The sequence below is a fragment of the Pyxicephalus adspersus genome, chromosome 10, assembly GCF_032062135.1.
Source record: "Pyxicephalus adspersus chromosome 10, UCB_Pads_2.0, whole genome shotgun sequence".
Lineage (NCBI taxonomy): Eukaryota > Metazoa > Chordata > Amphibia > Anura > Pyxicephalidae > Pyxicephalus > Pyxicephalus adspersus.
The window spans coordinates 6,001,101-6,073,189 of record NC_092867.1 but is presented as its reverse complement, the minus strand read 5'-3'; the positions used below and the strand labels follow the sequence as shown (position 1 = coordinate 6,073,189).

At 38.5% G+C, this 72,089-nt stretch overlaps 2 protein-coding genes across 2 annotated transcripts; both read right to left on the bottom strand.

Moving 5' to 3' along the window:
* Positions 1-11,493: 11,493 nt before the first annotated feature.
* On the bottom strand, positions 11,494-28,659 carry LOC140339887 (transient receptor potential cation channel subfamily V member 6-like). Its single transcript, XM_072424799.1, has 15 exons — positions 28,607-28,659; positions 27,405-27,502; positions 24,668-24,790; positions 24,152-24,292; positions 21,641-21,739; positions 21,373-21,545; positions 20,032-20,178; positions 18,382-18,594; positions 16,864-16,950; positions 16,047-16,123; positions 15,164-15,329; positions 14,152-14,218; positions 13,161-13,429; positions 12,708-12,808; positions 11,494-11,707 (listed from the first exon to the last, which is right to left on the bottom strand). The coding sequence occupies exons 1-15, from the start codon at positions 28,657-28,659 to the stop codon at positions 11,494-11,496; spliced, it is 2,028 nt and encodes a 675-aa protein (XP_072280900.1).
* A 7,825-nt stretch (positions 28,660-36,484) lies between these two features.
* On the bottom strand, positions 36,485-64,003 carry TRPV5 (transient receptor potential cation channel subfamily V member 5). Its single transcript, XM_072423957.1, has 15 exons — positions 63,873-64,003; positions 51,554-51,651; positions 50,050-50,172; positions 48,915-49,055; positions 46,763-46,861; positions 45,188-45,360; positions 44,577-44,723; positions 43,643-43,852; positions 43,475-43,561; positions 42,750-42,826; positions 41,518-41,683; positions 40,118-40,184; positions 38,640-38,908; positions 37,544-37,650; positions 36,485-37,181 (listed from the first exon to the last, which is right to left on the bottom strand). The coding sequence occupies exons 1-15, from the start codon at positions 64,001-64,003 to the stop codon at positions 36,908-36,910; spliced, it is 2,169 nt and encodes a 722-aa protein (XP_072280058.1). The 3' UTR covers positions 36,485-36,907.
* Positions 64,004-72,089: the final 8,086 nt, after the last annotated feature.

Genomic DNA, 72,089 nt, shown 5'->3' with positions numbered 1-72,089 from the left:
GAAGGGGTAACCACACCCAAAACTCGCCGTCAGTCTGAACACAGTCTTGAAGTTTTGTGAATGAGCAACAATATATTTGGGCAACCACAGCACAGAGTGAATTGACACTACCCTAATGCTCATTGCCATGAAAGTGGCCCTCGAGGGTCCCTAACATACAAACTTAATTTGGAGACCAAGGCCTTGAAATGGCCCTCCTTAATATGAAAATATCGCTGCTTGTTATTAGGATGTTATGCTTGTGACCCTGTATCTGGCAACTTGTTATGTTTAGGGGGCTGAAATTTGATCTAGTAACAGCACTCGGGGTCCCCTGTGTTCCCTGAAAGAATCACAATTCTATGACACTAAGTGTTGGAGAAATGAAGATTTATACATGGGATAAGGACAGCTGCATGGACAAACCCACAGCTCTCATGCTGCTGTTGCACAAGGTAGGATTATCTCACAAGGTGGCGAGCAGTCACAGCTGATGAGGTCTCTAGTACAAGTCCACTCTCATGAAGCTCACACTGAGCATGCTCAGATCTGAAATGGTCAAATATTGGACAGGTGGAAAAGATGTGGATGATATATAGTGAGCCAGATCACTATGGTTCCCACCTATGAAATGGTTCAAAATGGTTGAAGAATGGTTTGTCTTGGGCAGTGCTCTCGGAAAGTAAAACATTTTTCTACGATAAATCCCTGCACACTGGAATGTCCATGGGCTATGTCTGCATTTCTACAACTGATAGTGAACAAATACTGCAATGGAATACACTTTTGTGTAGAAAGTTAGGCAGCTCTGGGGTATGCTTCGGAGAGAATCCATAAAGAAGAAAAAAATTAAATATTAAAAAACAAATAAGTAATCAATGTAATTAAAGTTTTTTGAAAGTTTCAGAGATGATGGTGAAATATTATTGTGACTTTCAGATTTTTTATTAAGAAGAAAAAAAGGAGAAAAGGTGGCATTAATAAATCATAGCCTTGGTTAAAAAATCCAGGGTTAGATTGAGCAGGAAAAATCACTTGGAGAGCTGAACTTTGACCTGTTAAAATGTAAAATTAAAAATGAAATTCTTTTTACACTTTTAATTTGCTAAAAATGTGCATTAGATATTATCATTATGACGATATATCAATTAAAAAAAATATTTTCCAAGCTGAAAAATCAGCTCCAATAGAGTTCTGCATATGTTCTTTGACCATTATTTGGTCCTCTTACCATCCCTGGTGCCCCATTACATTTATAATATGGAGAATGTGACACAAACAGCTATTATACACGGAGCTGAGCTGGAAGCCTAAAAATGCCCTGTTATACAAGACTAAAATAAAATGACGGCAATTGGGACATAAAGGTTAAAAAAAAGTCTGGGACCGATTCACCTCACCAGACTCCACGTATAACTAACACAGAACGTTGGTTGAACTGACCATTTGAGGTCAAGTTTTCAATAACCCTACCCAAACCCCATGGGTAGGTAGCTCAATCACACCAAGATGATTAGTTAACATTAGATAACATTGCCACCACCAACCAAAAATTGACTAAAAATTTAAATGGCTGGTAGGTTGGCTCTAAGCTTTCTTCCCCATTTGAGGATTTTTGCCCGTCGTTTGCGATATTAGTAAACCATGTTGGACATATACCTTCCAGAAATTAATAGTAGATCGATACAAGGCATATTGTCAACTTTAAAACATATTCAAACAGATATTGCACCAATACAATTGTCAATGAACATTTTCTAAAGGTAATTCACACCAGATACTCCTACAGGTAACACGTTGTAGAACACACACAGATGACACAAGATATTACACACGAAGTGTTGAGAATACAAACATGTGTACCTACCTTCTCTGTCTTCACACAAGCCAGCATTTTGTAACTTCTCATCATTCCACTTTATAATATAATCCTTTTCCTCCGGGTTTTTGTCAGAAATCCTGCCGTGACTTTGTCAGACCTTGCTTTTCCTCCAAGTTTTTTCTTTAACCAGAGAATAGACTGAAACCTGCTGGACAAGTTAAGAGGAATGTTTAGTGTAACCACAAACACAATACACCAAGAAGGGTTAACATCAAACAAAGGGCTTCCCCCTCACTCATTATCATCTTATCCTTTATCAATTAGGGCAACTTTCAGGCTGTTAACCCCTGAGTGACTCCATTCATGGTGACAATAACTGGCCAAGATAAACAAGTAGTCAACTGTGTACTGCGTACCAAAAAAAAATGAGATCATCAGAATTTCTACATTGGACAAAAAGTATTAGAATTTCCCAAATGTTAGATTTTTTTTTACTTAGAAACCCAGCCACAAAGCCCCGAAGTGTGAAAGCCCATTCACACTTTGTCAGCTCATTGCAATGAATCCATTAGAATGCCTTTTATTTAAAATTTTGATATTCACAATTTTTGTAACACATCACAACCTTTGTATTGTCCTGCAATGCCGGTGTGTTCCCTTTGTTGATGAGCTAGCGTGCCATTGAAAATTAATGGTATTGCACTCCACTCTTACAGTAAACTCTAGGATCTCAGGTTTTAATATCAGCCAGCATTATCTGCATGTAATTTATATGTTTTTACTGTATTTAGTGAGTTTCCTTCTGCATCCCAAAAACATAGAAATAGGTTAAATGACCTCCCTTCAAAACTTGCCAACAATTTGGGTACTCTATTTTGGCAACATGGTGCATTACTGCATAAGTGTGAATGTGTACACATATACACTTTACTGTGGTGAATATGTAATTTTAGGGAGCTGCCTCCCTATGGATTGATCAATACACTACAATGGACCAAAAATGTTGCATGCAGCTTTTTTGGCAGCCTATCGTACTGCAATGCATGCCAGTGTGCAGTGTAGGTGCAATGGCTGCCATTCAGAATGCTTGGGACCGCATTGCACTCAAACTATGTGAATGATCCCTTAATTGGGTCTAATTGGATTTGCTATCAAGACATTCTACCATTTGAGGCATCTTATAAAATTGAATTTAAAACTATGTTCTTGAAGCTAGGGAAGGTTGAAAACTTCTCCGTGATTTTTTAAATCCCTTTGAGGAGATGTTCTCCCAGTACTAAGGACATCACAAAAAACAAATGTACCTTTCTGAAAAATTGGGTAAATTCTTTTTTTTATATGGCTTGGGCTGGACTATGACACCCATTATGGGCTTCCCTGCTCCTATATATATTCATTAGGGCCACATATAACAACGCTGAGAACAAAGTCAATGTGAGACCACCAGATACATACTGGTAGAACATTACGCCCATCTGTCAGGCGAGGAGTCCTATGTAGCTCTTGGGTGTAGAAGAAAAGTTTAGTCCCGTCCCCAACATTTGAGCAATGAGCTCCTCTCTTGGTGGCACTGCACTTTTTCCTAAACAGCCCGCTCTCTTTTAGCACCACAAACGCTTGCTTGGCTCCAGAGAACCTTTCTATGAACAGGAGATATCAGCCAGCCAGTATGCTCCATTTCCTATCCAAGAAGGTAATTTTTTTTTCTCACTCTTCCAATTAGGGTGGCTGTACAGTATGTAAAGAAGTCAATACCAAGTCAAACTTAACTTCTACAAAAAACACTTTTACAAATGTTCAGGGCTGTATTTATTTGCCTGGAGTTCAGCTTTAACCAGTTTACTAATGAGTCTAAAAATAATGTTTTTTTTTTTTTTTAAAAAGAAAGAACTCGATGTCCTAATCTACATTTTCCGCCCTCAAAATAAAACATGGGAAAATAAACAAAAAAGAAATAGGTGACAAGTACAAGCCTCATTTACAATGATTTGTAAGTATTGCCTGAAGCTCTGTATAAAGGTGAGAATTCTAGAATTCAATGTTAAACATTTTGTTTCGACTAAAGCAACTTTGCTACAATCCGTCTAAAAGTTCTGAAACAGTTCCAAGAGCAGGGGGTAAAAGAGTATACTTCTAAAAGTATTCTCTGCTGATGCTTTTTGGAAATGTTAGAAATAGTGAATGGGCTGCCAAATACATTTCAATGGACCAGTTATTGGACATCTTTTGTAGGGGGATGTATGTTGGGGTTCACTTCCAATTGACAATTGCTGTACGACTATTGATAGGTTTTATATAGCACCAACATATTATGCAGCGCTGTACATTAAATAGGGATAGCAAATGACAGACTAATACAGACAGTGATACGGGAGGAAAGGACCCTGCCCCGAATTGCTTACAATCTAGTAGGTGGAAGAATTTCACACGCAATAGGATGGGAGATATATATTGGTGGGAAGTAGTGGTGGTTTCAAAAGACAGAAGAAGATGGGTAGCAAGTTTGAAAAAATGGGTTTTGAGCGCTCTTTTAAATGAACAGAAAGTAGGAGCAAGCCGAGGAAGACCATTCCAGAGAGTTGGGGCAGCTCTAGTCTTGTATCCGTGCGTGTGACGAGGTTATGAGTGAGGATAAACAATAAAGGAACTGAATATAGAGCCACACAAGGACCGCATTGTGGCACCTAGGCTTGACATTTGGCTTTGGGTCTGTGACAAATTCTACCCAAACATCAATCATTTTGTAATGACTGAAATTAATAAAGGCTAACATTGTCAATGTGGGTGATTGAATTTGGCACAGAGCCGTGTTCTTTACCTGTCAATACAGCATGGCTCAGCCAATTAGGCTGGTGGGCAAAGTGTCATTTTCAGCCAGTTATGTTTGCCCAGCCCAGATCTGTCTGGCCAGCTGAGTGTTTCCCTTGACATTGAAACCAGAACCTTTAATAGGCTTGGGACCTTCTTAAATAGAAAATGGGGTGGACTGCATGTGTGCCACCCTTCCTATCCATAAGAGGTTTTCTGGAATCTGGTTTGTAAAAGAAGGAAGGAGGAAAAGCATGTAGCCCCCATTTCTTTTCAATAAAAAATCAGTTCTACCAGCACTTTAAAGGCCATTGTTGGGGGTGAGGGTCTCATCCCTTTACTGTAACTACTTTAGTGTGTAATGATCTTACCACTTTTCCCTTCACAGTGGACCTGTAATAATTATAATTTATACTTTCTAGGAATTATCAGGGCTCTTGACACCATTACCAAACACTAATATTTTGGTTATTATGTTGGTCAAACAAAAATGGACAGAAAACTTAATATGATGATGTAGTTGTCCTTTTGGATATTCTGTGCATAATGCTGAACAATGCTGAAAAACTGCCCTTTGATAAAAGTTTCTCTGTCACAGTGTCATGCTACATACATGTGAAATCCAGAAAGCAATTAACCTACCAGTATGTTTTTTTAACTGTGTAAGGGGACAGTGGAAATCTCCGGATAACACCTATGTGTTTTTGTACGAATGTTGCAGCAACACAAAATAACTTTGTGTTGGCCAGTACATAAAAAAGAATGTGCCGCAAAACCCCTCAAACCCCAAATAAACAGATGTTTGGATAACCACATAAATAGCAAAATAAATATGTAAAAGGAAAGGGAGCACATACCTGCCTGGTTGCTGATTTGCCTAGTGGCACCAATCCTATAGCCAATAGTTGGCCCCCTTACTGGTTGTTGATTGTTTCCCCTTGCAGATTCCTAGTCAAGGCATGGCCAACTAACATACCTTCCAACTTTAGAACTTGTCAAAGAGAAGCACCTGAGGGAAACAAGGAACTGAAAATTGCACCACTGCTCAAAAATGGGCAGGAGAATTCATGATCTGAGAAACAAAAGCCTTTGTATACTATAAATTGGTGACTGAATGCAATTTACACCCATCAGCAACAAACTTTTCTAGCATCTCTAAGTGCTGTGGATCCGCATTTAGAGTTTCTTGAGGTTTGCAGTCAAAACCACCCCAATCCTGCTTTATCTTGCTCCAGGAGGAATATCCTTAGTCCCCCCTTCCTCTGACTGCTTAACTTACCGAAAAACATTCAAAGTCCCCTCAGTCACATCATCTGGTCACTAAATTGTGAATTCTCATAGGGGGATTGTGTAAAAGGTAGACTTTTTTGGCACAGGGTTCTAACACTAGTTGTTACAAACCTAGCCCTTGGCCATGGGTTGGGTCTGCTGGACTTTTGAACTTGGCTATCCCTACGATAGTCCTACAAAAACCGGTTGGTAAGTACACACTAATGACCTAGGGTTCAGGAGAAGAAATCACTGCAGCCAACAGAAAACACATTATTCCACCCACTTGGAGAGTATAATAGGATCTGGTCCCAGGGGATCTGATACAGAGTAAAGATTTAGCAAGCTCCCCACCAGCCTGGTAAGGATGAAGCCAGGACAACAGGAGGTGGTCCCATTGGACTGCCATCTCCACCAATTTTCTTTCTATAATGGCTTTAATGTCATTTAATTTATAGTATTTAGGAAAGATTTTGGGCTTGTCTGGCTTTTTTTTTCTCTTTCTTTCAGATATTGACTCAAATTTGCTTGGGAAAACCTGGGTGGTGTGAGGGGCTGCGCTGTAGAGACTGAGACGCAGTTGATTACTAGAATGGTGGCTGACTTTTTGGAAGAAAAGTCAATATCCACACTAAGGTTGAACAGTGGTCCACATACCCCTATCCCCAAATTCTACTTGATGCTTGAGACTTAAAAACTGAAGCCTTAGAGACCTTGTAGAGTTGCAGTGTTTTTGTCGCTTGGGACATTTGTGATCCTCTTACTGATGATCTTTCCAATGAGTAATTGAGCATTACAGAGCACAGAGCAATGTGCAGAGCATTAGACTGTTGGTTATACAATGATAATGGTTTATGAGTTAATATAAGATAATGGATAGATTAGCCTTGATTAACAGGTCACTTGATTGACTAGTTGAAGTCCTGCTTTAGGCAATGAGGTGTAGTTTCTGCAATAAAACAAAATGATGCACCTTTCATAGTCATCATTTACATGCATTTTCCAGGTGAAGGATAGTCCTTCGGGGTGCCGAAACCACAAAAGCACATGCAGTGTCCAGGAGGTTATATGACAGCAAATGAATCGAACAACTTGTTTTCTTCAAAACAAAACACCACTTAAAAAGTACTTTATATGAATAGTTCAAGAGCAGAAGCTAATAACTAGTTCAGGGTGTTAAAATGTCAATAGTGGATCCGGCCTGGGGCCCTCCTGTGTCATGCACACAAATAGATGAGCTGCTCTCGTCTAAACCAGATCGGCCAGCAGTTAGCTAGTCACCCGACTCAAGAAGAAGGAGAAACATATACGTTGAGTTGCTACCAACACATTGATGAGGATTTTATCTTCCTTGTCTATGGTTAGGGTAATATGTATTTTTCAACGATATCATGTTTGTTACCAGATTGATTTATTTAGCGTTTTTTTTTTTTAATTTCAGATCTAATTTTAAAACTTTTGCTGATCCTTGTGGGAAATATAGGCTGTCGTGTCTATGTGGAAGTTTAATTTTAGACAGATAGGTACAGTAATGGGGTACAGATGAGGTAGTAAAGCTACACATGGTATACTGTCTACAAGAATAGCCCATGAGTAATATAATGCTCAAGTGCCCACTTAAACCTCATGATCTTTACTTACCTTACGATCATTTTATTATTATTGTGCATGTTCATTTTTATTGATCTGCAAAAAGGGGGTGTACAATAATTGGCCCACACACTTTAAGCTAATATTTGTTTATCTTTCCTTTCTCCAAACGGTGATAAGTATGCACATCATGGTCTTTAAAATTAAGGGAGGGTCAAGAATAAGTGTGTCTTGATGCACTGTCCATTTTCATCTCCAAGTTTTGGTTTTTACTATAGAGTAAATGTCCCATTAGGATGAATTTACTTTGCTTTCTTTCCTGCAGTTCTCTTTGTGAAAGACATAGGCGCAGGAAAAGTCCACCCTCCTCCTCCTCCAAAATTTGGATTATGCTTCACATTCTTGCAGCAGTGGCCAACAAGCCTAATTGAGAGGGAGAATCTCCCCATTAGGTGCATAGTCAGTAATGAATCCTTCTTTTATCTATCCAAATTTAAAAAAAAGCGCAGAATTTAAATACACTTTAATCACCTTTTTCCCCCAATATTTGGTCTTCTTTTGGAACTTATTAATATATAGTCCTGCATGAAACCAAGATTTTTAATTGCAAAACATTCTCACAACAAAAACAAAAGTACACAAGATTGCCCAGCTTGGGGCAGGTTGAACTAGTCATGAGTGTTGAGCTAGTTATCCAGACCAAGTTTAGCAGGAAAGGCCAGTTAAACTAATTATATTTACTGGAATATACTAGTGAGAACCATGGAGCTGAGAAGTACTAATTTAGCCAATCTCAGCCAGGCAGATCAAAAAAGCTCTTAATGATCCCTGGGTGAACCAGCCATGTCTAGTACTGATTATTGTTTTTCTATGAATTAAAGCCAAGTAACATCCCCACTCTCCACTTGGTTCTATAGAAATCTCAGGTCATCGATATGGTCCAATGAGATAATTTATTGACAAACCTTAGTTCTGTACAGCCCTGGGTACGCTGAGTTACATAGTCTGGATGAAGAAGAAATAAGTCTATCATGTTCAGCCACTAGGGAAACAAACATATCACAAATAAAAATTCAATAGGTTTAGTTCATCCAGAGAAAAGCGAAATAAACTTTTATAAAGCCTGCTTTATTGTACCCCAACTGGGTAAAAACTTTTTCTGATCCCATGATGCAATAGGATGTTTCCTGGATCAACAGTTATCTTTACTTTAAAATTTTAGGACCCAGTTATGTTCTGTGCTTTTAGAAAAGATTGCATATTTTTAATGTAATCTATAGAAACTACTTCCCAAGGGAGTCTATTCCACATTTTACAGTGAATAATCTCTCTATTAGAAAGAGCTTAAACTTATTTTTCTCCACATGCAAGGAGTGCTCCTTTGTAATGACTTTAAAGGTAATAATTGGAAGACATTTCTCTATATTATCGGTTGTCAACCGCTGGAAAATGTTAGTGATCCGCGGCTCTGGCCAGTGCAAGTCAAGAGAAGGACCCTGCTGGAGGGGCTCACCAGCCAGAGCCACTGACCATGTCCCCCATATTGATAAACAATTCAGACATAAATAAAACACACATTTCAGACTTTAATTTAAAGTTATTTCCATACATTTTTGTTTCACCATGTAGAAATAACAGCATTTTTTATGCATTGTCCCTTTCATTTCAGGACATCATGTTTGGAGCAGAGGAATAAAAGAAAAATGTGTCCCTGTACCAAACATTATGGAGGTCACTGTATGTCCACAGATAGTGTCCTATCCAACCTGGAAGTGGTGATCCTTGTATCAGCAGTCAAAAGTTAATGAGATTTTTGTGTTTGAAAGTCAAATTAATTCTGAGATATTGGCAATTCCTGATCAGACTATATAATTGCAAATGGACATCAGAAGAACTGTCGAACCCACCTTGGTGTTATACACAAGATGGTACCCCTTCATTGTTCTCCGTCCATTGAATTTAACATGAGCCACATAATGCGTGACACGGGCACCTGGCAGGGGAATTACTTAACCCTATCCCTCTACCCCTTTGGTCCCTTAGATCTCCACCCTAAAGCCAACATCTACCCATCCCTGGTCCTGCTCCTCAACAATATATAAGTGTTGGGAAAGAAGTATACAAAATTCTATACTTCCCCTATCATTCTTTTACTCAAAGACATGTTGTAAAGGAAAACATTATTGTTCACTTCCCAGAGACCTTGAATAGTTGCCTTGGCTGACCTGTAAAACATAACTGCATATACTCACCCCTTCTGTCACCACCCCTAAACACAGCTCTGATCTTGAGAAATATTAAGCCCAGGGATAAACCTAAAATTACAAAAATAGTGATATCCTTGGTCCTTGACAGATTTCACTGATTCCTCCTACTGCTCCTAACATAACTACTTCCCTGTCATGTGCTGAGGTCAGCAGAAAGAACCATCAAGAGTTTTAGGGAAATCCATAGATGATAATGCTGGAAATATTAGATTTCTCAAAATCCAAGTAGCATTCAATACTAGGAGGAGCAGGAAATAAAGTGAGTATACGGTATACAGAAATCTTGTGGAAGTTTGACTAATATTATAACAACATACATTGAAAAAATAGCTTACATTTAAAGGTATGAAAGCATATATGATGTTCATTATCCATTACTTATGTTTCAATGGATTGACATAGTTATAAATATGCCAATTCAAAATTAAAACATCTTCTATCATACTACATAAAACATTTTTTTCCATCAAACATTCCAGTAATAGCTGGAATGTATAGTATGGTATTAATTTAAACTGCCAGATCCTAATTCCTGGGTCAGAAACATTGGTAGGTAATAGAAACCCCCGAGGAGCTGAACATTCTCCAGGAGTCTTTGGCTATGGGTCACTTAGGACAAACTGACAGGTCAGGTCTGACGACTCTCTCTGACTAGCACAATCTTGTCACATTCCTTTACTCTATGAAAGTTATTTTACTACCATAAAGCCTACACATCTCAAACCACATGGAAGGATTCATAAATTAATGCAAAATGTTAATTAGCACCATCCAAGACTCAAGAAACAGACTGGGTATTGCAAGCAATGCTCATCATTGGGAAGCATGAGAGATGTGGGCTGGGTAAAATGGCCCCAAGTGGAGATAACTAACTGATCAAACATTAGTCTACGATCAGATATATATGTTGGGATTATATAGCCATCTGAAACTTGTTTAGACCTCCGATCACAGCACCTGACTATGAAAGGACTTTCAGCAAGTTTCGGCTATCGAAAGGCCATGTGATGGAATGCAGGGATCCACAAATATATCTGAAGCTGGAAAATGCAAACGTTAATTGTATTTGTCCCATATGGAAAATATTTTCCAGTTCTTCTCCAAGGAACATAGTCATCCAGCTTCCTAGGTTGTGTAGGTTGGGGGTAATTATGGAAACAGATTCAGGGATATTCTGTTCTGAATACATATTTTAGTGGGGAATTGGAAATAATTTGGTGGTGTATAACATGTTATGTACAAATGTAAAATACTTCAAACAATATAGAAGAAAGACTTTCCTGTTCCATGGCATAGATAGCCAATAGCAGCTGTGCATTGGTGCTGCAAACAGTCAAACTAAAAATTACAAACTTAAAAAATTATCCTGGACACTGAAAGGTTTTAATCCTGACCATGCATTCATTTTGGGAGGAATTCCCTTAAAATGTACAGTTCTGTCAGGAATTCCATCAACTGGGATCAAAGCCTAGCTATCAAGTGCAACACTTAAATACGCAGCGCTCTATTTAAAGCCCTCCCCTATTATTTGGTGTACTGTGAACACCCAGTTAAGTTAGGTATTTTCTTCATCCCCATCCACTGCTCAATGGAGGAAAAACATTACATGCAGAGTGATGTAGATCTGGTGACAGGTATACATCTTATTTCAGTTCACCAATGACAACATTGTATACAGCTTTATAACTTTAGCACAACGCTAATGTTTCAGTTCATTGACTAATATTTCTTAATGCTTTGAGCTGCTTTTCAGAACGGTTAGATTTCCCATGTATTTTCCTCCATGGGCTCTAACTTTGCCGCTTTCTCCACTCCGTCAATAACATCTGCCGGGATCTCTGCACATGCAGGTGGGCATCCATCTTCAGGGTTTTCCTCTGCAGATTTTGGAAGTGTGATTTCCTCATCTGACTCTTCACTAGAATCGCTGGTCTCCTGTGTCGGGAAGGGATGCCATCTCCTTTCTTCCACACTGTAGGAAATATGGGCATCATATGCACTTTATAGCATTCTTTACACAGAGATTATTTACTTTATACCATTTAGGGCTATTTCAGTCTTGGAGTTGACCACAATGTTGCACCACTGGCTCAACTGCTCTCCTCTCTCTCTCAAACAAGGCATTTCTACACAGTTGCAGTTATATTGAGGTTTCGTTGTGGTTGAGGGGCAGTTCCTAGAAGCAAAATGTAGCTTCTAGAAGCATTGTTGCTTTTCCCCTTCTAAATGAAGAACCTCACCATCTGTCCAAATGCAAGGGCCACATGTGCATATACTTTGACCGGTGGTGTGGTTTGTACCTTGGAGCAACTAACTTTGAGGTTTTCCAAATCAAGAATGATAGGGGTATAATGGTCTGGGCATCTGTTGTGGTGGGATAAAACTCAATCGATTAATTGGAAACCTTACGGTAACTACCCGAGTGACAAAATATTATACTGGCACAAGGAACTTTTATGAACACAGAGTGGGGATATATCTGTAAATGGATAAATGGTAAATATAAATGGTAAATGGATAAACCGAGAAATAGATAGTATTGGTCTGATGTTAGGAATCTGATTCTTTTTGGCGTAGATGTGGTTTTGTAATAAATAAAACATAAAAGTGCCCCCCCTCCAAGACTCTTGTAGGCTTCTAGGTATATCTACGCTCCTAACCTTCCTATAAAACCTAAATTTACCATTAACACTTTAGGAAAAAGTAAAAAAATTCCATTGGGTTACCCTCAAATTTTTGGGGTAAACAGCATTTTAGAATTTAGGAAGGATGTAAGGAAGGAAAAGCTTGAGGTATGTAAGTAAAATGCTTCTCAAGTTCCTTCTAGACCTATTCCAGCATTTAACTCGTATGGGTTTAAAGTCTAAATAAACTGATCTGATAGAAAGATAGATAAGATACTTAGGTTTTTGTAAAATTGGGGTAATTATTATGGGTTTTTCTTCAAATTTTCCCTTGAAGCTGATACGTACATTAGGTAATGTCTGTCTTCTAAGTCATGTTCATTTGGCCCCGAGCCAAAGCACCAGTGTTGTGGGAATTTCTGCTCCATTGTTACAGTTGTACCAGTGATCTAACAATAAAGGATATGGACAAAAATTATAGATTGAATAAATGTAAATTACATTCAAGTGAGCATCATAATGAAAAGGTTGATGTCAATAGTAAATACTTTTCCATTAATAGCAATGGCTGCAATTTTGACCCTTTTATTGGCTCATGTGAAAGAATGCTATAAACTAATTCAAAAACATCCAAAAAAAAAAAAAAAAACCCTAACAAGAAATAAGTTGCTTAACTTAAAAAATAAATCTTTGACCTTTAAAATGTTCAAAGAGCCCAGCAAAATGATCCTTTACCTAAGCTTTATTGACTCTTATGCCTTGTCTCTTTATTGTTGGCCATTGCTAAAGCAAGCACCTCACCTGTGCCTTCCACAATTCTTCTTTCTTCTTCGCCATGGCTGCTTGTGTGTCTCCCATCATAGCAATGAGCAAGTTAAACATTAGAAGGAAGGCAATAACACAAAATGAGGCATATAGAACACTGTACATTTCAGGGATGTCCACATTATAGTTGGCAGGGCCATTGAGAATATTGAGGAAAAGTTGATAGGTACTGATCAAGGAGATCGTGTATGGGTAGAAAGCTCCGAGGGCGGTTTGGTCTACTGTCTGGAACACAACATACAGAGCTGCAAACAGGGAAAACAAAAAGTTAGTGATCAAGGAAACTCATTCTTGTTCTACAGTAAAGACATAAATATTGAAGGAAAGCCAGAGAACTGCAGAACATGCCAGAAGCTACAGTTAAGAACATTTTGGACTATATGTTGACAGATGGAGAAGAACCTTAGAATCCTTAAATGGATTCCTATATTCTGAGATCAGGTTCAAAACTCTTCACTAGCCAAAATATTTTATTTGATTTTGGATTGTTTAGGTAAGTGTTCAGACCTCCGCTGGGTTTTTCTTGCTGTCGGTATCCCCTGTTGGAAAGATTTCCTTTATTTCATGGCCAGACAGGAAGTGAGAGTACATTTTTGTGAATGTAACAATAAAAAAAAAAAAACAATGAATAAGAATAAAAAGATAAACTGAAGTAATACGTATCAAAACATAATTTGCTCTTAGAATACCATACAGCAGCCCCTTCTTGCAATATCAAGTGAATGTATCCTGAAGACAAAACACCCAAAGAAGGACCCAGCCTTCTGTAAACAGAAGACAAGTATTAAATCAAGAATCAGTGATCACTTATAGTGGGATGGAGGTGTAATAGAATGAGCCAAGATATCATATGAGTTGACATATTCTTTCCTATTTTATATTTTAACACATATTATTACAGATATTTACTGCTTTATAAATATTTAAATCCTAAAGTAACAATGCTAAATCATGTTTGTGTACTTACCTGTGCTATAACCAAACACCACAACAGCCATAAGCCAGCAAAATTTTAAGAGATCACTTGCAGCCATCTAAAAACAATTACAAAAAATAATAAAAATTATGAGAACAGCGAATGAAATGCAGCGACAAAAGACTAAATGGTAGTTAGGCTGCTAGTTGGGCTTTTTGGCAATTGTTTTTCCACCTTCTAGCTATTTTGTTTATTGTGTCTGGAACACATGGGCAGCACTTTATACAATTTTGGCCTATACCTGTGTGATTTGTAAGATGAGAGAAGGAAAGCACTTGAAAGAACTTTTGAGCATTCATGTAATGTATTAAAACCATGCGCTTTTATTGCATGGTCTCCACAAGATGTCTGTAGATGTCCCGTGGTTTTTGATACCTGACCTGCTTTATTCTCATAGTATATGATCTAAAATTGTAGTCCATTTCTGACATTATTATGCCCATTGTAAGAGCTTTCGATGGTGAACAGGGGTAAGTGTGAGCACTGTTCATCATTGAAAGCTCCAAGAATGGGCACGTAGAATCGGGCCATAGAGCAATGAAAAAAGGTGACCTAATCTGATGATTAACATTTTCTTTCTTTTAAATGATGGCTTGTGTAAGCAATTTTTGTTACAGTAGTAACCAATCTCTTGGATTGAACCACACTAGATTGCCTCCCTACTTCATCAACGAACCTTGAATCTGCTGCCGTTTCACTAATTGTCCTTCTTTTGACAACTTTTGCTAGGTACGATTCACTGTATACCAGGAAGATTCTATGAGACCGATCATTTCGGAGAAGCTCTGACCCATCGTTTAGCCATTATAGTTTTCCTTTTATCAAAGTTTCTCAAATGCTTACACCATTCTGTAACTTTTTCCCTATCACCCTAAAGAACTGACTGTTGACTTGGTGCCTACTATATCTCCACCATTCACAGGTGCCATTGTAACCAGATCATCAATGGTTTTCACTTATTTTGGTTTTAACTAATCTGTATATATCACTATTATTATTTTACCTTTTGGATCATGATAGTAAAAGGTCCAACCATCTGGAATCCATGTGCAAAATACATGACGTAACACCAACCAAGCACCAGTGCCACAGACATAGGGACCACCTCGCCGTCCGTGTTTGTCAGTCGAAAAATTAGCACCACCAAGACCAGGCAGGAAAAAAAAATTCTGCATGACACAAACAAAATATTCCAAGTAAGCTTCAAAAGTCTTACAGTTTGTGTTATTTACTTGTAAACATACAAAAAGATAGTAATACACTTAATCTTTACCATTACCATTCAAAATATAGAATGTGTTGCTCTGATGCACATTTTGCTACACATTATCACAATACACATATTTTATTATATCGCTTTCTCCTATAGGGATAAACCAGACAATTTTTGTTGTATTGGAAAGGCAACTTAAAGGCCTCAAGATATGCATGGGGCAAAGCTGGTGTCTACAGATTAACAGAGTATTCCTCAACATAAATGAGGCTAAGCTAAGTGATATATTCTTTATATGGTGATCTTGGTAAAGATAATCATATTAGTAAGTGAACTGTCCTAAATTACCCAAAATGTGAAGCAGTAACACTAATTGGGACAGGCTCAACACATTCCTATTCTATAAAAGTTTACTAATATCCTATCTCTTGGATTTAAAAGGGAATCCATTTAAAAATGGAGAACTTTTTATTGTTCTCTACATTAGGATTTTTCCGCTGGTGTGATTGGGAGTAGACTGGCTATCTGTATAATGAGAATCAGGTGGTACTCAGGACTGGCCAGATGGAGTGGACCATCAATATCTTCCATGCACCTTGCTTAATTTTTTTTGTGCCACAAGCTTGTAAAAAAATAAACAAAAAATGTCCAAGAAAAGTCTCAACTTTCTAACCTGATCAAATGGAATGGATCTTTCCAAAATGTGCGGCTGATGAAGTACTTTAACCCATTTCTCCATACATGTGAGAACTAAAAAGGAAGAAATGAGGTTAGTGTAATGAGTCTTCTCTTCAATGTAAATGTCCTACAGTGTCCCAGCCCAATACTTTGTGGGTTTTCTACCTTTTGTATTGTTCCCCTCCAGTGTCCCCAATACCATTTCTTCTCCTTTCCTTTAAGTGTCCCACCTGTACCATTTCCTTCTAATCTACTCCAGTGTCTGCCCTGTAGTGTTTTCTCTCCTCTTGTGTTGTCATCCGTGCACTATTTCTTCCTTTTCAGTGCCTGCCCTGTGCCATTTCATTTCCGTCCTTTTGTGACCCCCCTGCATTGTTTCTTCTTGTTTCTCTCCAGCATCCTTCTACTACTTTCTACCCTTAGGCTCCTATGTATTTTTCCCCTTCTTCCTCCCTAGTGTCTCCTCTGGTTTCCTCACCTTTCTTTCTAGTGTCTCTTGTGTACTATTACCTCGACTGCACCTCCACTGTCCACTTTTTCTTCTCTTTCTTGAGTTTCCTTATAGTACTGCTTTCCCTGCAGGGTCCCCTATATGCCAATTCCTCTTATTTGTCAGCTTCTTTCTAAATCCCCCAGCCCTCCAATTGGTAGGGTTGGACAAATTGCTGTACCCTCTTTTCTAGCAGCCTCTCCAGTGTACCTCTGTGGTGATCTCAATTTCTTTTCTTCCCATCTATACCGGCAGTAGTTAGCTATTGACTGCTTATAGGAAGCTCAAAGAATCAATTTTCTCACAACACGTGGTCATTCACCTCAATCACCAAAAGTGTACATGCTCCAAGCACAGATATGATCTCACCAAGCAGTCTCAGGTGGTCTGATGGGGTGACATACGCTTCCTGAAGAAATAAGACAAGGGTAAGCAGTTACAACACTATGTCGCCATGCAGAATTTTACAACTTTGGAAAAATATTGTGATATGGATGGACATCAGTGGACACTGGATGAGTCTTATATGTCTTGCATCCAGTGGCTACTTTTTGCCATAGATTTTTTTGTCCCCACCTTATCACATAAGGCCCTAAGGCACATAAGACTGATGTCAATTAGTTGAACTCTGCAGTCTTACATCCATTTCATTGAGGGGATTGGAGCACCATCACATAGCCTTGAATTCCTAATCAACACTACAATTATAGCTGAGCAGATTGGTTTGCATAGATTTGGCGTAACGAATTGGCTAGTTTACTGTACACGGGCATTTGGATGCTTTGCATGGACTGGGTTCAAGGTCCTGTGCCAACAGTGTATTACTCCATCAGAACTTATTCTCTCCCTATACAAGTCAGTAGAAATGCAAAAGCAGCTTGAAGTAATTGAATGCAGCAAACAATGAGGTCAAACTCAGGCCAGAAGAAGGTTTACTGCACTAATCAATGAACTCCAAATTATGCCAGAAGCAGAAATCAAGTTTTCTAGGCTGGACCACCACTTTGACTCTGTTCTTCTATCAACACAGAGCACAAAGGACCAGATAACAAATCCAAGCAAATAGGGAATGTATGGCAAATACCCATGCTTCCTTCTAAGCTCTATGCAATCATAGGAGTTAAGGGTTGTGAAGAGATAAATAATTAGATAACAATAAAAAGTTACCTAAATCTCCTGTTATACCAAGGTGCAGTAAAAAATATGGAGGTTTCTATTATTGAACTTCCCTATGAAAATCCCAGGTGTGTGGATCTTAACCCTGGTGCAGGCAGTAGTAATTCTCAAAATGCCTTGATTGGTAGATGAATTATTCATAATCCCTAGGTAAAGCCCACATGTGATACTATAGGCCTGATTTATTAAAGCTCTCCAAGGCTGGAGAAGATACACTTTCATCAGTGAAGCTGGATGATCCAGCAAACCTGGAATGGGTTTCTTCAAGCAAAGAGCAAATTACTTTGAAGAAATCTATTCCAGGTTTGCTGGATTACCCAGCTTCACTGATGAAAGTGTATCGTCTCCAGCCTTGGAGAGCTTTAGTAAATCAGTCCCTATGTCTCCATGACTGAAAGAACTGGACACTATTGAATGACAGGGGCAAAAGGAAATGGGTTGTACCTGACCTGACCTCCAGTAGAGGAGCCGGAGAGAAGACTTAAGGGGAGGCCAGAGTACAATATTAGGGCCATGGAAGATCAGACAACCAGACTTTTTAGAATGGGGTAAACAACAAAATTCTCTATATTTTTCTCATTTCGGGTCTCCTATTACCCCAAATTCACATTGCCCATCCAGCTGGATATGGTAGGCACCCATACTGATATCTGGCTTGTCCTACCTGTAAGGTTTTCTGGACATATCGGGTGATGTCTCTTGGATCAGTGATGTTGTCCTCTCGTGGTTTGATTGGTCGGTTGGCACAGCAGAGGGACACGCAGATCATGTATAACACATATATCACAGCCAGGACCCATATATATGGACGCCCCGTTCTTTGCCACTTCTTCTGTAACAGTTCTTTTATAGGGGGGATATTCAATATTTTGTGGGCCTTAAAAAAGAAAAAAGGGAAAAAAAATCAGATTTCCATTTACGAAACAATAATCAACAACAATGACCTTCTCGTATTTGCTCTGTTTTCATCTGCTGACAACTAAAAACATTTTCTTGTATCTGTCCAACATAGACAGAGACGGAACCAGAACTTCTCCCACTTATGTTATGGAGAAAAAGTTAGGGTAAACCATTGTGTAGCACCGATACCAAAAGTATACATTTGTTTGCTTTCAATGGGATCAATTTACATGTGCTTGGTGAACCACAAAGAAAGGTCATTGAATGGCAACTAACACTCTATAGCACTTGGAATGTAGTAAGCAAGCAATGAAATGATAGCAACCCCTAGTACCATGAGTGATGGCTTTTATTAATATTATTATTAGTAATATTAATAATATTAATTTTATTCCAGGAGAGGAATAAAGAGGAATAATAATAAATAGGATTTATATCATGCCAACATATTATGCAGCGCTGTACATTAAATAGGGGTTGGAAATGACAGCCAGATACAGATAGTGACACAGGAGGAGGAGAGGACCCTGCCCTGAAGAGCTAACAATCTAGGAGGTAGGGAAAGTATCACACAATAGGAGGGGGATATGGAATAGTGGGTAAAAAGTGAGGGTTTAAGAGACAGAAGAAGATGGGTAGGCAAGTTTTAAAAGAAGGGTTATGAGTGATCTTTTAAAGGAGTAGAAAGTAGGAGAAAGACGAATAGGACAAGGAAGAGAGTCGGGGCAGCTCTAGAAAAGTCTTGCAGCTGTGCGTGTGATGGTGTTATGAGTGAGGAAGTCATTAGTAGGTCATTGGAGGAGCGGAGACAAGGGCTGTGGAGGGATTTGAAGGCAAAGCACAGGAGCTTGAATTTGATTCTCAGGTGAAATGGAAGCCAATGAAGAGAACTACAAAGAGATGCAGCAGAAGAGGAATGGTGGGAAGGCTGTGTATGGAGTAGGTAGGTGGGTAGGTAGGTAGGTGGGAAGGATGGATAAGTCTGGCTGCAGCGTTTATAATAAATTGTGTAGGACAGACTCAGGTTAGTGGAATACCAGAGAGGAGGAGGTTACAGTAGTCCAGACGAGACATGATAAGAGCGTGTACAAGGAGTTTGGTGGTCTCAGGGGACAGGTAGGGGCGGATTTTGGAGATGTTGTGTAGGTGAAAGTGACAGGACCTGGAAATGTTCTGAATATGGGGGGTAAATGGGAGGGCAGAATCAAAGGTGACGCCAAGACAATGTGCCCGAGGGGAGGGATGAATAACAGTTTTGTTCAAATTTGAGGGGGTGGGGGAGGGTTATTAAGTTCTCTTTTATCCAGTTCGAATTTCAGAAATCTGTCAGCCATCCACATATTTATATTTATCTATCTATCTATATATAGATAGATAGATAGATATATATATATAAATTTATTTTGGAACTCACCTGGCTCTTATTTGATGACGCAATCAACTCCAATACAGATTGCTGTCCCTCCCGTGTATCGATCTCTGACATGTCATATAACATTGTAGTTACAGGCCCAAAAGTCCATTGGATTTTCCGTTTCTTCTGAATCAGGTGCTGGAACATCTGCCGGAATAATTAAGTTGCTAGTTATTGCCTAACAATAGACATTCTTTTAGGCATCTTTTGTTTTGGTTTGTTTAGAGCAGGGAGTGAAGGATGAGCTCCTCTTTTAGGGTTTTATTTCTGTCTCCATGGGAAAAATTTTCCCTTCATATTGGTGAGGACACATTTTTGGTAAAACAATAATTAGATGTTGCTTTTATTAATGTCCGGGGAGTACAGCTTCCTGGACATTAATTAATTTCTTGTTTGGGTTTTACAAGGCAAAGATTACCTAAGACCTCTGAAGATGTTCTGTGGTATCTGACACCAAGCTATTAGTGTCAGCCAGTCTACTTTCTTCCCATGGTGCATCCTACTGACATCCCTTCCCAAGGAAAACGACAACCACATGTCTGACTTTTACATAATCTTAAGAAAATGTAATTCACCAGTCTCGTCTACCTGCCTCCATTGTTCCATGCTCCAATTGGTATGCTCATGTACCCATTATAGGCACTTTCATCAGTCTACAGGCGCTAGCATGGACACACTGATTGGTCTTCCACTATGTAGCTCCATAAGAGGAAAAATAAGATGCTTTGTATATTCTGACACATTTCTCTTTTGGCCAGGAATATGTTTTTGCAATTTGTGTTGCTGTGACCATCAGGTAGCCTTGGGGATTCTATGACCCTGCCACTGGTTTACTAGTTGTCCTGGCTTGGACTGCTTTTAGTAAGTACTAACCACCACATACAGAGAACATGGAACAAGACTAGCCAAGAGATGTTCTTACCCCATTACTTTAACATAATTTGACTCCTGTCAAAGTCTCTTAGACCCATACACTGGTCAGTTTTTCCTGCGTCCATCACATCACCTTGGAGAACTGACTTACTTTCTGTCCAATATATTCCACCCATCAACAGATGCCACTGTAACTAGATCATAGATCGAAGGTCACTTTACATGCCAGTGGGTTTATTGTTTTGACTGCATCATATCTTCAAAGATCGAGTTAGAGTTTATTTGCAAGATCTATTTGACATATCATTACAGCTTAAGACCCAAAAACATCTGGTTATGACTTGTTAATATGTATCCCATATCTCCCAACCTGAAGGTACATATCCTTTGGTGACTTCTACATCTGAGCCCATCAATGACAAAGGTGGTGTACCAACAATAAACCACAAAAATGTACCATTTACCCACCACCACATTTCCCTCCACAGCTGCCAACTTCAGAGGGGTGAGTCCTTGTCTGTTAGGAATCTCATGCAGTGGTTTTTCATGAGGTTTGTGATCCTGGGACAACAGGAAGTCAAACATCTGACACGAGAGGCTTCTATTGGGTTGTAGAACGAGAATGTGCAAAACTGTGTTACCTGTTGATATCACGGACAGACAAAAATGTAAACTTTGTAAACATACATTCATAAATTTGCGTGTAATAAGTAGGTTTGTTAAAACAAATGCTCACCCCAACAGTCCTGAGCCCGCAGATCAGCTCCATTATCTAGAAGTAGTTTTACAATCTCAGCATCACCAACACAAGCAGCAAAGGTCAGGATGTGTTCACCTAAAAGACAAAAATAATAAATTCTGAGGTGGTCTGACTGACCTTCTAGACCTTTGGGGGGGCAATTTTTACAATCAGTAGTTATTGGATGACAAATCGTTAATCTTTTGTGCGCCATTTTTTTTCTATTTGGCATTTTTATACTACTTAATTTATGCAAGAACCATTACGTTCCTTTTTCTATGGCCTTCAGAGGTTGATCACTATACTATAAATAACTCAAACTGGAGATCGGAAGCTCTTTCACTTGAATAGCGTAATTCTTTTCTAGCTACGATTAGCAGCCATAGACTTACATTGTGACCTTGAAGCCTATGTGGCCTTTTTGGAAATCTCTAAAGTGATAATTGGGTTTTCAGTCTGTAGGAGCAGTACAGGGGGCCAAAAATCCCCAATGCTAAACTAGTAAACAAATGTGACCCAAGACATTTGTCTGTGGAGATTTACAAGAATAGATAAACTGTCAATTTTGCATTTGACCAGCCAGGTCCATTTTATTGGGAGATGCGGAACACATGTGTATAAAATTCTGCCTCCTTGTTTGTAGGATGATGGTGAACTTTAGGACATATGAGTGCTCTACATTGCATTTGATCCTTTCATACCACTGGGATCCAAACCAGCTGGTTGGGCTTTTTTTTAGCTATTCCTTTTTTTAGGTTCTGTTCATATGTGATACGTGACTGTAAAACCACTTTCAGCTATTGAGGGTTGTCATGCTTAAAGCTGAACTATAGCCTGGGGAAACTCAACTGTTCCCATTCCATTGTGGGTTCTGCCATTACTCCCTTCTTTTTTACACATCCCAATTATCAGGGAGTTCACACAAGGGAAGCTGAGATTGCTGGGTATCTCTTGCCACAAACAAAATTTGAAGATTGGGCAGGTAAGAATACTTTTTGCAGTAGGGACTTTGCCTGTCTCTTTCTGCAATAGGTACCTGTCATTTTAATAATGAGGCCTTTACCTTAACCAAATTTATTATTTTACAATAGAATGCATGGTGGTGTTTTTAACATTTTAACATTTTATTACACAGTATGCCTGGTTTATTAATTCATGATGACACTCCATGCAATGGGGCTGATTCATTAAAGTTCTCCAAGACTGGAGAGGACTATCATGGGTGATCGAACAAACCAGGAATGTATTTTTAACAATCATTTGCTATTCTTCCCAGCTTTCATCCTAGGTTTGCTATATCATCCAGTTTCACCCATGATAGTCTATTCTCTCCAGTCTTGGAGATCTTTAATGAATCAGGCTCATTGCATGGGAGGTCATCATTCATTTTGAACAAGCTGCCAATGCAGGAATAAATGGGCATGCAGCATCTTTACTGTTCAAACGCACCACAATGCATATTTGTTCTTAAATTACATGCAAAGCTAAATTGATACATTACTCAGGTATGGTCCATTGTTGTCACCATCAGGTACCTTGGTTTGAAAACTGACATGTATGTACACAACATTTTGGAAATCCAAACTTCATTCTTTTGGGAATTGTATCTATTTTAATAATAACTGGTTATAATAGGTGATTTATCAGGGGGTATTTGGTGGAAACCTAAAATTACTCTAATTCTTTAACAGACGATGTGCTAACCGTAAGTATTGTAAGTTAAGAAGCAAGAGAAAGGAGAGCTCTTTATGAATTTGAGTATGACTAATTGGCTAATACTTTGAGTGATGTGTATGATATGGCATATTTCATGTATGTGGTATGCCATGTTGTACACACCATATATTAAAAAAAATATTGTTACATACTTGCAATGTACTTAATATTCATTGTTTTTAATTACCTAGATATTAACAAGACAAATGCCATAACACGTGTTGTTGCAAAGCTACCACCCCTGAGGAAGCCTAACTGGGCGAAACGCGTCGGGTGCAATTACCAACATGATTTAAGTATGTTTATCTATGGCATCTACATTGGACATAGGTAGCACTTAGTTGAAATGTGTCTAGGGCCATCTACGGCCATTGAATAGGCTGTTGGACCATTTAAAGCTATCTGATTGTCCAACATCATACTGAATCAAGGATAGAGAGCTAAATCCTGACAAGTTGTAAACCGCTCCTTGTACTTTTTGTATATCTATGTATGATGAACCTGTTTTGTATGACAAATGAATATAATTTGTCTTTGTTACATGTGAACGTATGTATAATTTATTGGTATATACAATACAAATTTTCTCCGTGCAAAATAACCCTGCTCTCCTTTCTCTTGCTTCTTAACTTGCTTAAAATAGGTAATAACAATTATAGAGTGTGACCCTTCCTACTTTGCTTGGATTATAATTGCCACCCCCATGGAAAGGCATTGAAAGTATGGATTGTCTGCAGATAAGAGGGATCTGGGTCTTAATGGAGCCAAGTGATAACCATAACACAAACTTACCAAAATAAAACAGGTTTTCAGGATTCATTGTAAAGAAGCCTCCAGTAGCTCTTGGAGATTTGACGTCGGCGCCTCTATGGATCAGAGCTGCAACTAGGTTTAAGTTCTGATTGACTGCAGCAATGTGCAAGGCCGTCTGACCTGGATAGAAAATATATATATTTTTTTTATTTTAAATCTAATAATTACATTGCATTGTGCATTTCAAAAAACTTGGCACTATACTATTGGTGCAATGTAATAACAGCCCAACCCACTTTTATGAATTTCCATGCACTGCATAATATGGTGAATGCATCTTTTTTTGCTGCATTAGGCAGAATGAGCTGTCTAAACCCAATGCACACGGTTTTTATTTCAGACAACTGTCCTCACTTATAAAACAGATTCAGACCTTTAAAAAACCTGGTAAATGTAAAAGTAAAAGTCCAAAGTGACCAATCTGGCTGAAGAGTGAAAGGCTAGAAAATCCCAAATTGCCCATTGTAAGACTCAATACTGCCCCTACTGGCTTACCACAATAAAGGTCAGAGGTCATTGGCTGGTTAATCAGTTCCGGAGCCTCATCTAGCAGAACCTCCACAGCCTCTAGGTTCTCATATTGGACTGCCACATGTAAAGCCGTCTCTCCTTCAGCACCTGATTAAACAAAATTGGAGATATCTTCTAAAGTAAATATTATTTGGCTTATTTGATAGGAAAATACCTGTCTACTACACCTTACGACCACTGCTGCCCTCGGACTACAAAACTTCCCACTCTCCTCAACTCCACAGTAAAAAGGTGTTCTGCAGTCCTTAAGCCGCATACACACGTGCAATTATAGTCATTGGAAAGGATCTTTCACAATCCTTTCCAACATCTAAGGACTGTACGATGCATGAACGAGTGCTGTACAGCACTGTTCTGCTATATGGAGAGGGGAGGGAGAGAATGACGGAGTGGCACCCTGCTGTGCGCTCCCCCCTTCCCTTGTATTAGGATCATTCGTGGTCCATCGTCCGTGGATCCGTCAGAACGGTCGTTCAGACGATTGATGACAGTCCCTGTACACACGTCAGATTCTCGTACCTGAGCCGATTATAAGGTGAGAACCATTGGACATGTGTACGTAGCTTTAGAGAGAGCTGGGAACAACATAACTGATAAGAAGGTTATCAGGTCACAAGACTTCATGCAGGACCAACATTTTTTTACTTATTGAACAGATATATTGAAACACTTTCACTTTCAGACCACAAGGGAGCAAATAGGAGAATTTCATTGTCGGGGTTTACTCCAAATTTAAAGCAAGCTGCACTCATGGCTCTTAGTATACAGAGCAAATGAGCCTTTCTAAAAGACAGAACTGTCCAAAGTCTTATCAGCTGACTCTGTGGCTGAATCTACTTATGAAGGCTGGCCCAAAAGCCAGGTGAGAAAATGTTTCCCGGGTCAATACATAAGTTGAACTGGTGGCCCTAAGTGGAGGTATATCAGCATACAGACATCAGAAGATGAGGGACCTGTGGTCAATGAAACATTGATGGACATTATTAGTTACTTGCTCTCCATTCATACCTTTTTCTCTTCAACAGACATGTTTAAAAGTACACACTCTGTATGACACAAGGAAAATCCATTTGACACGACCCCCATAGGTGAGATGTAACCTTTGCAATAGGTGAGATGTAACAAATGCAATTTTTAATGGTATTATAAAAGATAAAAAAGAAATGTAATAAGCTCCAAATTACTATGAAAGGTCATTTTTACTTTTCTAATAAAGAAAGGAAAGTTGTGACCCCTCCTGGGTGAGTTTTCCTGGAGTGTGTATAGTCGGATCCTTCTGCTGTTAGTGACATGACATTGACGTCTGATGAGTATAGCCACCGCCACTGGATTGATCTATAGGTCCAGACATTGACACCTGATGAGTAAAGAACCCACCAATGAACTAATCTATAGGTGTTTCCATTGACATCCAATGGGTAAGGACCCTATCACTGGATTGTTCTATTGGTCCTGTCATTGATGTCTGGTTTGTAAAGTCCCCACTACTAGAATAAATCATAGATTATTTTTTGGTTTAATTAAGACTAATAATATGTAGTGAGTAAAGCCCTCACCATTGGATTAAACCATAGGTCCTAAAGTTTACATGTAGCGAGCAGGGTCCTCACTACTGAACTGATCCATAGATCCTTCCAGCAAGTAGTAAAGTCCCCACAGATTGATTGATGGGTTGATATCTGGTGAGTAATGTCCCCACCACTAGATTGATCTATAGGTCCCTCATTGATATATATAGTCAATAAAGAGCCTGCAGCTGGATTGGCGGATCCTGGCATTGAAATCTGGTGAGTAAAGCCCCAACCACTATATTGAATCATTGTCAACCTGCCATTGACATTTGAGAAACAAAGGCTAAGCCATGGGTCCTGCTGTTTACATCTGGAGAGTAAAGCCCTGATTATTGAAATAATCCATCACATCTGGTGAGTAAAACCTCCATTGGTGGATTGACAGGTCCTGCCATTGGCATATGGTGAGCAAGGTCCCCATTAATGGATTGATCTATAGAGTTTGTGCCATTGCCATCTAGAAAATAAAGCCCACCCAATGTGGGCAAGATTTTTATCCCCTATATTCTCGCTACCGTACAAAATGTATTTCATGAGTATCTAATCGTATTACTAAGTAATAGGTAAGTAATAAGTAATACCATTAATGGGTCTTTTTTGCCACATTCATGGCTGAAATGCAAAAAAAAAATATTTTAGGATTTTTCGAAATTGATATTGTATTGCTATTTTAGGTTTATTATAGAAATACAGGAGCTGAAGTGGTTAACCCAGCAAATAGAAAAGCAATCAGCCATCAAACTTTCCTTATGTGATTACAGTAAATAGAATCCTGACAACTACACTTAACAGGATTGTATGACCCCTGTGCTGGCTAGAAGTAAAGCTGTATTGAAATGTTGGGATGAGCAAATCTGCTGAAGTTTAGTTTGCCACGGGTTGGGTAAATGTTCAAAATAACCATTGCAAACTGGAAACCTCATTAAAGTCAATGAGAAGAAAATTAAATTGAGCCATTGTGACCCCGTGTGGGGATTGGGCACTGGAGTGGATGTGTGGGCACTTTGCTAAAATTAAATAATAATCTAAACAAACGTACAGCAGTAAAAAGAACAGCTCAAGGTAAATTTGGTAAAAAAGTAACCACCAACATGATAGAACCAAAAGGCATAACAACTTCTTGTACTTACCTCTTTGAAAAGGATCACATCTTTCATCTTCTAGAAGTTCCGTCAGTCGCTGGATATCATTTTCTTTTGCGGCACGAAGAAGAGGAATGTCGTGAATCCTTAACAGAAACAAACATCAGAACCGAAAATTCACAAATTACTGTTTTTCACTTTTAATTTTGGGTGGTTTATCTAAAAGCTTTTATCTTCATTAGGATATGATAAACCACAAACTGAATAGTGAGTTTTTATTTCAAGGTAAGAAATAGAACCTGCACATATATTGACCAGATATGGCTGCCCCAATGTTTGTGAATATTGAACATAGAAGAAAGGTTAAATATAGCATGGCTCACTTTGACAGTGTGAACTCCAAAATAAAATAAAATGCCATAGGGCTACCAACACAGGGAAAAAAATTGATTTTTTACTATATCCCTATATATGCTGCTTCTTTGTGCAATTGCACCCCAAATAACAGGTCTGTTCTATGCTGTTCCATAAGACGAAGCCAACATGCAACAGAAACGTGTCGGCTACCAGGAAAGCAAGGCATAGAATAAGTAAATAATCTTCATATGTTCCCCCTTTGCAAGAGAAGTTTTTTCAAAAGCTCTGGCTTGTTTATGCAACACATTCCAGTATCATGACCCCCTTTCATTTTGTCAGTTGGGGCTCAGGAGAAGGTAAAGGCCCTGGGCAATTGGCCAGCTTACCATGCTACTGTGAGCATTGGCAACGGAGGATTGTCCGGCTAGTTCAATATTACGGTTAACTGGATTTACTGATGTGAGCACGGCTTTTTTCCTGACTGCGGGAAAATATTAGGCTTGTCCAAGTCTACATTTCCGAGTCTTCCCTCTGGACTCAGTGACTTTTATCTTCTGCCGTCACTACCTTATCTGAGAGCACAACACAGCCTGGCTATCTTCATAACCTTCTACAACCATGGGTTCCTGCAACCTAGACATTCACCACCCATGTCCTCCCACCTCCTGTCCACCATTTAAAGGGCGTTTGGAACAAAGGTATCTGGGACATCTTCCTATTACTTCATCCTCTGACCAGGTAAATGTTCCTGCCCAGGGTTCAAACACCAAATCTCTCTTTCATTCAGACAAACTCTTTAGAGACTCAAAAACAGGGTCTAATGGGAAGAGAAGGAAGTTTTATTCTTCCATAATACATTGAAGGAACAAGGAATATTCCTATGATGACCATACCTCTTCCATTGGACCAACTCTGATCTCTCCACATCCAACAGTTGACGGTCCATAGTCCATGTGCTGACGTCCTGTGTGATCCAGTGTAGCATCTCCTATATATAATCCAATGTGAACCATTTCAAGTAGAATTACATGTTGGCAACTAGCAAAAATATAGAAAAAAGCACAACAGTAAAGGTTGTAGCTGATTTTTCTATTTCCCCTTTCACCTGTCCGACTTCTCACCTGAACACCTCCAGCCCCCAGACTCACCAGACCTGTTCCTCTGCTGGGACTTAACCCTGTGTGAGCTGGATCATCTTTCCTAGCATCTACATTTCCTGTGCGTGAATTGTAAACTGCAGTACATTCTCTTCAATTGTGATACGAAGATAAGGATCTCAAGTAGGAATTTAAAACAAAAACTCTGGTAAAAGCTATTGCAGCTCGGTTAACCATTTAGCATGATCACAAAATACTTTTAATTAAAAATAAGAAACACTAGTATAACACATGTAGATTTTTTTATTAATTTTTGGATGACTCCTTTTTTTAGTGATTGTTATTTTTTATTATCATTATTATTATTAATATATATATATATATATAAAGTGATTTAGTGATTTTTATTATCCTTATTATCATTATATATATATATGGTTTCTTCCTCTGACCCCTACGCCACAGTAGGACTCAATGGGAATGGAAAGGGAGAACTAAAAGGACACGACAGGAGATATACAATCCCAACATAACATGTAGTTTGTTTAATTTTTTCAAAAAATCATCTATTTTCTAAAAAAAAAGTGTTAAATGCAGGCTGCAAACTCTCTTGGACTGTAAAGCCATATTTGAAGGTTCCTAATTTGTTAGCTTTATTGGTCAGGGACCTCTTCTCTATATTTATATTTCTTTCTCTTCTCTATATATATTTCTTGTACAGCCCTGTGTATTATGTTGGCACTTTTTTTTGTATAATTATATTTTGTAAAATTATACACCTGCAATCTTTACTATAGGATTGTTCGACTTTAAATATACTATTGTTTGTGTGCTTCAATAAACTATACACAAGAAATGTTTTACTTAGCAATTGAAGATTGCAAACTAAGAAATGACCACTAGAAGGCACTGATATATCGCCTTCATTTAACAATAATGTATATTGCGAATAAATATATAATAATAAAAGAAGCTTTTGGACACAAAACAACATAACATTTTTTTTTTTAAATTACTTTTTTACCTAAAGAAATGCAACGTCTGTAAATTGATGGCCAGCTGCTTAGACTACATGGCACAATAGTATATTTCTGCAAAATTTTTATAGTGAATCCTGCAGAGGTGGTAAATGTAATAAACATCTGATCCAAGCAGTAATATCAGTAAAATGATTGATGACCGAGGTTGGCTTTATGAGAAATCCAGTCCTGCCAAAAATAGTGTAACCCCAGGAACCCCCACAGTTGCAGAGGCCAGGAACAGGGACTCCAGAGATCTTTTGCACCTTGTTACCTTTGTCCATGTCAACTGTTCTTTCCCTGCTGCCAACATGCAGGGAAGGAGAAAGATTGTGATGGGCCAGGTAGATGGCCCGATAACTTCCATTTACTGGAATTAGCCATGCCCCTGACACATGAAGCTAGGGGAAAGGGCTGGGGGCTAGAGGTAGCCATGACCAGGGAGCAAGAGGAATGGGACTGCAGTGTGACACAACATGGAAGTTAAGTTGTCTGTGGTTAAGGAAAGCTCACGGAGGTGTGTTTAATCTTGTGAGTCTTGTTATATTGGGTCTGATTTTTCTTCTTCCAAAAGACTAGGGTGAGCAAGCAATCACCTAGGTTATCCCATGATAGTCTATCTTCTCCAATCCAGGAGACCCTTATTAAATCAGGCCCACTATATTTAGTAATTATGTGTTAGCATGTGTGCGGGTGCACAACTATTACTGCGAGCGTCATGTGTGTGGAGGAGGGGATGATTTAGCAGCACAATTACTCTTCTGGGACGTCTGGTTTTTCCAATTAGATGGAGTGGCCATTGGATGAGTTGGGGAGCCACAGATTTCTAGTTATGTCCTTTCACACATTCCCTTTCAGATTTGTATCCTTGCAATGTTTGCTTTGTGTTGCTGATATCAGATATCACCATGTCCTTTAATGTGTGGTAAAATGGCCACTTAAAGTCTCATTCACAAGTGGAAACACAATAGCACAGGGGAGATGAAGACAGAGTGTTGGCATTATATAAACAAGAGCTTATCGGAATGTGTCCCTGTCCTGGTGAACAGATAACCTTTGATATGTTTTCCTGGTGTCATTGGCACAAGGGGTCCTCTCCTCCTGTGTCACTGTCTGTATTCGTCTGTCATTTGCAACCCCTATTTAATGTATAGCACTATGTAATATGTTGGCATTATATAAATCCTGTTTATTAATATTAATATTAATAATAATAACAATAATAATAATAACCTCTTAAATTTATTTTTCTATTCTTTGTCCCTGTTACTCCCGGTTGAAATGTTTATTTTGTTGGGATTCTTTGTGTTCCCCTTCCCCGTTTTTTGTTCTGGTGTAGGCAGGAAGTAAGCAAAAATTATCTTGATGACAGCCATAGAAAAGCATGGAAAAAACGTATAAGAAATTCACTCTTCAAGACAAAAACACTCATCCAGGCTAATAATCTGATAACTTTTTTTACCTTATACATGAATGAATTGTTTGCTTTAAAAAATAAGTGCTTTTTTCTTTTTTTGAAATTAAATTAATTTTAATTAAGGTACAAAGATTAGTTCCTAATAATAATCAAAAATTGAATTTAAACTTATGAAAGGCATCCAGTTATGTATATAGTTACGTATTGTTTGTGTGTAAGCTAATGAATCAAATCCATTCAATAGGTAATAATGGGATTCAAAGAGAATACATTCCATAACAGGTAATTACAGCTTAACCTCACACAGGATTACAGTTAATGGTCTCTAAAATATTCTTTTAATTATGAATGTAAATTTGGCAGAGTGCTTTGGGTACGGACGGATATACAAGTTATTCTTGTCTTCTTTATGCAAACAAGTAGGAAAAGTCTGTGTTATAGTTTCACATAAGAAAAGAAAGCCGATTTATGCATTTTAAAAACAGTATGCAAAAATTCAGGAAGGAAGTTCATAACTGCAGGTTGTCCCAAATTCCCTATTTAATGTACAGCGCTGCGTAATATGGTGGCGTTGATGTTGGTTGGCGCTGCGTAATATGTTGACATAATAATAATAATAATAATAACATATAGAGACTGTCTTGTTGGTATATGCTATATTGCATTGTTTCTTAGGATCAAGCACATCAGACAAGGAATAGCAGTAACGTTTGTTGTAGTTTACTTCAATTGATTTCTTGTGAGTGTAAACATATGATTCCCATTAATGCCTTCCAGAGTTCAGGTCTGAGGTTTCCAGTGACCCCGCTGTGTTTCCTAGCCTTCCAGTGCCTTCAAAGGGGTTCTCAGCTTTCTTTCTTCCACTAAACAATAAACCAGCTTGCCAATGCCCATTAAAGTGTGTCCCAGCAAGTGTATGTGTCATGAACTAACTTAAGTATCATCAGTGTTTTTGGAAGCTCCAAGTAGGGGGCTGGACTGCTGGAGTGTCCAGGAACCCTAAAATATCTTGTGAGTCACGCTATATATTGGGTCTGATTTATTAAAGCTCTCCAAAGCTGGAGAAGATACATCAGTGAACCTGGGTGATCAATCAAACCTGGAATGGATCTTGGCCAGGATTGAGAAATCAAATAGCAAATTACTTTTAAGAAATCCATTTCAGGTTTGCTGGATCACCTAGCTTTACTGATTAAAGTTTTAATAATTAGAGGTTTAATAAACCAGGCCCATTGTCTTCAGTAAAGACTTCCAAATAGGGATGAGCGAGCAAGTTTTTAAAACTCTATCTCGCGGCGAATTTGGGCTGTTCTCGCTTACTGAATTTGTAAGCGAGAACAGCAAGTGTAAATTCGCCAAACGAGATCAAATTAAAAAAAAAAAACAGTGCGGGCTGTGCTGATCAATGAACGCAGCGCTGACTGCATTCATTGATCATCTCAGTGTGCGATCCCCGGCACTAGAGGTTAAAAAGGGACAAGTCTCTCCATTCAAAACCTCTAGTGCTCTCTGATTGGCTAAGGAAAGCACTAGAGGTTTTGAATGGGGAGACTTGTCCCCATTTAACCTCCAGTGCTGGGGATCGCACACAGGATCCCCAGGGCTGCATGAACGAATGGACCCATTGGAAGTTTGAGGAAATTTTTGCTCATCCCTACTTCCAACATGACCAGTTATGTAGACCACAATCAGTACAGAGAATCAGTGCAGACAGACCACCCATAGTACAAAAGAAGTAAAAGAAGCAGCCCAAGAGTTACTTTTAGTGGACCATCAGCAGAATGAATACTCATTGGAGGCAACTGGGGTCAGGGGGGAGGTAGTTTTCTGCAGGCAAAAGTTTGGACATTAAAGAGACAGTCACCTGTCTATTTGTAAAATGAAGAATGTGGAGGCAAAATGGTGCCATACAGTAAAAGAAGTACCAGCAGAGAAGAAATAAACAACAATGGGGCAGCCAACCCAGCAAGCAAAAGTTGCAATGCATTGGAGGCATTGGAGCATTGGAGTGGGAAAATGTTAATACATTTTTAGGATGTCACAATGTGATCAGTCCATACCAAACTTTTGTTCTTCCATTCCTTTGTTGTAATATTTCGGTATTTCCAACAGTAATAACTTCAGTTCATTCACCACAGATATTAAAGAAAATAAAATTTTATTTCTATAATAACATTTCTACTATTGACAATACTAAAGTGCAAATACAGCAGCTTCATAAAGTGTCAACTGCATTTCGTGTTAAATACGACTGTTTCTCTAGAACTTAAATACACAACTGCCTGTAGCCTGGAGAAGTAGACCACTATGAGTGATTCTATTTATTATTGATTTCTGCCAATGGTTTTTGTGATTGGAGGGTTATAGAGGAAGTTATAGAAATCCTTGGATAACTTTACTACAGGCTCACAGGTGATCAGATTAACCCCACCTTGGAAAACCTGAGCGTTAAAACTGAACTACAGGATAAAGCAGATATTACCTAAATACAAGAAGAGTGTGCATTGTTAAATCTTGGTGTGCTTTGTGTATTTCTTCCAGATCTGAGCAATAATCTAGCATAGACTGTTGTCTATGTACAGGAACTTCTTTTAATAAAGACCTCTCAGTACTGCTCCCCCTGCAGGGTGATTGGTTTTTGATCTACCCCCTATCCTATAATAAGTTTCCTGCAGGCAGCCTATATGGATGGGCCTGCTGGGTACTCCACTCTCTGATTGAGTCTGGATGCTTCTCTGTCCAAATAGCAACATTTGGACCAAAAGCCAAATCCAAGCCCTGTCCCAGTGTCCAAATGTTCCTTAAAATTCTTTTGGTCTAGGAAACTTTCCATCGCTCGGAGCTCAGCCTTCCAGACAAAAGTGCATAGAGCCTTGGAGCTTCCAGGGTGCACTGTTTAAATGTATATGCAGGCCATACATCACCCTTTATCTGTTCCTAGTAATGATTTTATATTGGTCACTTAATAAGCCACAAGCTAAAAATTAAAGGTCAGGTAAAGTAGAACAAAGTATTTAGCCCTTATGTATCAGTGCTGCAATAGAGTTGTCTGTACACAGATTTCCACCCAAAAACTATGCAGGCTCCTGCCAAGAACAGCCTGTCTGAAATGAGCTTATGAACATGAAAATTAAATAAAGACGCTTGTATTCCAGGTTCACGGGAACAGCCGTAAGTAAATATTAGCTCAGAGTTTTCACCGTGATTACTTGTTACTGTAACTAATAATCAAAAAATGTAATAAGTGTGCTAGGGATTATAGAACATTGCACACGAGGCAGCTTTCCATTTGTTGCAAATTGTTCAGGATTTATAGAATTTACAGGGCAAGCCCACCCAAACTGGCAAATCCAGTGCATGGCAGGAGATCCAGATAGAAATACACAGGTTAGGTGTAAGTTTGGTTAAGTTCTTATGGCAATGCTAGCTGCCTGGCTGTTATGGTCATCCCATAACTTCAATGCTCCTTGAATCCCCAACCCTAAACTGGAATTCAGATTTGGAGTTCTGACCTTCTACATACTTGCATCAAATCAGTGACGGAGAACGTACAGAGTTAGAAGGATCAGAATATCAGAAAGAGTTAATAATGTCAGCACCACTGTATTCGTCACTGGTTTCCTCAAAGCTTTTCATGGATTTGGTGCCTCTAGCAAGAGGCTCAAAGGATTATTGACATGTCTGTTCTTAACTGTAGGTTTGTTTGATAGGCTTTGTAGCTGAAAATATCACCATGTGTCCTTAGTTAAACTTATTGCAATATTGAACAACTTCAATTGTTAGGATTCAACTCCAGGTTACCAATCTGACTTTGGCTTCATGACCCAGTAAGACAACCAGGCAAACAGTAAGTACTGAACAGACAGAATTCCCAGACTGATTGCTTGTTCAAGGTCAAAAACCCACATGGCAGAGTCAGATTTACCGACCCATGGCCTATACCAAGACCTATGCAGAAACTCCTAATTCAATAATTCAATCCAACCCAGATGCCTAAAGCTGTCTTTTTACAGGACAGTAACATCTATAATTCTAATTCTCCCTTATTCCCCAAGTCAATGTGCAATGCGAGGCAAGAGAAGGCACAAGTGGCTCAGAAAGTTGTGTGAAACATTCCAACCATTATTTCCTACATCAAGAAACTGTTCATTTTTTAGAGAATGTTGGCAACTAAGTGGCCAGGCTCCATAGCATACAATGTTCTATTCTGAAAAGTTTTCAGATCCCAATCACCCCAAATTCCCAAGTTTTATTGGAAGGTTATGGATGAAAGTAAGTTTTGTTATTAAACAATACAAGAGAGTTCTGTCATCCACAACCTTCCAACAAAAGGGTATCCCAGCTGCTTCAACTTCATGAACATGCCAGTTCCTTGGTAAAAAGTCTTCTATAAAGAATGTATAACAAGTTATGGTAAAGTGGACTTAAAAGAACAAACATGTTCTTCACTAAACCATTGGATTTAAGTCCACATCTCTTAAAAAATATATGTCTGAAGACTCCTCTAAACTTATTTAGGAGTTGCTTTTTGATACAACCTACTTTTTAGATTCCCAGTTATTAATCAATAGAAGTGATGGATGGGAATTAAGCTTTGTGTAGGAAAAGCATGGTTTAAGTCATAACCCCTACAGAATATTGTATTATAAAACAAATCATATAAACACAGAATTAACGAACAATATCACTACAGTAAAGTAAAATATTCAGGATAGGCATGATAAACCATGCAACTAACTTTGATAAGAATGATAAGGCCAGGCTCCTGGGGAAGAAGTCCGTTAAGTGAATGTTGCTAATGAGTCGACATCCTTCACCCAAAATAACAAAGACACTGGGGATATCCCAGACCTGTGATCCTGTTTTCTTTATAGACCTTACATAACAAGAAACACAAAACAAAGAGCTGAAATTCTGCCATTGGGAATGTCCTCTTGGACAAGGTTCATCTAGAGTGCTGATAGCTAAATTACCATAACAAATCCTTTGCATCTTATTCCACAGAGGACAAAGCCAACTTGGAGCTGCATGTCCAAGTTCTTTACATTAAAATTCCTTTCTAAGCTGAAAGACGCAAGTTAATGTTTGTTTATGAAGTGCATTTAGACTAGCACTAAAAAGTTCATTGTGTCCCCAGCATACGTAGTCAAACCATCAGAGACATAAACGAAACTCTCACTCAAAGATAATGTAGAGAATTACCAATTGTGTTTTTTCTAAACATTTGGTCATTCTGGAATAAGGAAAAAGTTAGAACCTATTTAGGATTTCATCACTTTCTATATCCCCTATTAGGAAAAAAAGAATTGTCTTTGATTAGGTCCACCATAGATGGAGAATCTTTGATTAAGTCCACCTAATTTTTCTCCTTAACTTTATTTAGGTCCACCATTTTGCAGAATATTCCTATTGTCTGTTGAATTGGAAATCCAATATCAAAGGAATATTTGTCTCCTATTTGTTGGATCACAGAGGCTAGGTAGAAAAAAGCTAGTTATCTTCCATGGAAGAGTTCTTTTGTTCTGAATTCCGACATCACCCAAGACTCGGATCCAACTACAGACATAAATCAATGACATTATTCCACACAATTCAAAAATGGTAAATGCCTGCTCTGAAGACACAGCTCCGAATCTGAACAATAATATTCCAGTGTTTGACTCATACATTGTAGACCTCGTCGTCAATGTTTAGAGCATAGTTGATTTTGCCCTGAAGCTGGTCAATGGAGGCTTTCCTAAGAATATTCCACCCTCTGTTTGAGCTCTGTTGGGACAGTCTACGAAGCAACGCTGGTGTTTCTGATATAGAAACTCGTTTACTGATGATCTTTTCATCTGAAGTGTCAACTTTATCCTCTTTATCTTCATTGTCCTTAAAGGCATCCACAATTTTTTTCAGTTTTTCCTTTTTCAGGTCTTTACGCTCTTCAACTCTGCCAAAAGGTAAAAATGTAATTAAAACCCATTTCAACCAATAGTAGGCAAAATAAATAGCCTGTAATAGCAAGTTTTTAGGACTTGGACCGCAGTTGTCATACACAATTCAGTAGTTCTGAAACCCCAAGCATTGCTCCAATAAACAGTGTTGCTCGGAGAACAATGTAGAGGGTGCATGAGAGATTTTTCATCACTTTCTGTACACATGGCTACATAGGAAGTGAGGATATACCTAACAAAAGTTCTAAATTCTACTAACAACAAGATCTATAATTTCTTTGATTATTCTTTGAAATATTATTTGATATATTATTTGATTCCGATATAACGTTTTGTATCAAACTTGTAAGACTCTTACCGAAGATACCAAGAGTCACCAAGACCAAATTCTTTACCGCAGATTCCCAACCGAGGCCAGAGGACTTTTGGCATTTTCCGTTCCAGCATGATGGTGGTGGCTACAACCTATACACAAAAAAAACACCTTTTTAGTACATAATTCTGTGTGTGTGCTAGATTCAAAGATACACCAAGACCATACCCCAGTGGTGATCAGCTTACTTAATACAAGGTGCCTTAAATGCAACACCAAGGGGCCAAACATAAAATTCAGTCAATATAATTCCGCTGACAAGAACAGCCAACATAATACAGGAGATGGTCAGAGGCTGTCTACAGGAGTTTTTGAGACTAGGAATGTGCTTTAGGAGACACCTATAGATTGGAGACATTTTACATGAGACTGCTAGGGATTATGGCTATTATAGACCCTTTACAAATATATATATATATATATATATATATATATATATGTTCCCTTTGTCACTCCCTTAAAATTAAGATATTTGGTGTTTCCCCACATCAGGATCCATTATGTATGAATAGCATAGCAAAAATTAGAAGTAGAAGCATGTGTGTTTTCACTTCTCATAGCACAGCCTTTCTCCTACTTTGAACCCGAGGGCCACACAGTAAGGGCCAAAGAGCTGCACGTAGGACACCAGGGACATACTCTTTCCCCAGATTCTGAACTGAGGCAAGAAAGCTTCTGGCATTTTAGTTTCCAATATGATGGTGGTGGAATCGTAGTGGTAGACGATGTTGCCGTGTTTACGTAGAAATACTGAATCATTCTATGCCAGGTCAGCATGTCTTTCTATCATCAAACTCAGATATAGTGAGGTATACAGAATCTTGCTTCACTCCATAGCTTACAACAGTTCTCTTTTAAAATTTCAAGGAAAACACTAGAAAGTTACAGACAAGGTTAATAGAACTGTATGGATTTAAGCTAGTCTACTTTATTGTGATGGGCTACCTTCATGTCTAATAGGAAGTTAAAGGAGGTAGGGGCTAGGATCAACTTTCTACTAAGAATGACCTTTTCTTAAGTTCATTTTAAATTTTCAAGATTCTTAGAGCCCTAGTTTTATTTTGTAACCATTGTGGATTACCTGTGCCCTCCAAAGCTCGTCTCCTTCATGAGCCACTCGCCAGTGAGTGTCCCCCATCATGGCAATCAGCAGATTCAGCATCAGCAGGGCTGCGATTATTGCAAAAGCTGAGTACATGACGCTGTACATGAAGGGCAGGTCCACCTGGTAATTAGCAGGACCATCGATGATGGTGAGGAAAAGTTCGAAAGTGCTGAACAGTGACATTGGATATGTCATGAAATGTCCCAGATCACTCGGGTCTTGTGTTTGAAATATTATATAGAACGCTGCAGAAGAAGACAGTTTAAATTATTCATTCAGAATTATGGTCTAAAAAATGTTTTGTAATCAAAATGAATCAAGTAAGTAAAGCAGTGTAATCTGTTTTCACAGGGGTTACATATAGTGAGGTTCTCATACTCATTTAGTTGGGGGCAATCAAAAAGAAAACACATCTTATTCCCATTCCAGCCCTCGAATATGGGTGGGACCTCCATACTCTTATATTTCAATGCAGGACTGCTGGAAAAATTGCATCTGATGATCCTGGTGTACTGCCTTCCAAAATATGGAAGAAGTACACTAAACTCTGGCATGTGTATAAAAACACAAAAGTTGGTTTGGCTCGGGATTCATTTTTGTTTATAGTATGCTTATAATTTAGGTCCGTCAAAGGATCAGCCAATTAAATACTTTATTCTCCCTTTCTGCAAAGCAGATTACATCAAGGAAACAGTTTTTAATTAAGGCCATATTGACCAAAGGGACAAAAGGGACAGCTGTCCTGGACCCTACTAACAACACGGGCCCTTTTTGCTGGATTTCCTATGTTCATATTGATCCTTCTTAAGTGTAAACCTGTTGTCACCCATCCTGTTTCTTTTGTTTTTATGAGTGGGCTTCAACTACTCTTAAAGCCCAATCTAACATCTCCCTGGTCCTACTTGTCTTTTCCCACACAATGACTAAATTTATTGTATGCTTTGCTATTGGAATATGGCACAAATGCAGGGCAACCTCTGGAGTGGAAGGAACCACTACACCCAGTATTTTTTATTTCCCGGCCAAGGCTCTGAGGAGAGGTAGCTAGTGGCATAAATTCAGCTTTATCAAAGTTCCTGGGCTTTATTGCTTTGAAACCATTACCTAGCAAAAAGGGATAGGCAGAATACTACAAACCACACATCCCGCAGGAACACCAACTTGGTACTTCCATGGGCATGGGTGTGGTCCTGGGCATCCAAGTGCCCTAAAACAGCTCTAATACAGGCCTAATTTATGGTAAAGTCCATCTCTAGACAAAAAATTGACAGCCTTTTGCACTATGGGTCTGTGCAAACTCCTTTCTATACGATATGCTTATGCACTGAACAAGCAAACGACTGGGTTCTTCTACATATTTCATATCTTTGTCTAATGTGGTATATGCTTTATAAGATGGGGGAGAAAATAGCATGGGTTTTGCAGGGCATGATACAGATATAAATTCTTCTTACCTGCACCAAATCCAAGAATGACAACCGCCATGAGCCAGCAGAATCTCAGAAGATCTCCAAATATCATCTAAAAAAAAGCAGACTGGTTAGCAGATTGACAGCTTGGAAATCATTTTATGGACAATTATGCTGCTATTTTATGGTCTATTATGCTGCTTTGGGGCCGGAGATGAAAGGCTCCCTATTAGTTTAGTTGTTTAGGCAAAATAGAAAATTGGTGTGAAAATACAGGACCCGTATTATACAAAAAGGATTATCGCTTATCCATCATGAGTTTGCTGAATGCAAAAATGTTGAACACCAGAAGAATCATGGGAATGCTTGTTGCTGCCATTAGTTTGAACATAGTCTTAATAACAAGAAATGTGTATACAGCACCGGGTATGGCCACTGCTGCCAAAAAACAAACTTTCTGAAAAAATTGGGATGATTTACTAAAATAATTTAGCCAGTTCTCTTACCAGGATGAATTACTACCTTGCAAGAGATAATTCACTTAGTTTAATGAATATGGTGATAGACTACTTTGCAAAGAATACCCAATTATGTGAAAGGAAATCTTAAACAGGCACAATTCATCAAGCGGACAATTCATTCTTCATTGCAAACTGTCTATATCGCTTTAATAAAATAACCCCAATGTTTCCAAACAGAAATAAAAATACAAAGAACCATTGTTACTTTTGTATTAAAGGTCTTTGTAAACTAAAGATGGTCAATGAAATGTTTAAAATGCATTCTTTATGTAAATTATATGCACTTGATATTGCATTGCCTTGGAGTTGAGCCAATGTTTGCAACTTTCAACATTAATTTGGCAGATGCCTTGGACTTATTCTGACCTACATTTTACCTGCTTTAATTGTGGTTTGCTTCACCACATATGGAAACACAAAGTCAGCTTGAAGTAAGAGCTTCTCTAATGGCCTTTTTCATTAGTTTCTTTGCAGATCAATTTGATGAATTTTGGGGCAGTCTGTTGACCTTTCAAGTAACTAGCACTTTGCTTTGCAATGTTGAGATTGGAATCTCAACCTGGACACTTCCTCCATGAAGCATGGATGGTCATCCTGTGGTTGAATGGGTTTCCTTTGGGCACTCCTCTAGAAATTGTTCTTTTTAATTATGGACAATAAGCAGAAAAGCCCAAATGCAGCATTAGCTACTGGCTGCTGTTCATGAAATGGATAATAATGAGGAATCAAACTTCTTTTTAATACTATTTGTCCTATGTAACCCTCTAAAAGTTACTTTATTCTTATTATTCCTAATTAATGTATTACCTTTTCTTTTTTTCCCTTTTCCCTTATGTTCACAACACTCTAAACAGGGTCATATGTTGCTTAAATAATTCAGAGGACGTGGAGCCCATTTGATTGACTAATAAATGACATTTGTACCTTCTGGATCATGATAGTGAAAGGTCCAAGCATCTGGAAGCCTCGGGTGAAATACAAGATGTAACACCAACCGAGCACCAATGCTATCGACATGGGGGCCGCCTCTCCATCGCTGTTGGACACCCTCATGACCAAAACTGCCATCACCATACAGGCAAAAATTATTCTGAAGGAGAAAACAGAAAATGTTATAAGCCTACGCCACCCGGAAAAAAAGGACAGGCTATAAAAATCTTCAGTTGCTAGAAATTTTAATTTACAATTGTATCAGCTACCTGATGGCTATTTTATTGAGGTGTTTACTTTTTTTAGTAATTATTCTTTAATACAATTATTGGATAATATATACAGATGAACTAATACTCCCTTCAGATTTTTTGCAAAATAACTCTGACATCTACATAGCTTTTCTGCAATACAGAAGACCTGGTTTTCTTCTGTGACTCAATTAGGAGTTATTAGCACAAGGAATCATTTAGGTGTACTATATTGCAGAAAGTACAATAACACAAGGAAAGAGCAAGGTGACAGAGAGGCAAGCTCATCAATCTGCTGCCTCTCCTTGTAGAGCCACAGGGTTTGGAGGAGATCTGCAATTGAAAGCAAAACTGGTGCAGAAAAAAAACTAGTCCGGACTGTGCAATCCAAAGTTGGATTGAAAGAATTACAAATCCTTTGACAGGGAAAACAAGTGTTGTGTATTTTTTTTTCATTTGTGTAGACTAAATACATGCCAAAGAACCTGCAACCTGATGGTTGAACATTGTCCTTGCTGTTAGGTAATGGGGGATCTCAGACCCAGATGGCTAAACAAACTTTGGGACGATTTTCACTTTGGACATTATGATTCCAATATGGTTATTGGCTTCAAAGTGAATCTAAGGCAAGTTCAACAGCAACCAATGATAATCAACCAGTTTTTGGGTTTTCCATTGGGATCCCAAAATCGTCTTATATATACAATCAATAAAATCCTCCATTAGAAAAACAGAATACATGTGTGTGCTGTTTTTTACAACTTCCATCAAAGTGATTACCAATCAGAAGATCAATTGGACCAGAAAACCAAGCACAAAATTGAGGGAGGATATAATTGCGTATTTTAGTAAACCTTACAAAGAGATTTAATAAAAATTCAAAGACCTACCTAGCAGACAACTTCTACCCAATGTTGAATTACAATTATAGAAAACCTTTCATTATATGTTGGAGAGAAAACTAGAGATTCTTACATTATGATATGGAAAGGTCCACCAAGAACAGTCTGCCCAAAATATCTGGTAGCTCCAACCCTTAGAAGGTCAGGGATCTAATAGGAAAAAAACAAAATGAAAAGTTACCAAAAGGAATAGACAACCAACAAACTTTACAGTCAATATCCTGAGAATTAATAGAAGTTTCCAATCTGTTGAAAATTAGGGGTATACCCTAAAAAACAGCTTTTATTTCTCATGACACTACCAAGCTTGAGAAACTGCTGATGACTTATGAATATTGACAATCTCCATAAGAACTATATTTTCCAAGAGTTCTTTCCTTACACAAAGCATGTTCCCATCCTTTTGGGGGGGTCAACACACATTATTTTTTATGAAGTTTTTGCTAGGAAAGAAATCACTATATATATGTAATAACTGGGGTGGAGGGATAGTCTTGTGGATCAGCAGTCCACACATGTTGGTAGCAATTTCAAAGCAGCTTTGGGGTGAATTGGAATATAAATAGTGAGGTAGGTTTTCTATATCAAGGATCAGACTTCACAATAGCTATTTTCCAGAAAATAGCTCATATACATATGTGTGATGGTCAGATGTTCAGAATCGTTTGGCCATATATTGTATTGTATGTATTGATTTAGAAAACCAAGGTAGAGTTCAATAAATATATTGTGAATTAATAGTGACATTCATGAGCATGATAGCTCAAAATGCAACTGCAATAATTATCAAGTTCTCACCAAGAGAAGTAAAATGACCACTGCTCCAATTACACTGATCAGCTCCCCAGCTAGACGTATATAATCTTCATTAGTGACGTAAGCATCCTGTTGGAGTCCATAAAAAAAAAATGTCAGAGGTAATCAATGACAGAGAACCAACAACACATGTTTTATCAGGCTACTCACCCTAAGAGGCATTTGTATCATGATCATAGAATTTCTGGAATCGTTGGGCTTAGTAATGGACGTCAGAGGCCGGTATGTGCAACATGCAGTAACGCATACCATATACAAGAGGTAGACTGATGCCAAGAGCCAAAAATATGGTCGACCACAACTCCTCCATTTTAGGGAGACCAGTTCTTTCACTGGAGTCATTTCTAGGATGTGCCGGGCCTATAAACGTTTAAAACAGGGAAGATGAGGATCGGTTTCATGCATTAACCGTTTATATTGAATTTAAAGCCAACTCTAACTGCCATCACCTAGTTAGTCCTTCCCTTTCTTTCACCTGAGGTCCCCTCCACTATATTCTCAATTATTGTAGGTATAAAAACAGGGTTCTATGATGATTCACATCCTAAGTGGCAGGTCTTTGACAACTTTGAACATGAAGGAGGAGGGCTGGATTCACTATTGGGCATCAATAAAATGGACTGGTGCTAGACCATAGAATAGTAAATTCTGCAGAGGACAATGCCGTAGAGGAGGTAAGTATAGCAACCACAGCTGCATTTTTTTTATTTTGTGAAGAGCATAATTTAATTAAAAATATATACAATTAAAAATGGCAGACTCGAAGGAACACTTGGTTTTTATCTGTTGTCATTCTTCTATGTTCCCAATTGAGATTTAAGGTAGAACCAAAACATTTACAAAATAGTTCTTTATTTTGTAAAGCACTGTAAGGGGAATATATATATATATATATATATAATATGTTCTTGCTGGAGAAAATTGTACCTCAATTTCTGTTCTGTTTTACACATTATGAATATACAGAATGTAAGAGGAGGATCTCCCCAATCGGGGCGTAGACCTTGGAGAGGTTCTATCCTTTGCTCATAAAACCAAAAATAGAATACTTCTGCCTGGAGTCAGGCTTGATGCGTCCACATACCTCTCTCTTTTTGGAAGATACAACTAGCTCCAACACAGATTGATCTTCTCCTCGAGAATCAATGCCCGAGAGGTCATACAGAACAGAATTTATAGGACCAAAGGACCATTGAACCTGCTTTCGTTTTTTAAGTAGGTGCTGGAACATCTACAAAATCAAATAAGACAAAATGATATTTTACAAAGGACGTTCAACCTAAAAAACAGGGGGTGCCTAGGTCTATTTTAATAAGACCAAGACTTTAGAAATATTTGTCTGCAGAAAAGTTTTAGAAACTATACAGACCCAGAAAGTGACACCAGAGATGGTGGATCCTCTTATAATGGTTATATATTTTGTTTAATGCTGTTTTAAACCTTTCCAAGTTACATAAACAGCAGCTTGAAATGGTGTGAGGAATACATCTATCAATGATGGTTCTTGCTTCTCCAGATCATTGTACATCTAGTAGTAATTAGTCACATTAAAATAGACTTGTTCTTAGTAACTTTTCTAAGCCACTTTATCGGTTCTACCAGACTGGATCATCACTTTTTTTGTTTGGAAACTTAGGAAGGTTTCTGTTGGCTCTCCAAATTTATAGTGGGAACTTGAAACCAAAGTTGACCTACCTCAGTGTTCCCCTCGGATGCTGACAGTTTGAAGGGGGTCAGGCCCATATGATTGGGGATCGTCTGCAGGTCCTCGCCATTGGCTTTATCATCATAGGACAGAATAAGGTCATACATCACGCAGGAAATGATCTGGTTGGGTTGTAGGGTGAGGATGTGGAGAACCGTATTTCCTAAAATATACATATTGTTAATGATGAAAGGACGTTCTCAGTTTTTTCAACCAATTGCCAATTGCAATCATTATGTGTTAAGATAAGCATGAAATTTGTAATTGAATATGTTTTGGTGGGGAGCTATATATGTCTAATACATTAGATTAGAAGTACAGAACAGAGATTGTACTTTTCTGTTAGTGTTACCTACCCGTAAGGCCCAGGTCAGCACCAATCCTCACCAGTCACACCAGTCCCCCAATCTAACACCGCAGTCTTCACCTTTAGTAAGCCCCCGCTCAGCCTTGGGAGACTGGTTGCATCTTGCAGCACTCGGTTGCCCCCGGGGCTTACCGTGCAAAGGATGGTGAATGGGCTGGTGAATGGTGAAAGTAAGCCAGGAGCCCACAGATAGCAGTATCAAGATTCCAACAGAGACAAGTCCAGAATACAGAGCCGAGATCATACACAGAATATCTGTCCACCAAACAAGGTACACAAGGGCAAAACAGCACAGAGTCGCAGGACATTTCCTAACACTACCTTTCCATGACAATACTTGGTTAACCTTTGAGTCATACGGTGCATATGGTATAAACCTTGGTCTACATGGATTTCTAAACGAGAGGGAGGCAAACCAGCATCTAGGTGGCTTAGACTATGTTTGAAATACCTCTACTGATTGGAATACAGTGAATGAGTGAACGTCATCTGAGTTGGTGATGGCAGCTATAGGAATAGTTTCCCCTTATGGTTACATTTCAATTAGGAGCCTATTCATGCAAAAATTGTTCAGTGCTAAAAACCTTCCAGCAGAAAGTCATGGTGGAGGGTTTGAAATCCTAAATAGTCAGCTTTATTATTCATGCCTGTAACAGGTTGTCATTGGTATGAAAGTGATGGGTTTGGGCAGTTCAACCGAACTGGTACGAGGACAGCTGGACAAATTTGCCAGACATCCTAACAATTCCCCACTCTCTTAAATGCGTAAAAAAGGTTACAGCTTTGAATTGGTTGATTGGGGTTTTGTACTCGGGTTACCAACAACCCACTTTTTACAGCAACTACACTTTCAATTCACTAAACCAAAGTCTTTAATTTAAAGAACTTTTGTTGATTTCCTGTTCCACCTTTTTGAACTCACGTCTCTTCTAATTCCAATATAGTCTGCAGGAAGCAGGGTTCAAAGTGGTGTACTGTTTGGGAATAGTTGCACAGGGCCAAGGTTTCGCTTAAAAGGATGCTGAGCTCATTTGCCCTACGTAATACATGCCCTACGTAATTTGGCCACGTGGGTTTATGGGAGCATTTTTCATTGTGACATTGTGAATGTCACAATTGTGGTCTTGTTTCTTAGTCTAGATTTGCTAATTCTGTCAAATTTAATGAAAGGTGACAACATTACAGTTCTGTTGCTTACCATAGGAGTCCTGAGCTTGAATGTTGGCTCCATTTTCAATCAACAAGCGTACAATGGCCTCATTACCAACACATGCAGCAAAAGACAGAACATGTTCACCTAGAGGGAGAATAGGATCAGTTTAGATGGTTTAAAACACTCATAAGGTGGAAGAAAAGCTAAAAACGAAGATTATTCCTGCAAAAAACAATTGTAGTTTCCAGCAAGAGACAGGTGTGATAATTGAATCATAGATGTAGTTCTACCTTTCAACAGATTTTGGCACATTTACTTTAAACAATATATAAATTGGCTTGTAAACAAAAGTAATCCCAACTTGGCTGCCCCAAAAACTGCCATTGCTGACACGTATTCATCTTACCTGTCTAATATTCTAATCAAATGGTTTCACTCCTGTGGAAATTAGATCTTGTGACTATTCTAGCTATGTGATAATGCAAAAAGAATGAAACTCAAAGACAGGAAGGAAATTACTATTTCAGAGGGAAGGATGAGCAACATATATTGAATATATTGCACCATTACAGGTTTCCCAAAGGATTCATTTTCAAATGAAGTGAAGTTGTCCCTTTTGTCCTCTCCTTTAATAATCCACTTTACATTATCACAGATGTATATTTACCAAGACCTTAGGCTAGGTTCACATGTGCAATAATTTTCGTTTGAAAACGAACGATTCACAATTATTCCCGATTATTTTGAATGATGGTATTGTGCACAATTTTGTACATGCTGTAATGATATGATCATTCAAATATAATCCACCAATAATGTACACACTAGGAACGTTCGTTTGAACTATTGTTCAAATGATGCAGAAGAACGATGTTCGCCCAATCTGATCCGCCGGAACGGTTGTTCGTTTCCGAGATTCCTCGTTTGTCGGCGTCGTTGACCAGTGGTTGTGCACTTTTTTTTTTAACAATTATCGAACGATCTTTCATGGATTGTTCGTTTCCAACGACATTTATTGCACGTGTGTACGCAGCCTAATGGTAATGGTGTCTCTGTTTGTTTAAATCCAGCAATACCCTGGTCCCACCTACACATTACAATCCCATAGACTTCAATAGACTTCTAGAACGTATTCACTTATCTAAGCCTTAGTCAAAGGCAAAGACTAAGGATCAAAGATTGATTTTTTTTTTTTTTTAAACATTCTTTAATTTGAAAAACATTTTTTGAATAAACATAATACCATTACCAGAATGGGGAAGAAACAAAGGTAAGAAGAAAAATACAAAAACATCACAGAAAATATTCCACATTGTCCAATGAAAGTCTGTGGCTAAAGAACATAAAGCATCAAATCAGTACCTTAACGTAAAGTCAATACATAAGATTGGTCAAAGGATCTTGCAACATATAGAGACACAAAACAGGATCTGCTAATAACACACATGTCTAGACAGAAAGGGTCGGATCCAGGTGGCACTTAAACTCTGGTGTTTCCCTATAATGTCCAGCAGCCCCACATGCATTAAATTTATCTTGGGTACCCCGTAAGCTACCTGTAAAATCTTCCATCATCATAATGTCATTCACCTTATGGAGCCATTAATCAGTTGCGGTGACCATTGATTTCTAATACAGTGGAATACAAGAGTTGGCAGCAAATAATAAGTTGTCGAGGAATGGAACCTTTGTAGGCCTTCTCTGGGATTGTATTGTGGTACAGCAAAAAAACCCTGGATCCTATGGTATAGTATGGGTTGTGACTCTCTGAATAAGGGCCCTCACTTGTACGCAAAAAGGCCATAGTAATGGGCAGGACCAAAAGATATGTAACATACTACCCTTCGCCTGGTCACACCACCAGGATCTGTCAGTAACCCCGGGAAAGAAGCTATGTAACTTCTCTGGGGTCCTGTACCATCTAGACAGTATTCTAAAACTTAATTCCTGATATCTACTGCTAATAGAAGACTTGTGAACCAAGGTAAAGAGTAATTTAGCTGTCTGGTCAGCTTCTATAGGAGACCCGAGTTCCGCCTCCCATGTTGGAGGTAAAGATGAATTAGATGAAAATCTGGAGATGTTTTGAAAAATGATATGGTCTAGATGCTTCAGGATTTTTTGCATGCAGAAGTAAAACAATGATAAACTCTTTGCCAGAAAAGTCTTTTTAATGACACTGGCAGGCAATACTGACCAAAGTAGAAGAGGTTCAACTGGCTGTAGGAGAAGAAGGTCCCTGTAGCACGAGGAGAACACACGTCTGCACCCTTCTGAATAAGCAGCTTTACCAAGTTAATATTTTGATTGACTGCTGCGATGTGCAAGGCGGTTTGTCCTACAAATACATAAAATCAGGGTGAAGTTAAAAAAGAAAATACCAGATCTGAAAATTACAGTAGGCAAAAAACACAGCTTTTTGGCCATACCAATGATTAGTGCAGATGGCCATTCTACATGGACATGACATATTCTTGACAAACTTAATCCACGCAAGCAGATTGGGCAATAGTGTGCTTAATCATCTGTGAAATGTGTATATCATGACTCAGGCATGCTTAACGCCTAACTCCAGGCACAATAAACCAACCAGAATGTCAAACAGTTACAACTACCTTTTCCTCAAAAGCAACCTAGAAGCAAGGCTTGTCTCTATACCTGGGAGATCTTTTCATGTAAGGATAATGATCCCACTATGCATCCTTGCTGCTTAGATGTTTCGTAGATCCAAGCTTTGTAGAACCCAGTGGTGAAATTGTGTCACCATCTTCTTCTCTTGGCCACTCATAAGCCTGGGGCTTTATTTTTTAAATATCATATGTTGGGAGAAAAAGTCTTTTTAGGTGGCTTACAAATCCAATAAACTTGCTTGAGGAAGGGCGTGTAGTGGTGTATTTCTCTGGGAAGGGAGCAGTGTTGAGGGACACATTCATACATCCTGTCCTCAAAAATAAAGAAAGAGTTTGTTGAGGGGCTTACTGTAGGATCAGAAGGTTCACAACAGATATCTGCCCTCTCCAAAGAAGAAATAGGTGTACAATAGTACGTTCATGGGTTCATTCACATCCTTACATTCTGGTACATTGAGCCTCATTAACTAACGCTCACAAAAACAGGTCAAGATAGACTATAATGGGAGAATCTTGGTGATCCATCAAATCCCGGAATGATTTGCTTATAGTTGGCAAATGTTTTCATGCATTTTAGGTTTGCTGGATCACCCAGAGAACTTAGAGAGCTTTAATAAATCAGACCTGTTGTGTAATGTTCCCTTTCAAAAAGATCAAATGTGTATGCCTGTAAAGTGAAGTGTCACAGTATGAAGTTCTGACCTTTATACAAGGCAGAGGTGAAAGTCTGGTTGACCAAATCCGGGGCAGCTTCCAACAATAATTTTGCAGCCTCCAGATTATCATACAAGGCTGCCACATGCAGAGCTGTCTCTCCCACCACTCCTAGAAGGAAAAAAAACACATTCATTAACAACTTTTTTCAACATACTGAAGAAGACCTCAAAGGTCACTTACTGTTTGGTGCTATCTTTTTCCTACTAATGTGCATCCAACCCAGAAGTCTTCAACCCATGAAGATCACATCCTGGTTCCCACCTTGCAGCCAGAAATTTGGGGACCAGAAACATGGCTAACCCCTGATGAAGTTTTCTTGCTAAGTTTCTTCTTTAGGCACGAGAGAGAGCCATATCAATATAACTCTTTACTATACATAAAAAAGGATTAGAAAGCTTGCAAGAAATCTATTCTCAATAATTCATTTAGGGCAAAATTTATGTCAGCTTTTGGAATTTGTACATGGATGGATGTACATACATCAATTGTGGAGCCTAACAAATTATTCAGCGCCAACCATAGCTGCTTAAAATCTTTGGAATGGGACATGAACACATAGAGAATACCATTATACTGAATGTACCAGAAACTTGAAAAGCCTGGACAAAGGTTTAATCCAATCCCGATCTATCTTCAGGTGCTCTATTGGTATTAACATTCAGCCATTTTTATGAAATCAAACATTCAATAGCTTCAACGCAGGAATTTGTGTTAGGGGAATGGCTGGAAATCATAGGGCCCCATGGCAAAATTTCGGATTCTGCCTTCGACATCTTCACAAAAATTACCAAATCCTCAAAATGTCAGTGCAGTTACACATAGATGAGATGGACATGGCTGGTATAAGTAGCACAAGACACTTTTACATAGTTAATCCATTTTAACTAGTCTGGACAGCTAGTCCCCATTCTATTGCTAGACTACCAGCCACAAAAAGCCCTTTATGTGGAGCCATAGCAATTCAGGGGGCAAGACTCTCTCCAGAGTCCAGAAGTCTTTGAGAAAGCATGGAAAAATGAAAGAAAGCATCACCTTCCAGTAAGCGCTCATGATGGGGGTGCAGCTATCACATTAGGGGGTTGTAATATGCAAACCAAGATGGTCATTCTGCAAGAAGCATGGGCACCAGGCATATCACCATGAGTACTGCGGTACCGGTCCCATATCATATCCATCCATCAGGCCCAGTACAGCAGTGCCAGTTGTAGCCTCTATTGGAAGCTCTGATGGCTCTATGGGCCTCTAAGACTCCGGACCGTATAGTAACTGCTGTGGTTGATATGATATAATAACAAATTATATGAGGCTGGGATTTACAATTAGCCATGGTAACATCCAACAACAAGCCCGGTACCCTGAAAATTTAAATAAATGAAAATGAAGACATTTGTTATAGTTTTAATGCCTGATTATAATAAATTTACATTATATATTCCATTGTATAGAACAATTCTACTAGTTTACAGAATCACTATATAGAGCTTTTTACCTCTGACATACACATCAGTTGTGGCACAATCCAGCAGCTTCCTAATTGTCCCAACATCATTCTCCTTGGCTGCATTAAGAATTGGGCACTCCCTTATCCTAGAAACAAAAATAAAATTAAATGCGCATAATTATATCCATACATTTTGATTAAACTAATAAAGTTATGCACAATACATACATGGGATACATGTAATAAAACATGGGAGCTGTTTTACCTGCCAAAGGGTTTGTAATTCATTCCATTCAGTTCTAAAATGTACACAGCTCAGCCCTGAATGGCAAGGAAGAAGAGCTATCTTTGTTTGCTGTAATTTTGCTTTCATTTACAGATCTCCTCACCCCCACGGTGTGATTAGAAGCATGCTGATGAGCTCATCTTTTGTCTTTGTTGCTGTTGAGAATTTTCTTCTCTTCCTGTTTGGTGAAAAGTTTGTCCATCAAGGAACATCAAGCCCATTGATAGGGTACACAGCAGTTAGAGCCTTCATTGGCTGGAGTGCCGTCCCTGACAACCACCAGCCAATGATAGTGCTACCCACTGTTAACTTTACCAACTGGATTTATATATTTTATTTTTTCAACAACAATTGTTTGGATTTTATAGAGCAAAAACTATATGTTGAATGCACAAAATTGACCCAAATCCGAACATTGCCACTATCCCGAATATTTAAAACTGTCTGATGGCTGCACGAGGATTAGGACGTAGATTAAAAATAATTACAGAGCAAGTTTGTGAAATAAATAAGGCGTGAGAAGAATTTTACCTTTAATTAAAGTTCAGGCCCTATTGAACCTAAATGCCAATTGAAAAAAGCATGATTACAACACCATTGTTAGGTGGAGAGTCTTGTGCAGGTATATCTGCTGCAGGGACAAATCTAATTCAAGACTTCTCTGATCTTCCCTCTGCAGTTACATCATTCTATAACTGTTCCATGAGGAATTTAAAGTGAACCTGTACTTTTCCATTCCGATCTGATGCCAGCTTGCCTGCGACTCATCCGATGTGCTAAGCAACTTAAAACTGTACAGTTAGGTTCAAAGCAAAAATAAAAGATGCAAATGAATGCAGTTCTGTGATCAATAATCTTTCATTACAGAATTTTACCAAAAAATTATTTTAGGCTGGGTAGGAAAAAGCTGTAGGTGGGTGGTGGCCCCTTTATTGTAAACTAACTTTTTAGTAACCACCCAACAGTCGGGTGATTACCAAAAAGTGCCGGGTGGTGCGCCCAGCTAAAATGGGCTGGGGACAACACTGCATTAAATATATTCATTTTTTGAAGCTGATTTTGGAACAAGTGCTTTACTGTCTATTATTTATTTTGTACAACAGAGATGAAAGTGGAGATGAAAATGGAAGCAACACAAGGTGAATGAGAAGGGTCATGTCAGTTTATCAGTGTGCTTGTTTTACTGTTGGAGTTATAAGATGGTAAGGGAACTTCAAGTGACACTACAGCAGAGAAAGATCAGATACCCACTTCTTCTGTGCAGCAAAGGTGTGAAAATCCTAGATGCAGATGAAAGCAAATACAAACACTTTGACAGGTAAATGACCTCGTGTTTTGTCTGTTTGCCTGAAGTTAGGTTTTAACAATGCCATGCATACTTCGACCCAAGTGACAAAGATTTCACCTAGAAATTGGTCAAACAGGTTGTGTCATGAGGAAAGCAAGGGGAGTTTCATCCCCCCATACCGGGAAATGAGGGGTAATTCTTGGTCTGGATAGTAGCCATTTGTGTTTGTGGTTATGGTGGTGCTTCTATATAGCACAATATACAAACATATTGACATCCTCTCCACTCTCCTCTCTTACAAAGAATGTCAATCTGATATTCTATCATGAGAGTTACTTGCAAGACAACTACTATCATCACTATTTGCTGCTGCCTAGAACACATGAGTTCATCTTATTTGTCCTGGCTGGCAAATGGAAAATCCTAGGTATGTCTGTGACAGGTAACGTAAGAACTAAGTATGCAACAGGAAAATCCTTGCATAACTGAAATAACTGGCAGACTAACCAGACTAACTGGATGGTAAATAATATATATATTCTTGTTCTTAAATAAAAATGTTTGGTCCAACGTGGGCTTTATTGGGCAACACAAATATTTAGTAATCACACTCACTTTTTCTACCACATTATGGGTACTGATAGAGAAGAATGAGAGTAAGACCAATGCACCGGAAAAAAAAATTGGAAAGACGAGCGAATCTCATTTTTTTAGTTCACCTATCCAAACAATATTAGGACTTTGTGTGGCAACTTGCAAGATAACAGTATGCAATGTCCCCACAGATATACAAAATTACAGTATCAAAGACACTGATCATTTAGTTAATGTGTACACAGGACTCTATATCAAGAAGAGAAATCACCAGAGGTGAACATATTCCATCCACTTTCACCAACACTTCCATTAACACCAAACAGAGTAGGTCCACCAGAAACTCCGACCCAGCAGTCAGAAAGTGTTTCACATGGTCTTAAACCACCATCCTCAATTTAAATATGGTTGATGGATAACATTTGCATCTCTTTAGAATTCTCCTAAATACAAGTCTGTTTCTTTGTGATACTTGGTGGGTCCTACCAGGGTCTGATCAGTGTGGACCATCTTCTCCAACCCAACATGGAACCTTTACATTACTTTCAAAAACACAACATCAGAAGCTGAGATTCATGGTCCTTGGCTTGTTTTAACTTCTCAACCACTCTCATCAAGTCAAAGCATTATCCACTGCTGGAAGCTTTCGATTTTTGACTCAGTTACAGGTGGGACAGTAAGTTATTATTACTTCATTGCTCTATTCTAGTCTGTAAAGATAGGGTTGATGAACATGGGACAATGCAGATCTTCTTCCGGAGATAGAATAAAGAAGGCCTTGGGCAATATAGTACCTTTGTCCTTCCCAATCCTTCATCCTTTCTGCCTTTCTTTCAAAGACAAGAATTGCAATATGCACAAAACATTATTTTGAACAGCCGATACTGACAAAGACCCCCATTGGCCATTAGCTGCTTCAAGTACATCCTCCATACCTCCCAAGGTTTGGATGTAGAAAGGAGAGACAATTTATGTGGGACAATTTTAAGTCTAAGGACAGAGGGGCTTAGATCTAAAAGAGGTTTGGAGGTAAGAAGAGTTGTGGAAGGAGTGAAAAGAAACACTCCTTCCAAAACAAGGGCAGTTGGGAGGTGTGAAAGGGACAAAACCTTCAAATAAGAGGCTATTGGGAGCTATGAAGAGGAGACAGTTGGTCGTCAGGCATACTCCCTTGAGAAGTTACATGTAGGTGACAGTTGTACTTTGCCGGTGGAGGGATAAGAGTGTATTTGACCCCCACCCCCCCAAACATTCACATGGCCTTAGTCTTCTGTCCAAATGGCCTTGTGGATGATTCAACCCGGCTCCCGTAAAATGGCAAGCTGGAGCCTCCTGCAACTTTGCAGTCTAAATAACAACAGCCATAATTAAATATAAAACAGCTCAAACAGGTTTTATATAAATACCAGTTTAAAATACATGCCCAAAGCAAATAGCGGTCAGGATATGCACAAAATGTTTATGACGTTAGCACAAAATTGAAAAAGTTTGATGTTTTAATAGGGCTAGACATTTTGGCCAACAGTTGAAGTTACGTCATCCAAATTCTTAATGTTCCAAGCACAAATTCCGATTAGTAAGCCAGACTCCTAATTGCAAATCAATGCTAAATAATAAAAATATTTTTATACATAGTAGTATCTGTATCAAATATCCTTACAGTGTGTTAGGGTTTGAAAGATACTGACAGCTCTGTGTGATGTTTTGAATTCCCCTTCAAACCGTTAAAGGAGTTGAAGAGTAAAGAATTGTCAAAATGTGAACATTTAGGAGAAGAAAAGGTTTGGGACAATTGATAAAATAAAATCTCCTATCTCTGCCCCTAGTAGGAAGATTTACCTTTCTGTTTATTGTGGTGACCATTTATAAACAGGATAACTGCAAAAATTATTTTTTTTTTGTCTTATAGAGGTTAGGAAATAAATAACTAAAAATATTAGGAAATAAATAACTAAAACTTATCACAATGCTTGCAGAAAACACATATGCAGTTTATTGATCAGGATAAAACAGCAACAACTAGAGGTCAAAATACCCTAAAGACAACCAAATGCTATGAATGCCATTGCCAACCTCCATATATTCAGTGTTTTTCCCAAAAATGACACATGGCACTTGGCAAAAAACCCAAAAGAGTTTCTTCCACCAAAAATAGAAAGTCCGCCATCAGTCCGCAGAGACTCTGATCCAAGTTGTACCCATTGGTCATAAAACATTTCAGATGGGCTCAGTCCATTGTCATCCATATAAATGTGGTAGCTGGATAAAATCTCCATCTTTTTTTGAATTCTCTTAAATCCAAGTCCATCCTTTTGTGATACTCAATGCCAATCCCACTAGGGTCTGATGGGTGTGGATCTTCTTTTCTACCCCATCCTGGAACGAATTCATAACCCCCAAGAGTGCAAGTCAGCAACTATGGTGTTTAGCTTTCTGTAATTTCCCAACCAATTCAAACTGTAAGATGTTGCTTGTAGCCTTTAGAACCAAACTCATAGAACCAAAGTTTTTATCTATGCCCCTTGAATTATGGTTTACCTCTTCATTTTTCCTGGTGACTATTGATAAACAGGCCAACAGGGGTAATTATGGCTTTTAGGGGGCATTAAAGATTAAATACCTGACACAATAATCACAAGATATAGCAATATGCAATTTATTTACCAGAATAAAACAGCACTGAATGAAGGTCAAAATAGCCTTAAGACAACCAAATGCTATAAATGCCATTGCCGACCTGCATATATTGAGTGTCACTTGGCATAAAATCCAAAAGAGTTGTCCCTATAGAACATCCTCCAACCAGCTACACCTATATCAACACCAAAGATAGAAGGTCTACCATCTCAAGAAACTCTGACCCAAGTCGTATCTAATGTTAAAAAACATTTCAGATGGTCTTCGCCCACAGTTCTCCATATAAACATGGCAGCTTCATTGTTTTCAAATTCTCTTAACTTCAAATCTCCCCCTTGTGATAATCATTGTCCAACCAGGGTCTGATAAGTGGGGACCTTCTTCTCTATCCAAACATTTTTTTTATATTCAAGAATGCAAGTCAGCAACTGAGATCTAGTAATTAGCTTTCTGGAACTTCTCAGGCAATCCACACTGCCGGTAATAATCAACCCACCTGCTTTTGCAACGCTCATAGAACCAAAGTTTCTATCTGTGCCTCTGGTAAAAAAATTTACCTCTCTGTCCTGGTGACCATTCATAGACAGGTCAGTAGCAGAAATGTAAAAATGTAAAAGTCTTATTGAGGTTATAAAGGAATAAAAAACTAAAACCCAGCATGTATCAATGTGTAATTTGTTGATCAGGATAAAACAGCACCAACTAGAGGTCAAAGCAGTTATAAATGGCATTGCCTACCTGCATACATTGAGTGTTTTGCTTAAAAATGACACATGGCACAAAGAATAGTCCCAATAAACAAGAAGGTTATAAGGAGTAAAGCATGCCAGGACCAGGGACAATCAAACCTATAAAACACAGAAAAGTTGAAGTTTATGACTCTAACCCCAGTAGCCCTATGTAAAAGTTTGCATGAACTCTGTCCATTTAGGTTATGGAGGGTTATATTATCTTTCTTGCAGAATCTGAGTCCTCTTGCCCTACATAATTAGCCAGCAGCTGATAGGACGGGAAGAGAGAAATGGAGACAACGCGTGAATTTTATCTCCAACAGAATACCAGGCTCTTTTATGGGCATATTCGTGATTGGGCTGTGAGGTCCACTAATCAGCAAACCGATGGTTGGGTTATGGTCAGGAGCATTATGGTTTATGTAATCTGCTATACAAGTTCTGAGTAATATTTATAAACTGGTCATATCACGTTATATCATGTCTGCCCATTGACTAATGTCTATGGCTTTGGTAACCATCAGCTTTGGCCAGAAGACATCCTACTCACATTGGTGCACTATAATACAATAAGTGCAAATATTAAGTGGATTCCAAAATGTGTGACTACTGAAACACAAAGTCCATTAATATTGTACAGATTCCATCCCCTTTCTAAAATCACGTACGCCAAAAGTGTACATTGCGGTTAACACAATGCCTGGAAATCCATAAAGGATGGATCTTCCAGCCATTCATCAGGTGGCTATCTCCCTCCATTACTCACGTCCCATTCGCCACCTTCCATTGTAATAAATGTGAATAGCCACCTGGACAGGGTTAAATTGGGTTGCTGCTTGCAGATTTCTGCATATCCCATTTTTGTAACAGGGAATAACCATACTGCCCTTCCTATTGGGCTATACATATGAATGGCTTTTTTTACGTAGGAGCAGATGAAAGGGAGGAATAAATGTCCTGCTGTTTCGGCCCTTAAATGTTAAATATGCCCACCCCCCCAAAAAAAAAATAGACTGATACTTGCCATACCCCCACCTTCCACATAAATAAGGGTGGCATCACCTTTCTACCAGGCCAAGTCCTGTGGAACAAAAAGGAAATATTGTGCAAGAAGACGCTCCAGTCAAAAATAACTTCTAGAGAAATTTCACCTGCTCTGCTTTCCAAAGGAATCTTCCATTGAAGGTAAGTTAAAAAAAAAACTGGTGTAAGGTAAGTGTAATTTAAACTTTTTTTCTTTTTAGTTACAATTTTTACCTACAAAGGTGTAGTTTAGTGGTAAAGGGTAGATGATTTGGGAAGAAGAAGAGAGTCCGGAATATAGGCAGAATTTTCTTTTTAGCAGAAGTTCCACTTTAAATTGTGCTCTCCTCTCCTAAAATAGTTCTTTGGCTTCCCATAATGACACAGGTAATTTCTTCTGCTCTGCTACTGTAATACTTTTACTCTTCAATAAAAAAAAAAATCTCCTTATCTTTACAACCATCTCCAGATTCCCCAGGCTATCAGCTGATTAAATTGTTGCACTGTGCCAAAAACAGTGGAACAGGATAATTCTTTTTTTATTGTCGGGCAGCAGACTTCAGCGGGAGAAAGACATTCATGGTTTAGAAAGAAGGGGGAGCTATGGGAATTGGCACACAGTTCATTCACTTAGTATCATTCATAAAATAGTGCAAGTGTTATTTAAAAGGAAACCTTTCCTGAGAATAAGATTGGCCTGGCATTTCTTGAATTACTATTTGCTAGGCTGCTACATCTGATCAGTACTTCAAAGCTCAATTTGATTTTGTGTTTAAATCGGCTAAATCCATTCTGGATGCATCAAAGCAAAAACTGCAGAAAGAGGCAATCAGAGCACACTCGCCTTCTTAAGGTCATCAGAACTCTTTTATTAGATAAATAAAATATTACTCACAAACTACTTGTGTTACCACATTCCAGAAGGAAATCAGCATCCCAAGGCAAGTGCAGCGGTTCCAACAAAGAAACAGCATTGATAGGTCACCTGCATTCCCTACACTGCTAGAACAAATTACCTAAATGGAAACTAGCTCACTCATTTACGGGGCCATGTACCTTTGTCAGATCTCCATGACTGTGTAGTGACCGGCATAGTTTGTCATTGGAGCTGTAAGGACGCGGATTGCTTGTTCTCTTATTGTACCCTTCCTGATTCCATGAGGCAATCGGATGTTCCCTGGATCATATTTTATTTAAATCCTTAATCCCCAGTTATATTCTGTGCTTCTAGAAATCATCCAGCTTTTTCTTAAGCAATTTAGAGAAGTTGCTGAAACTACTTCCTGAGGGAGCCGATTCCACATTTTCACAGACCTTACAGTGAAGAATCCCTTCCTTATCTGGAACTTAATTTTTTTTTGCCCCTTATACGTCTCTTCTCAAGGGAGAATAGATTCAGTTCAACTAATCTCTCCTTATAGCTGAGCTCCTCCATTCCTTTTATTAGTTTAGTTGCCCTTCTCTGCACTTTTTCCAATTCAACAATGTTCTTTTTCTGAACTGGTGCCCAAAACTGGGCTGCATATTCCAGATGTGGTCTGACCAATGCTTTGTACAGGGGCAGGATTATGTCTTATGGATGGTGTACATTGCTATCATTAGCACTGCTGGCTGTGTATAGTGCAAATGGCATTTAAGGTCTTTTGGAAAGCAGCGACAGCTTAAGTTTAATAACCCGTCCCATGTCATTATGCTGCAGAAAAGCAGCTCCATGTGGGAAAGCTGTGATCTCTCTGCAGTGGTCTAGCACGCCCCTTACTGAGTCAGACTTATAGCCTATGCACCTTAATTATTGGAGAGGTCCAGCTCTAACCAATGCCATACCACTGCTTCTACAGCGAGAGCAAAGATACTTCTACCCAGAATGGTGGCGGGGACAGACTGGAACATATTTATCTGATTTAGACTGTAGGTTTAGTTGGGTTTGAAGTCACAGACAAATTTGGAGATAAGAACTGACTTTCCTGACCTGCATACCTAGGTACGGTGACTCCAAAACAAAGCCAAAATTTCTACAAAACAACCAGGCAACAAGTATTTTCAGAAGGGGGATAGGAATAAAGGCTCCCAGCCTCTTACTTATATCCATTTAATAGTCATATGGGTTCCTTTCTCATGCAGAAGCACAGGAGTTACATTGATCCCGGGATCTTGGTCTCTTTTCAGCACTGCCATGAATAGAGGCAGGATCTACAATGAATGGTGCATGCATAATACTGTGTAGCCTCAGCTTTATTCCTGGTGGTGCTGGTAAGAGACGTAGATGGACCGATTATGCACAATACCACTTGGTGGAACCCGCTGCATGACTGGAATGATGTTTTTAGAGATGTACAAAGGTCAGCCAACACTGCATGGGAGAATTCTTTTCACTGGCTACCAACATAGAAAGTTTTTTCCTCACTAACCCTCCAAAAATGATTTTAGTAGAGGTTCCCCACAACCTGATTTTTTTAAGGGTTCCTCTGGGGTAAAAACATTGAGAAAGATTACTCTGCACCAGCCAAGGTAAGTTACACTAAATCCTAATGCACAGCCAATCCAAGAACAAACAAGTCATGTATTGCAGCTTACCGGTCCTACCAGGTACTAATATTCAACGTATAGAATGAAGAAATGACAAGCTAGCGTGCTGTAAAAAATAACAGATGTGGCATTTGGAGACAAGTACAAACGATGGAAAACAAGTTGTCCTTTGCTGTTGTTAACATTAATAAATGTCAGTTTGTCACAAGATAAATCAAGATCAGCACACTAAAAAATAAAGATGTTGCTGCACTCTTGTTGTGCCATTGGCACATAACAAATCAGTAGGAAAAAGGCATTTTGTGCTATTGTGCTACAGAGCTTATACACATATTCCAGTGTTTGATAAGTGATAGAAAGTAAAAATCCCGGATAGTCTTGGAAGTCCTGGGGATGCCATCTGTGAGATTCTTGCATTCAGTTCCCAGGTCTGCAAACCTGATGTGCCCATTATAAGGGGAAATTACCATCATTGTAATAAATTATTTGGTCTGTATACCTGCTGTCCTCTTATGAGGAGTTCTCACAATCCGTTTATTGAGTTCCTCAGTCTGTAGATCTGCTATGGCTTTTTAAAGAGTTCCTACCATCTCTGTTCTGAATTCCTAGGTATCCACACCTTCTCTGTCCATTATGTGACACCTATCAACTCTGGGCTGAATTATTGGGTCTAATATGAGGGTTATTCAATATGAGGGTTCATACCATATCTGGAGTGAATTCCTGGGTCTATACACCTTATGTGCCCATTAAGAGGGGCACCCACTATCTCTGGGCTGAATTCATGGGTCTGCACATATGATGAGCCCATTATCAGGGCTCCCTACCATCACTGTACCTTATTCTTCAGTCTGTACACCTGCTGTGCCTCTTATAAGAGGTTCTCGGAATCACTTTGCTAACTTATTAGGTCTGTACACCTACTATGCCCTTAATGAAGAATTTCTACCATCTCTGTCTTGAGTTCTCAAGTATTCACACTGTATGTGTCCATTATGAGGGACACCTACCAGCTTTGGGCTTTATTAATCGGTTTGCACACTTGCTGTGCCCATTATAAGGGGTTCCTTCCATATTGATTATTGGGTCTATACACCTTCTGTATTTATTATGAGGGGCATCCACTATCTCTGAGCTGCATTTATAGCTCTGCACATCTGATGAGCCCATTATCAGGGGTCCCTACCATCACTGTACCTTATTCTTTATTCTGTACACCTGCTGTGCCCCTTAGAATGGGTTAGAATCACTAATTTTCTAGGTCTGTACACCTACTTAATGCTAGGTCTGTACACCCGTAATGAAGAGTTGCTATCATCTTTGTCCCGAGTTCTTAAATAACCACACCTTATGTGTCCATTATGAGGGGTTCCTACCATATAGGGACCATAAGTACCATTCTGGAATTGAATTCCAGGGTCTGCACACCTCCTATGCCCATTATGCTCATCTCTATCATCCCAGCTAACTTTCGTTTCAATTTATTTTACATTATAAAGGATATAACAAAATAAGGTGAAAGACACAAAAAACAGTATCACCTAGGAATCTGGTGATGATCCACCAGATGTCATTTCTACTCAGACTGACCCTTTAAATTATGTTTGTCAGGTGCAGCTGTGGAGGTGACCATCAGAGATGAGCGGGAACGCCTCTGGGAATTTTCGCCAAAATTTCCTCAAACTTCTAATGGTTTTGCGAAATTTCGGCAAACCGATCGGAAGAGGAAATTAAAACAGGAGCTCAATTCAGCCCTGGGAATTCTCCTGTTTGTGATCCCTGGGGCACTAGAGGTTAATTAACCTCGACCTCTTGGCAAATCAGAAGACCATTCTTGCTTACATTTTCGGTAAGTGAGAAAGGCCCGATTCGCTTAATATTCTCGCTTTGTGAATCTATTTTAAACCGTGTGTGTGTCAAGGTGCAGATACATATGGAGGATGACCGGATCTGCAGATCCAATCTAACCACTCACCATAAACGTACTCCGAGCTTTGCTGAGTATACACATTCATGTCTATGGAGGGTGGAGTGAAGGGAAGGTTACAGGAAATGCAAACCAACTCATTTTTAGGAGAGACAAAGATCAGATTGTATCTTAATGATTGAGATTTTTTAGGTCAATGGTCAGAGTAGGAATATATTGTAGAAATCAAGATGTGACTATCTCCTTTTGTTAATTATAATGCATCTCCACAACCTCATTATTTGTGCACTTTTCCCATTCCATAAATGCATTTACGTGCCATGTAGACATGGAATATAATTGATTACTACAGGAAACACAAACTGTAATCTGTTGACACTATATAAACCATGTTTATTAATATTAAAAATAATATTATTATTAATAATAATAATAATAATATTTGCACAAAGCATGGCAATGCACTGGTAGTGTCATTTAATTGCACGGCCTATACATTGTGAAACCCAGTGCAAACCATGCACTGTGATGCACTAAAATAATGTTATTTTTTATTATTTTGGAGTGCTTTGGTGGCCCTTTTAAAATAAATGAGCTTCCTAACTCCAATGCCAATTATTGCATGGCATAAAACACATGCAATGTAAATGATCCCTAAATGAACCCAGTGTGGACCCAACATTCCTTCTACTATCTTCTTTTAATGTGCCAATAAATTAGTATAATTAGATATAAAAATATTATTTTAAATACAAATATAAAATAAAAAATATAAATACAAAATTTTTTTTTTGTTAAATCAAAAGTAGATCTTTCAAAAATTGCATCATTTAGTGAATGTGTGTCAGCTTTAGATTTAAGCAAACTAAAGCAAAAAAATTAATTTTCCTATGCAATCCAACAAGCCATAAGCCCGTTTGAAAACCACAAAAATAATTACAAAATAATAAAATACAAATAATAAAAAATAATAATATAAAAATAATATAATTCACCCTTTTATAATAACCTTTGCTACAGCAACAATCAAAATATTTTTATATCACATTGTCAAAAAGCTGCAGACAGTTATTATAAACAACACATTGGCACCAAAATAGGAACAAAACTATTTTGTGTTTCATAGTGCATCAAGAACTGTTTTTGAAAAATGTGAACATGCATAAAATGTGCACTAACAGATGCATCGAATCTGACTTAGTATGCCAAAAAAAGGCATATAATATGCAAGCAATCACATTTTTAACACCAATGACTGAAAATGCATACAAAGGAAAAAAGACAGTAAAAGGTTTTTGGTCAAATGGTTCAAATTTACATTGATTCGAAAATTTGCATAACGCTTTGACACTCACCTCTTCTGCTGTAGCATGTGTACCACATCCAGTTCCAATCCCTCAGGTGCATGACTCTGAATCTGACTTTTAATCTCATTCCAGATGTTGCTTGGGATCCCAGAAGTCACATTGCACTGAAATATTCCCATTTTTAATCTTGCTACTCTTTAAAATCCTATAAGTGCCTGCTGATACTAAATTAGCATGGGCTCATTTCAGCCCAGGAACACCTAACAATAGCAAAGGGCTAAAATGTATAAAAAACAAAAAGTGAATTGAAAATGGTAAAAATGTGGAAATCTAAAAACAAAAAAGTCTGATGCAAAAGGTTAATTGCTATGCAATTGTCCTATGGCTCTCTTTGGATTTCAAGCATCTACTCTGCTCCTTTTAAAAGGGAAGAGTGGCACAGGACTAGATCTACCAGCAAATTAAAAAGAGTTGTCCCATACTGTAATTAAAAGTAGGCTGAGCCCTGGGAGGCCTGGCTACCTGTGTGTGCGAAGAGGGAGAGCACACCTCCTCACACAATTAAAGAGATGGACGTTCTGTTTACCAGCAAACATCGCTGTCCATATCAAATGGGGAGGCTTAGGAGTGGTCTGTTTGGTTGCTGGAGAGTGTTGGGGGCTGGGTTGCTAATACAACACAGTGGAAAAAGACCAAAAAAAGCATTAAATAAAAAAAGAAAACAAATAAAAGTATTATTAAATGCAAGTTTGTTGATTTGCTTAAGGAGCAAAGAATTACTTAGCTTAGTAAATAACTCGAAGCTGTTAAAACTCACACTTGGTTTACCGAAGAAGCAGAACATTTTCATGTAGCTTAAGCTGAAAAGGACAATTCATAAATGTTTTTATGCAAGATTCACCCACCTTTGTACACGTTTTCTTAGCGGTGCATTCAATGATAAAATGTGTGGTTAAAATATGAATAAAACTTGGGTGATAATATTTGGAAAAAAAGACCTCTAAATGTGGGTGGATGAACATCCAAAGTAACTGATCATTCAGCCAATATGGGTGAACATCTATAAACAAATCGAAGCTTTCAGATTGTCGGGTGGGCGTAGACCCCTCTTCTCACCCGTTGAATGTAACTGCACCATAAGTATTATCGTGATTTGGGAAGCTCTCTTCTCTATGTTACATGGTTCATGACATTAAATTGTCTAAAATTTCCACCCAGGTATATACTGGTGGTCAATGAAGGGTGATCGGTGCAGCCACTCGCCCGTGGTTAGTAGACATCACACACAAATATCAGTGGTCAAATGGTGGTGGGTTTTGCAAGGTGTTGTTCCATTTTCATTACATACCCAGTTTGGGTTTCTGTGCTTTTTTATGCAAAACAGACCAATTATGGCCGACTGGATAGGCTGTCACATAGTTACATAGTAGGTTAGGATGAAAAAAGACATAAGTCTATCAAGTTCAACCCCTAGGGAAATAAACATATCCCAGATATAAAACTCTATAAGACATAGTTGGTCCAGAGGAAGGCAAAAAAAATCCTGGTACAATTTGCGGCAATCGGATGTTTCTGGATCAACAGTCTCTGTTATCTTTACTTTAAAGCCTCAATCCCCAGTTATATTCTGTGCTTCTAGAAATCATCCAGCTTTTTCTTAAAGCAATCTATGGTAATTGTTGAAACTACTTCCCAAGGGAGCCGATTCCACATTTTCACAGACCTTACAGTGAAGAATCCCTTCCTTATCCGGAGCTTAAACTTCTTTTCCTCCAGACACAAAGAGCGCCCCCCTGTGCTTTGTAATGATCTCAAAGTGAATATTTGGGAGTTCTCTATATGGACCATTTATATATTTATACAGGGTGATCATATCCCCCTTCATATGTGTTTTCTCAAGGGAGAATAGATTCAGTTCGCAGTTATCACATACAATGTTTCCAGCTGTCCCTTCCCCATGTTAGGTTGACAATGAATGGAGAAGGCTTTCTGTAGTCCAAATATACCAAAGGACTATGCTGCTTCTATAATAAGGGTTGACCCCCTTCCCCCAACACCCCAACACAGGAAAAGTGTTATGAGCAGGATCAGCAAGTAAAGAAAAAGAAAGCTAATGCCGCCACCACATTTTGGAACTGGTAAGGTGTAATATATGTAATTTTTATACTAGGGTTTATTTGCAGGCTTAGGCAAAGTCATTCAATAAAACTAGAAATTTGGGGAATTAAATCCATTATCTATGGATCTAAGTGCCTCTTTTTTTCACCTACATCGGTTTACAGCATAAAATAAAAAATACATTAGCCTTTCCATTACAAATCAATAGAAATAAATACAAAATATTTGGCGAGATCATACAAAGATGTAAAAAGATTGCAAACTGGCATGAGCCATCATTACCAGCCAAAACCCAATCATTTGGTACGTTGTGGTAATATGAGTCATACATTTGAATGGCACTCCAACATTGTTCATGTAAAGGTCACCCCAACATCATTTATTTTGAATGCCACCCTAACACCAAATATTTTGAATACAACTTAAACACCATTCATTTTAGAGGCCACTCTAATGCTATTTATTTTAAGCTGCCCCCACGCAAAATTTTTTGAATGCCAGACCACCCCAAATGCCATTCATCTTTAACTGGCACTCCCAAAAACAAGTAAACATACCCCAAAACATAAAAAATCATAAGGTAAAACAATGAGCTGGACCAGAACAAAAACTATGGGTGTTTGTTCAATGCCATCCATTCCTATGCCTTGACAGCCTATTAAATGAATAGATTGCCTTAACATAATGCATAGGAACAAAGGAGTATGAATGGGCCCTAACCCTTTAGCTTCCCGGTCTTCAAGGAACCCCTGTTATAATTACAATATCCATAGCCAACAGCTTGCCAGTCACTAGGAAGAATATCACCCTTACATATAGCCAGACAGAACATTGGTGTCAATCAGTGGTAACCAAATTCCCCATGGTTCAGGGAACCTCCGGAGGAACTCTGATAGAGAAACACTGAGCCATGAGGTATATCTGGTACTCAATCCATAACCCATGCAGCTGTTAGAGAATAGAAATGATGGCAGTAAATCTTATAAAATATATCAGTTTAATACTGACATAATACATGCATACTATATAATAGGCATGTAGTTCTCCAATGCGCTGGGATTTTGCCTTGACTTGTGCAATTATGGGTATGGCGAAATTTCTTCCATTAAGTAAATGCTGTAGAAAATTATTATTATCGTTCTTCACACGTAAACAGACTGGTAAGTCATACAATAATTTATACTGAACATATATTCAAGTGGTGATATAGTTCCAACAGGTTGCCGATCCCAAGCAGCTAATATATATTTCCCTATAACTTCCAAATGGCGGTCTTCCATATGGTAAGTCACAGTTTAGGCAACATACATAATACCCAAATGTCCAACTCACAACTATAGATTTCTATTGGGTATGTGTATGGTACACGAGATAAATGGCAAAGAACATGCTCACAATCATCTAAACTGGATATCTTATTGTTATTGTATTTACATGGCACTGCCATTTTCAACAGAACGTTACTGTTCATACTGTCAACGAGTCCATAGTCATGTCATTAGGGGTTTGTTTAGACCAGTGGTGAGAACGTCAGTTCTCAGGAACATTTCAGGTGGTTGGCACCCTACCAAATGCTTGATTGCCCCACTGGTTATTGAACCAGCTTTTGAACATTTTACAGCAAACAGTACCGAACCTGAACAGTGGACACAGTTTATAGTTTTGAAGAAATAGTAACCACACCTCAGGAAACTTACTCAAAGATGGGGGAATGTACATATGCAGTAAAGATAGGGATCTGGCCAGCATTTGTACCTGGTACCCTTGTATACAAGACCACCATGCCACCTTCTTCTGTAGCAGAAATATGATTCCTCTTTTTTATAGATAATCAACTTCACTGCATATGAATCTATTTAAATTAGCAAACAACTAGGCTGCCACATAATAAATATGCAAAACTGGTGTTTCTGAATAACTGGTTGTAAACTATGTGTTTCAATGCTGAACCACATACATTCCCACAATAAACATTAAGGGCAGTTGGGTCAATTTGGTTTTGTTAGTCTTTGGACAACAAGTTATTCCATGTTCACATTCAGAACATTCTAATTGGTTCCCAACATGCACAATTGAGTCCTGTTTCCCAGTGGTAATGACAGTGACCAATTTTAATAGCTACATACACATGGGCCTTTATATCCCAACCACGTGTATCTTGGTGAGTTTCATCCCCCGAGTAACCTCCTTGGGGGTGGGGCAAAGTCATTGGTCTGGAAAGCAAAGCTTTTTTAAATGATAGTTCTTGGCTTTGCCCCCTTCCAGATGAAATAGAAAAATGAGTGTGGAGGCATATGACAGCCTAATATCTTAGTATGTAACTGTGCAAATATCAGGTCTTTGCGATTCTTTAAACTGATTTTTCATTTAGTGAGAAGCTGTGATGGCAGAGGCACAAGCAAGTTTCACGTCGTTGGAGTTACGGGCCGTCATGAAGTTTTTGTTTCTCCAGGCAAAGTCAGCAAAGGACATTCACACCGAGATGTCACAAACACTGGGGGAGAAGTGTCCTTCCTACAGCACTGTCAGAACCTGGATATCTTGTTTCATGACTAGACATTTCACCGCAGTGGACGCCCCCCAACCTCAACTGACCTCGCAAACTGCTATGCTGTTCATGAGCAGAATATTGAGGACCGGCGAATATCTGCAAAAATTATAGCCTATATACTTGACATGTCACGGGAGTGTGTTGAGTTTGTTATCACCACTATCCTAGACATGGCAAGCTTTCAGCCAAGTGGATGCCGAAATGTTTGAACAGTGATTAGAGGAAGGAACAAGTTGAGGCATCCAAAACCATTTTGGCCTATTTTTAAGCTGCACAGGATTTTTTGGCTAGGTTAGTGACTGAGGTTGAAACCTGGCTCCACATCTGTGATCTTGAAACGAAGGAACAGTCAAGGAATGGTGCCACAGCGGGTCCCCACAGCCGAAGAAGTTCCGAACCCAGAAATCGGCCAAAAAAGCCATGGTATCCGTTTTCTGGGACAAAGACGGTATTCTGTTGGTAGACCACCTACTTCAGGGCTCTAGTATCACCGGACAGTATTATGCTAACTTCCTGGACCAGCTGAAGGAGGCAATTAGGACGAAATACCAGAGACAGTTGACCAAAGGGATCCTTTTTTTGCAGGAAAATGCACCTGCATACACGTCCAACGTTGTGGCTACCATATTGAACACCCTGGGTTTCCAATTTGCCCACCATCCCCCCTACTCACCTGACCTAACCCCTTTGGACTATTATCTGTTCCCGAATTTGAAGAAACACCTGAGGGGACAACGTTTTGAGAACATTTCTGAGGTCAAAGATGCTGCTGAGAGCTGGTTTGCGGCCCAACCAAAGGACTTTTGAACAGTCTAGAAAAGCTGCAACTACGCTGTACCAAGTGCATCAGTCTCAGAGGGGGATCATGTTGAATGATTGTGTTATTTTTTAACTCTGGCTCTCTTCTCTTTGGGCAAAGCCAGGAACTTCTCAGCACCCCCTCGCAGTGGAGCTTAGATATTGTGCAAACATGTTACTCGATTTTTATCGAATAAAACAATATCAGCATGCGAAGTGCAGAACTCCAAAGCAGCCAATCAGAGTTTTTTCCTGAAAAGTTGGATTTTGTTGCGCTGCATAGCTTCATTTCTTCCACCGTGTTATTACATAAAGGATTGTAAAAATAGTATTGGCCTGTGTCACTGATAATTAGCTCACTGCTTAAAAATGTTTAAGCCGATGTTTTCTTTTTGGATAGGTTCCAAAAAACATTGTGCAAGTATCTTCTTTAAGGCACCACCCATGGCACACGTCCACTTTGTAGATTCAGGTTTACATTATTTTTTTTTTTTTTTCTTTAGAGATTGATGCGGCACTCTGTCATATGCAGAAACTAAGCATTCAACACTCATTAATATATCTTAGGGTAAACAGCTAATACACAGAGATACATATAAGCGTTGGTTTTCCTATCCTTCCAGTCCTGACATTTACACCTCTTTACACACATCACTCCCACTTTCTCTGTTACACCTATAGAACGTGGAAGGAATACAGGGTTGTCCACTCCTAGCCTTCAGATTGGTCATTGAAGGGACAGCAGGAGACTGATGTGTTTATCACTCATTTAAATCGTATGTCTGCTCAACATGCTTCATGTATTTGGCCCTTTGCTATGCTTTGCTTTACAGTGGATTTCAAGAGACTGTTAGGTTGAAGATTTTCAGTCAAATTCTGGTTCTTATAAATTGCAATGATGTATTAATAATCAGAAAGATTAATTTGCGTCTCCTATATCTGTCTCAAGATCAGCTTTAACCAACATAAGGCAGTATCAGAATGTAGACAAATTTGCAGCTTGGGGCTCTATATTAGAAGCAATTTGGGCATTTGGGGAACCATCCAACCATTTCTATTAGATGTATATAGTGCTGCCCTTCACACCTTCCTCCAACCCAACCACCACATGTTCTGGGGTCAACCACGAACTCCAGTAGCTCAAGTTGTCCATGCCGCCATTCAGGATAGAGGAGGAGGGGAAATCAGAAACCTCTTTTTCTCAATCTCTCAATCTTGGAACTAGGAAGCATTCAGCTCTTAGCACTTCCACATCAAATATAGATAATACTTTTCAATTTTTTTTTATTTTTATCGAATATATATATATATATATATATATAGAAATACAAAAAAAAACCCAAAATATTAGGGAACACAAAAAGAAACACATGGAAACTTGTTGGATCCTATTCAATAACAATGAACAGCCAACAATATCAAGAGCAACCTAAAAAACTAAATAAAATAAGTCAGCTATATAAAAATTCAACCCAACCAAAAGTAGAAAAAAAAAGATATAAAGTCTACAATAGTTTATACTTATTCAGGGCAGAGCACAAAGGAAGCACCAGTACCAATAGAGTCCAAATAACTACATAAAAATCAAAGAAATGTTCTACTATTACATAAGGGGATGGTCAGACCCATTTTTGTTATAAATAACAATAAGTTAATAATTATAATGGGAAAAAAGTGTTTAAAAACTAAAATACATAAAATTAATATAACAAATGGAAACAAATTGAGCACTCCCTCTCATGCACATGGCCATATAAAAGCAAATGCTCACATAAGCTGCTCATGTATATGTCAATGCCCATGTGCAAGTGCTTGATTCGGTGTTGTTTTTTTTATTCCACAGAAAATTTAGAGATTTGTTTTGTTTGTGTGTATTAAAATTATTTTTAGAATTTGATCATGTTTTTATGTATTCTTTAAACCATTTGTTTAATAAACAGTTACCCTTGTATAGTGTGCCCCCCAAAAACAAATACACACAATAAATAATAATAATAACAGTATATTATTATTTTATATATGCAAGCTTTTATGCTACTTTATGCCACTATAGCAATTGATATTATATATATATATATTGGCAGAAAAGCAATTAGAATGTGTGCAAAAAACTGAAAAGTCTTTCAGCTAGGAGAAAAATAAGAACTTTTTTTGGTGCTCAAAATAAGTTGATATGACACAATTCTATAATTATATTTCCAATAGCTGTTTACTGGAATCAGAATATCATAAACTGATTTTATATAATGACATTTACTACCAGTGACCCCTGCCCTACAGAGAATAATGTGACACCCTCCACTTGTCCAATTGGAGAAATTGGAGTCAAATTTAACACAAATTGCCATATTTTATATATAAAGTGGCACATAAACCAGAATAAATCTGATATAAAAAAGTTGCTAAATACAACTTAAAAATGTAACTTCCAACACAATAACATCTAAATTTAGCAAAAGCATATGAATTGCTGTTAACACTTTTGCTTTTATTTTCCAACTCACAGTGCCAAATCATTTTTTATTTTTCACTATTATAATATATTAAACTATATATTACATTATTTTAGATATAATAGATACATATATATAACAATATTATAGTATATTTTTTTCAAATCCACTGCTTACAGACTGATCATACCATATATTTTCCAAAAGTGCAGATGCTGTAGAATTTTAGGATGATGATAATAACTTTGCATGTCCCATGATAGTTGTGCAAATGTTTATCATAGATATAAAATACACTAAAATCCTAAAAAGGGCACATACTGTGCAAAATAACCATCTATTTGT

Coding starts and splice junctions, on each gene's coding strand:
- TRPV5 (XM_072423957.1), bottom strand. CDS start 64,003: ATGGGAATATTTCAGTGCAATGTGACTTCTGGGATCCCAAGCAACATC. Junction 51,652..63,872: donor CACATGCTACAGCAGAAGAG/GTGAGTGTCAAA, acceptor TTTTGTTTCTAG/GATAAGGGAGTGCCCAATTC. Junction 37,651..38,639: donor ACGAGCTTTGGAGGGCACAG/GTAATCCACAAT, acceptor TTTTGTGTATAG/GTTGTAGCCACCACCATCAT.
- LOC140339887 (XM_072424799.1), bottom strand. CDS start 28,659: ATGGACCGTCAACTGTTGGATGTGGAGAGATCAGAGTTGGTCCAATGG. Junction 24,791..27,404: donor ATGTGATCCTTTTCAAAGAG/GTAAGTACAAGA, acceptor TTGTTTAATCAG/GTGCTGAAGGAGAGACGGCT. Junction 16,124..16,863: donor GTACACTTTTGGTGATTGAG/GTGAATGACCAC, acceptor CTTCCTTTTTAG/TTCTCACATGTATGGAGAAA.